This window comes from Castor canadensis, chromosome X, assembly GCF_047511655.1.
Source record: "Castor canadensis chromosome X, mCasCan1.hap1v2, whole genome shotgun sequence".
NCBI lineage: Eukaryota > Metazoa > Chordata > Mammalia > Rodentia > Castoridae > Castor > Castor canadensis.
The window spans coordinates 17,371,014-17,431,961 of record NC_133405.1 but is presented as its reverse complement, the minus strand read 5'-3'; the positions used below and the strand labels follow the sequence as shown (position 1 = coordinate 17,431,961).

The 60,948-nt window shown below is 42.2% G+C and overlaps 1 protein-coding gene and 1 non-coding gene across 4 annotated transcripts; both read left to right on the top strand.

Annotated features, from left to right (window-relative positions):
* The first annotated feature begins 541 nt into the window (after window positions 1-541).
* On the top strand, window positions 542-23,988 carry Vgll1 (vestigial like family member 1). Of its 3 annotated transcripts, none has more exons than XM_074062715.1 (5): window positions 542-671; window positions 4,497-4,735; window positions 14,782-15,060; window positions 16,952-17,011; window positions 22,756-23,988. In XM_074062715.1, exons 2-5 carry the CDS (start codon window positions 4,522-4,524, stop codon window positions 22,797-22,799), a joined length of 597 nt encoding a protein of 198 aa, XP_073918816.1. In that variant the 5' UTR covers window positions 542-671; window positions 4,497-4,521; the 3' UTR covers window positions 22,800-23,988. The 3 variants fall into 3 exon arrangements, with proteins under 3 accessions (XP_073918816.1, XP_020038231.2, XP_073918815.1); XM_020182642.2 differs by having other exon boundaries at window positions 14,782-15,201; XM_074062714.1 differs by having other exon boundaries at window positions 543-690; window positions 14,782-15,201.
* A 16,649-nt stretch (window positions 23,989-40,637) lies between these two features.
* On the top strand, window positions 40,638-40,801 carry LOC141419946 (U1 spliceosomal RNA). The gene has a single exon (XR_012444669.1). It is a non-coding gene; the product is annotated as a U1 spliceosomal RNA (small nuclear RNA).
* Window positions 40,802-60,948: the final 20,147 nt, after the last annotated feature.

Here is a 60,948-nt window from a genome sequence, read left to right as displayed (position 1 = left end):
CAGCAATGGAAAACTGACTAACAAAGGAGCAAAGGTCAAGGCTTAAGGTTTGAATGATGGTGCTGCTTACTGAGGTAATGTTGAGGATTTTTCAAAATGAGTATTGAGGCCCCTGCTCCAAACATCCTACTAGAGTCTCTGAGTTGCCTCTGTCACAGGTTCAGAGAAGTCTTCACTCCCTCTGCAGCCTATGGAAGCCCATGATGAGTCCAGGTGAGAGAGAGAGAAACTAGAGATAATCTAAAGAGACTCTCAGTTCCTGAGATGAAATACGACATCAGTTTGATGTAAATTCCACAGTTACTGTTTTACATGTTATTGACTCTATGTATGATTTGGGGCAAATAATTGGCCTCCAGTTCAGGAGACTATTAATATCACAAAGTGATTTTTAATACAAAAATGAGAAATAAAAAAGAGCTACCCCTTTTCCTCATTCCTGCAGGTGCCCAACCAGGTTGACTTGTTGGAGTGCATTTTCTGCATTCTTAATAGATAGCTAGCAGGAAACGCCTTGTACAGCTTCAGCTAGAGGGGCAGAAGGTAGCAAAGGGAGGGCACAAATCCTCAGCTCCTACTTCTGTGATCCCTGCACTGCTTGAAAGTGGACCAGGCAGTTCTGCCCATCAAAACACATCTATTCCCCACCATAGAATCTTGCTCTGTCTCAGGTAATGATCCAGAATTAAGGTAAGAAAAGGTGGGGACTTTCAGGGGAGGGGAAAAGAGGAAGAGGGTTGGAAATTCAACTGGAAAGAAATTGGAGGGCATAACCTACTGGGCTCAATGAGATACAGTCTGGTTCCTTTGGGACTTTTGTTCCAGGTGATCACTGTGACATCCACCCCTCTGACTGCTCACCCCACCCCAGGGAGACCATTTGCAGAAGTATAAAAGCATCTAGGCAGCATCCATGTAGTAGACGTGAGGCCAAACTGCTGGTTTTGGATTCCTTATTCAAAAATGTTTTGCAGTACTTGGGGCAATATTTCAAGGTCCACTTGGAAAACTTGATGTCATTCTATTTTGTGACTGGCAGCTCCTGAGATGCAGCTTTGCAGCACCCTTTCTCTTCCTCTCCTCCTCCTTTCTTTTTCTTCTTCTTTTTTTTTTTTGGTGGTACTGGGGTTTGAACTCAGGGCTTCATGCTTGCTTGCCAGGTGTTCTACCACTTGAGTCACTCCACCAGTCCTTTTTGAGGCAAGGTCTTGCGATGTTGCCCAGGCTGTTCTTGAACTCTTGGGATCAAGTGATCCTCCTGCCTCAGCCTCTCCAGTGGCTGGGACTCCAAGCATGTGCCATGACACCCAGCTTAGTTCTTAGAATGCTAATATCCCTCAAATATAGTTTCCTTCAACTGGGGTCCAAGTGCAGCCCAGAGAATTGCTCATGAGCTGGATCCAGAGAAGTCACCCCCCCCCACTGCCCAGCTTCCTTTTTGAGTGTGTGTTTGGAGAGGAAAAGAGAGGCAGGGGTAATACTTGTGGTTTACTCAGGGTCTCCACTTGTCCATAATCTGAGCCTTCCAAGTATGATGGTCTGAAATGTTGCCTTGAGTTTATCTCTGACCTTTCCCCACTGTGGCCATTTGACCTCTGGTCTCTGTGGACTCTCCCCAAGCAGACTACAAAAGTGCATGTGGCCCTGATGTTTCAAGAATCTGGCCAATCTGTGGCCTCAGGGGCAGTTAACAAAAATGGATTGCAGGCTGTGTCAAGCCTGAGCCTAGTGCAGTAGCCGCTGGCAATGCAGAGCAGAAGAATCCTCTGAAGGTGCTACCCAAGTCCCCAGCCCTGGAAGTAGGGGCTTCAAGGGGAAGCCCTGAGGGGGTGGGTGAGTGGAGCTTCTGCCTGCATTCCCTGTTGGCAATCATAGGAGACCCTCAGTTCTTGGATCCAGGCTGCCTAGGGATTAGAGGCCAACCCCGTTACACTTTTGATAGATGGGAGACAGGCCTGCAGAAGGCGAAGGACTATCCCATTCATCAGGTAGGCAGTAGAGTATGGTAGGCAGAGTTTGGAGCCAGGTAGACCTTGGTTCCTTGCCACAACTGAGCTGTGTGGCCTGAGCAGTTTATTTCACCTTCTTTAAGCTCCAGTTTGCTTATCATAATGGAAGGTCTGGAGAAGATACATATGTAGCTTCTGGCATGGAATAAGTATTCTATAAACTGTACCTTTAAAACTGGTGCTATGTCCACATTTATCATTACTTTATAACTCATAACACCTCTGCTTGGCATCTAGGCTCCCACGTGTCTTGTGCTTTTGCCAGTACTTGGGTTTGAATGCAGGGCCTTGTACTTGCTAGGCAAGTGCTCTACCACTTGAGCCATTCCTTCTGCCCTATTTTGTGTTTTATATTGAGGAATAATTTAGCTATAGTGAAATGCACAGATCTTAAGTACAATTTGATGAGTTTTGGCAAATGTATACATCCATATAGTAACCCTCAGCCTTTGTCAAGATGCAGGAGATGGCAGTGGTCAGGCGGCGGGGGTGGCTGGAGGTACACATTGACAATTCAGTACTCAGGAGGATTGCCAGTTAGAGGCCAGGCTGGGCTACATAGAGAGACCCTGTCACAAAAACTAGAGGACATTTCTAGCATCGATGAGGGCTCCCTCATGCCCATTCCTAGTCAATCTCTACCCCACAGGCATCCATTGTTCTATTTCTATCACCACAGATTACTTGTGCTTGTTCCATGTAAGTGAAATCACACACTGTGGTCTTTTGCAATTGGCTTCTTTCACTCACTGTAATACATTTGCGATTCACCCATGTTGTTGTATGGATTGGTACTTTCTTCCTTTTTATTACTGAGTACCATTCCATTCTAGGAATATGTCCCAGCTAACTTATTTATTCTCCTGATAAAGGAGAATAAATTACATTTATGTAATTTCCTTTTTGGAGCTTTATGCATAAAGCTGGTATGAATACCCACATACAAGTTTGTATAGACACAGCACAGCTTTCACTTTTTGTGGATAGATGTACTTAAAAGTAAAAGTGTTGGGTCTTACATTACAAATATGTTCAGCTCCCAGCTTTCCAAAGTAGCTGTTGGCATGTTTTTTCAAAATAAAGATGCAATTGATTCACTTTGTAAGGTTATACTTAGCATGACTATCAACCAGGAGAAACAAAACAGTGATATTCAATCAAAGGCTTCACTAGACAACATAGTCCAGTTATGACCCAACAGTAATATGAAATTCAGAGAGGCTATGCATTTCCCTTAAAGTCACACAGCTGAGGGAAAACCTACCATCTGGTGTGATTTCCTTGTACTGTGCTTTCTCTGCATGAAATGGCATTCAGTCATTCTGCCATTGTTTACTGAACACCTGCTTAGGGCAAGGTGCTAAGGATAAAGAAACAAGTAAGAAATACTAGAGTGGAGGGCAGTCTATTAAATCCTGATCATTTTCATTGTATTAACAAGAATGAATAGATGAAATAAATCTTTGGCCAGAGCACATAGTAAGTCAGATGGGGGTGACCAAGGTAAAGAAGCACCCATACATGCTCCTTCTCTAGTACAGGAAGGCCACAACATGTCTTGAGTGACCAGTCTGTGCTGGGCCCTGGCCTTCTTGCAAATAGACAACCTCTGCCTTCCAGGAACTAACGAGGCAGGATTTGCTGATACCAATGAGGGAGTCCAAGTTCAAGGCAACTCAGCAAACAGCTACTGAACGTCTTCTCTATTCCAGGCCTTTCTAGATACAGAGGCTATGAAGTGCTGAGCAGAACTGACGAACTGACAAACTTACAGTCTTTCAGGAGTTTTCCTCTAGTGTTGCTGTAATATATTATGGTAAAATTGTTTTGTAGAGATCTGTGGTTGGTTCAGAATATGCCTATCTGGAGGCCTTAGGGCTGGTGTTGTCTGTAATTATTAGTTTCCAAGATGAAGAAGGGATAGAGGCAGGACACCATCTTACAGAGAACAGGGCATCAGGAGCATTTTATTCTCTTGCATGGACATGATCAAGATGGAAGGCAATGCTTTCTTCACAGGTCAAAATTGTCCAACACCAACTGGATTGCTTAGTCTGACTCTTCAGGGGGAGCTGTGCCTGCGGTGGTTCTGGGTTGACCTTGGCTAATTCTTTTGGGAAAAACTCATTTCTCTAGAAACCAACTTACTCTGGAGGTGGCTTCAATGGCCTCCACCCTATCTACTGATGCTTTGCAAGCTATATTGCCTGGAAATCCTTATTTGTAAGAAAGGCCACTTTCAGCACTTTGTTAAGCTTTGCCATGCTGTCTCCTGAGCCACTCTGATTAGACTGGGCTCCTCAGCTGGTCTGCAGACCAGTACAGTGTTGTTGTTGAACTTCAAGAACCATGGTATCTCCCTGGGGCTCCACTGAGAACTGGCACTTGGTAAAAGTAAACTGCTGACCCATAAGAATGCCACTCATCCAAATGCAGCTGAGCTACTTGGTAAAATAGTGCCAATGATGTTTTGTATTTGGTTTGCAGCTGTCACCTGTGTCACTCACCCACAATGGACGAAATGAAGAAGACTGCTGTCCAGCTGCCCAGAGGTCGGCAGAGGCCTATAAAGACTGAATGGAATTCCCGGTGTGTCATTTTCACCTACTTCCAAGGGGACATCAGCAGTGTAGTGGATGAGCACTTCTCCAGAGCTCTGCGCAATATCAAGAGGCCTCCAGCACTGAACCCCTCAAGGCAGCATGAAGATGTGATCCTAAGGAATGGTGAGCTGGGAGGGAGGAGGCTTTCACTGAAAGACCAGTTCTTTGAGATACTTTATTCCCTAGGACATGTGTATATTTGCCAAAGGCAAGTCACACTGCCTAGTGAGAAGCCACACTTCTCTTTAGAAGTTGAATGTATAAATGGACATTTAATCAAATTAGTTCACCTGTTTTGTTAGTTCCTTAATTGTGTTAAATGCTGGATTTGCTGCACAGCACACACTAGGATCTCCACAATCGTTTGCTCTGAACATCATTATAGATATTATGCTTATCACTGTTGACCTGAGGGCAAGAACACCAAAGGGTCCCTGATAAGATAAAGCATGTCCCATGCTGATGTTCACTGCGTCCTCTCTACCAATAGTGGATGAGCTGGTGAACAAGGACTGGGCCAGAGGGAGGCTGTGAGGAGTCTTGCCACATCCCTCTCCCACCCTTCACAAGGTCAGGGGTATCTATTGCTCAAGAGAACTATGTTGCATTGTGTGCATTAAAATATCTAGGTCTGGAGGAATTCATACAGTTAAGGTGGAATGGGCTATTGCATTCATGTGCCCCTTCCTCCATAAAAAATATTTAAAATTACATTTTATAATTGCATCGGTGTAAAAGATGAGTGCAATCCTGACTGGATTCATTTTTTAATATGTGCAGTATCATTAGCATATCATTTTTCTTCTGATTTTAAAATAAGTTACAGTTTTGTGGGCCCCTACAAATGTTCATTGGGCCCTAGTCACTGTGCCTCCTGTGTCCAACAGTCATCCCTCTTTTAGAAATGTGTGAAGAGATAGGGTCTGACTCATTTTAAGAGCTTTTTATTGCTGTTGACAAGTACACATGTTGAATGCCTTGCTTCCATTGGAAGCCTGTGGGTCCCCAAGTGGGGTGCTTTGTGCAAAGTGGACACTTTGGGGCCTCTGCTTGTAGGCAAAGAGTGCACCTGTTTCCAAAAGTCATCATCGTGGCTGTGTTCTTTGGGCATTGACAAGGTGTTTCTGCGTATCTGGAATATTGATTTTGGCAGAATTGACCTCTTTCCTAGAAATTACTTTTCTAGCCAAGTAATGTGCTTTTCTTGGAGAATCCTGTGGGTTAGGTAGGTAGGCTATCACATGGGAGGGCATGTGATAGCCTCAGATGCAAAAGGAAATGATATGGAGCTTGTTCAAACGGGCATGGGGCTGGCTGAGGAGGAGGGAGGTGATGTCCAAGACTGGGTTGAATAATGTCACGAGGAGCAGCAATAGCTGTGACATTGAGTTGTTTGGGGGAGGTGGTAAAAAATAGAAGCCCTTCATCCTATCATTCTCAATCTTCTTATCTTGTTTTACTTTTCTTCTTAGCATATGTCACCACCAAGCACATTGTATATGTATGTGTTTCCTTCTTGACTACATCCCACCCTCTTAGACTCTGAATCCCGTGACAGCAGGCGCTCGGTCTGATAACTACTGCTTTCCAAGTACCTAGCATAATGCCTGACTCATGGAAGGCACTGAATAAGTAGCACTTAAATGTATAAAATTATGATTTGGATCCTAGGGTACTGACCCTACAGATGGGGTGCCTTGGTCTGTTTTCTGTTGCTTAATAACATGATACCACAGATTGGGTACGTTATAAAGAAAATAAATTAATTTGGGCTCAGGATTCCAGTCCAAGGTCAAAGGTCTATATCCGTTGATGGCTCTCTTATCAGACATTTCAGGGCATCACATGGCAAGAGACCAGGAGGAAATGTATGTATCTTCTGGTCTCTCTCCATCTTCTCATAAAGCCACCAGTAATTCATTCATAGGGGCCCTTATGCAATCACTAACCATCTTCCGAAGGCCCCATCTCTGAACACCATAGTTAGATTAAGCTTCCACCCTCTCAATACCTCACAGTGGGGGTTAGACTCTAACATGAGGAGTTTCAGAGAGGGCAAACCATGTTCATATCATAGTATGGGTCACTGGAGACATGGGGTACAGTGTGGCACATAACTTTAGAACCAGGTGGCAAGGTGCCAGGACAGCTCTGCTACTTCCCAATAGTGTGATCTCAGTGTATATCACTTCATCTGCCTGTGCCTCAGTTTCCTCACTGCTAAAATTGAATATTATTGAACTATAGGAGGGAGCTTTTGAGGAATCAGTGAGATAATGCATGTCAAGTGGCAAGTAATAAGTGCTCTGCTTGTGAGAATGATGATAAAAGCTTGAGTGACTAGAATGGATGTGATGACCTACATTCAAAATATTGGGATCTCAGGGCAACAGGTCTCTCCCATGAGCCCCCACGTTGTCAGGGGTGTCTGCTGCATGGCTGCCGCAGTGTTTCCTATGCCCTCTGATTTCACCCTGTGTCATTCTGTGAAGCCCTGCCTACAAGAGGAGCTTAGGCCCTGAACCTGGTCTTGACCAGTGAGATTTCCCAAGCCAAAGAGAGGCTTCTTCTCCACTTTCCCCTTACTTGTTGCATTTTCCTTGTGACAGTCTCACAAATCCCTTGCCTACGCAGATGTTGCCTTCCTGCGTGGTGTGGGCCAGGCAAATGTTTGCCTGCTGAACAACTGAAGGAAAGCCTGTTCCTCTCAAGGTCTTTCTTATCATAGCTAGGAGTCAAGTTTCTCAGAAACTCCACAGCCTCAGGGGTTGGTCCCCTGAAAGAAGTCCAGCCCTGTGGAGGTTCTCACTGAAGGTGTTATATGACATACAGACTGCTTGGAAAACAGTGGGGATCTATAAAGTGGCCTTTCATGACAGACTGTTGGTTAGCATCCTCTTAACCCCTGTAGGCCAGCCCCAGGCCACCTGGGCCCTCCTTAGCCAGGCCAAGGAGAACAGGACTCCATTCACCAGCTTCCATAAAAGACTTACCCACACTCTGAGGGCACTTTGTCAAGTCAACTATGTGCAGCACAAACACAGATACCTGCATGGCTAGGAAATGCCACTGAGTTTCCTGGCTTCTTTTCCCAAATCAGAGTTATCTTTACTGACTTATGTATAATGTACACTGGTTGTACTTCAGAAAATGCAAGCTAAAGGTATCTTTGAGTTATCTCCCCCTCTCAAAGGACATGGGAGTTCAGAGTCTGTAACTGGAGAAGCTCCAATAAGTATGATTTCTTGGGGGGCATGATCCTGGTGCAATCTCAGCCTGTATTCTTCCTGTTCCACTTCCCCCCACCTCAGTCCCAATGGCATGCTGGTCACGCGCCAAGGGCTGCTGGGAGAAGGTGACAGGGCATATACCTGTGCATTGAGATGCCCTAGATAGCCACTCCCAAAGGGCCCCCCTCCTCCTCTCTGCCCTCCCATGTGCCATGGTTAGTGGAGGTGGGGAGAGTGCTGGGTTTCTCTTTCAGTACAAATAGCTGTGTGAGCTACAATCATGGCCTTTGGGAGTTCTGACAACCTTGTGCCTTGCTTTCCAGTAAGGGAAAGGAACACACACACACTTGTACTGAGTCCCGACTAGGTGCTAGACATGGTGGTGAAATTATTGCATGTATTTTAGTCCTTGAAACCAACTATGATTTATATGGTTCAAAGACAAGTGAACCAAACCTACGGTGCTAGAAGACAGAACGGTGCTTCCCCTTTTTGGGAGGGTTGTTTGTGACTAGCCCTGAGGGCACCTTCTAAGATAGTAGTCATGTTATGTTCTTCAATATGGGTACTCATTACCCACTTTGTAAAAATTCCACCAGCTGCACGCTTACATATGTGCATTTTTATACATGTTGGTTATAATTCACAAAACCACTTTGCCATGGGTATTACTATCTTCATTTAACAGAAGAGAAAAATGGCAGCCCAGCAAGGGTAAGTGCTTAGAGGCAGGTCACACAGCCAGCGAGTGACAGCGATTGCAACCCAGGCCCATCAGACTCCAAAGCCAGTCTCTTGATCAACTATCCTGCCTTTGTAGACAACACCCCAGTCAGCAAGAGGGTTAAAACCCATAGAGGACTAGAGCTAGTTATGTTCACAATGGCTAACACTGAGAACTTCCTGTGTGCCAGGCCCTTTGCTAGGGACTGTCACATGGAATATTATATTAAATCTTCACACCAACTCTACTGGTTACTCTCGCTATGCCCATACTTCTGGTGAGGAAACTAAGGTGCATAGACAAATGATTTGTCCAAAATCCCACAGCCAGTAAGGCTTGGCTGCAATGTTTGCCACCACATGGGTTTGATTCGTGATCTACAGCTCTTATCAGTCTTCAAGATACTAGCACATCTTTTGCATGTGGTCTCCACCTTCAGTTGGAAAAAGGAACCTGGCTGTCTAGCAAAAGAAAGACTTGGTGCCCCAGGGAGGTGAGTAGCCATGAAGAAGGGGTGGGGCTGAGGAGGCCACCCTGGTATCCCAGGACTGTCTCTTCTAAGCTGCCCCTCTGTCTGAGGTGTGAGTTTGACCTTAACTAGTGCAAAGACTGTCTGGGGTGAATGCATGAGGGAGAAGTGTCACCAACAACGTGGATAGAGAAGAGAGAGTCAATGTATGCAGGCTAGGCAAGCCAAAGGTTGTAATTTCATGGTGCAAGGTGTGTGTGTGTGTGTGTGTGTGTTCAGACAAATTTTAGTTTCAACTTTATCATAAAGCAGGAATGTTATTAAACAGAGAGGAGGAAAGGAAGGGAGAAGAGAGGAGAGGGGAGGGGAGGAGGGAGGAGAGGAAAGGAGAGGAGAGGAGAAGACAGAGGTGAAGGGATAAAAGAAGAGAGGCTAGATTGGTCTTCATGACTGTGACCTTCTGGGGAATTCGCTAGTCAAGTGGTGTTTTGAGTTTGCACTTTAAAATAGTTTAGCCAGGTGCAGTATCATGCACCTATAGCCACAACTACTTGGGGGGCTGAGGAAGGAGGATCACTTGAGACCAGGAGTTCAGGACCAGTCTGGGCAATATAGTGAGATTGTCTCAAAAATAGCTTTCTCTCTGGGTGCAGTAATTCATATCTATAATTCTAGCTACTTGGGAGGTGGAGATCAGGAGGATCCTGGTTTGAGCCCAGTCCAGGCAAAAAGTTTGCAAGAACCCATCTCAACCAATAAAAGCTGGATATGGTGGCACATGCCTGTCATTCCAGCTACGCAGGAAGTGTAAATAGGAGGTTGGTGATCCGGGCTACCATCTTATTACTATTATGGGGCATAAACATGAGACCCTATTAGAAAAATACCTAAAGCAAAAAGGACTGGAGGCATGGCTCTAGGTAGAGTTCTTGTCTAGCAAATGTCCTGAGTTCAAATCCCAGTATCACCCTCAAAATAATAACCTTTCCTAAGAAAGATTTTATTATTATAAAAGCAAAATGTGTTCGTTTTTGAAAACTTACAAAACGCAAATAAGCACACAGGAAAAAACCACACGTGAATCTGTGCACACATACCAATTTTTTACATGCACAACTATGCATATAATGGACCATAGCCTGTTTTTTTAAATTTTACAGTAAGTCTTTTACCTCTCCATGCCATTGTCACTAAATGTTCTGCTGTGATATTGTAATGGTTCAAGAGTATCATTTTATAGATGCATCACATTTATTAAAACTTCTGGACATTGCTAATCTTTTATTATAAACATCACCTTGAACATTTTTGTAGCTAAATTTTAGCATGCATCATTGCTTATGTATATTTTATGTTGCTGTGAGTTGAACGGCTGGCTGCTAGGGTTTGGATATGCTTTGAATATGTTCCCACCATGGTTTCATATGTTGCAAGCTTAGTCCCCAGTGTGATGATGTGACAGGCAGTGGAATCTTTGAGATGCAGACCCTAGTGGAAGGACATTGGGGCTGCTGCCCTCAGAAAGATTTAAAGTAGTTCTCATGAGAGCAAGTTGTTATCAAAGAACGGACCTGATATGTGCATCACTCTCCAGCTTCCTGTCTCACCACGTGATGTCTCTCTCTTGCACACAATCCTGCCATGAAGCCATCTACCATGAGTGATGCAGCCAGGGGGACCCTCACAAGTGCTGGTGTCGTAGTGTTTGGACTTTTTGCTTCCCAAACTGCCGGCTAAATAAATGTATTTCTTTATAAATTAATCAGCCTTTGCATTTTGCAATAGTAACAGAAAGCAGAGTAATACACTGAGTTAGAGGGTATGCACAAATTTTAGGGGTTTGATATGTACCAAAAATTTGCTCCCAGAAAGGTTATGGCAGTCTGCCAACTCCTCCAGCCTCGGTAGTATGTGAACATGCCCATAATGCAGTCATTCTTTGCAGTATCGGGAAGGCACAGCCAGTAAGAGCATGAGCTTTGCAATCAGACAGCTCTACCACTTGCTAACTGACCTTAGGCAGGTTACTTTAACTGCTCTGAGTCTGTTTTCTCATCGGGGTGCTGTGGAATCATATGAGCTCATGTATGCAGAGCCTGTAGTAAGTGCTCAGTAAATAAAAGCTATTCTATACTTACAAATTATTCCTGCCCACTTTCAATGTCAACCCCAGACTGAACAAAGGCTCCTAGAACCTCTCTTCTGTAAGTGGTGTCAACTGTATTTTCCACACCAGCCCCAACTTCATTGCTGCTGCTTTTGCTGCTGTTGTGGTTTTCTTGGCTCAGTCTTTTCTGGCATGTTGTGATTAATAGCAGGGAGGATTCTTAGGATTCATACATTTATTACCATCTTGCTTTTTCCTGGGTTGGCAATGCTGAGTGTTACAAACCAGTAAAGAAACCAAAGTAGGTTTAAAGGCTATCGTGACTACTAATACCAACAGCAGCAGTTATTATTCATTGAGTGGCTACTCTGTACCAGGCACTGTGCTAAGCCTTTTGTATGGACTGTCTCATCCGATCTCATAACAGTCCCAAGAAGCTCAAAAGTGGGCGGGGACTTGCCCTGTGTCATATGTATAAGAAGTAGAAGATCTGATACTAGACTCCATGCCTGTCTGACTTCAAATTCTGTCACTTAACTATCTTGCATGCTTCTCATCTCAATATAGAAAAGTTCAGTGAGGGTGTGTGTATGTATGTGTGTGTGTATGCATGTTGGCAACTATGTATATACATGTGTTTGTATGTAAACATGTGTGCTCATGTGCACATTCATTGGAACATTTAGCAAAGCCTACCATGTGACAGGCATGGTGAGAATTCCTGGGGACATAATGGAAAAAAGAAAAATTATCTCAGCCCTCTTAACACTTGCTAGATAGTGGAGAAGACCAGAAAGGAAGGAACAAAGGAAGAAAGGAAGGAAGGAAGAAAATAGGACTGCTGCAATGAATGAAATGAACAGGGTGTAGACACAGAAGGTAACAGAATCACAGACTTTAGACTGGAGATTCAGAGTATTTCTGAGAGAGTGACATTTGAGTTTGTGTGTACAGAAACTAGTCTGGAATAGGAAGTCAGGGTCACCACTCCTCTGGGGTGGACGAAAATTTTCAGTGCCAAGAGTGCTTTCTAGAAGGTTCTGGGGCTTTCAGAGTTGTATATTGGTGGGAATGGTGGTGTCTCTGTGAGGCAGGGGTGGTGGCAAGCCTACTAGTTTCACGTGAAGAGGCAGAATGGGAAATAGAGGCTAACAATCTCCAGATATGTCTGGTTGTAGGACCAAGGACCTTAGAAATTCTAGAAGCAGGTGGTGCTCAGAGTTGGAGCATATGGAATAGAAGCCATACGTATTCTTGCTAAAATAAAAATCCAAACTTACCCCAGGGGCCCCTGAATCCAAGTTCCTCACTTGCTCTCCATTCATTAATGTACATTGGTATTTGAGAAGGCAATGAAGTTGCCCCTAGTGCTCTCTTTACCTCCAGAGGGAACTAAGAGGGGGCACCTGGGTAAGAATGTCACCAGGGCCACCTCTAGTAGCAGCAGCAGCCTTGAGTCACTCCAAGGTATGGTTTTAGATGTCTTCTCCCATCCACAGTTGCTGGTCATGGTTGCCAGAGTAATTGGCCCAGGAAGCCTGGGAAAGAGTGGCCACCCAAATTCAGAGTCTTCACTACATGGGCCACCAACTCTGGAAAAGTGGGTCTTGCCAGACCCTCTACAGCCATTGGGGTACTGTGAACTCAGGGTTGAGACACACTGTGTGTCCCCACAAGCTCCCACCCAAATTGTACTCTGGTGCACCCAATAATCATATGGGACCTTAAACAGCAGCACACCACTTAACATATCAGTCAGAGAATTCTGGGATGGAAACAGTTAAGAGAAATATTCAAAACACCCTGGGGCCCTTCTTTCCACATTTCAAGCATTCAGTGGGCACCTCAGTCACATGTATGAGGTCTGTAAGGCCAGTCCAGATGGAAAGTGCCCAGCTGTCAGGGACCAGGCTTTGTTTCTAATTTGTGCTTAGGACATGCCGTACTCTCATTCAATATGAAACATGGACAGTGATTATATGAAACCAGCTTAATCACTCTGTTTGTACCACACAGTGCCCTGAGTTGCTCCTGGCCTGCAGATATCAATTTTCAAAAATCACATCCACCCTTAGGAACACATTCTAATATATTATCCTTGCCCTTGGTTTCATTAGAAGAGGCTCACCATTGTTCATTGTGAGGTGCTGAGCAGAACGTCTGTGCCACATGGGTTCAGGCTTCTTCTGTTTTTATTATCTGTTTTACATGGTGGTGGGCCGGAGCACTCCAGTACCACTGTGCTGGTCTCCTGGATATTTTAATCTCATACAAAATGCAGTCAAACTGAACATTCAGGAGACATGGGAAAGGTGCCCATGAAGGGAAGGGGGAGCAGTGTCTCAGGCTTTCCTGCAAGCTTATCTTTGTCTCTACACCCAGCCCCCTCCACCATTGTCTTGCAGAGATGAGAGGCTCTAGGCTTTAAGCACCATCTGTCAGCACTCTTTCCCTCCTCCCCTCTTGCCCTAGTGGGTGCTGAGAATAGAGAAAACATCCATCCATGTCATGATCTATACTAGCCATTTGAGATCTCAGATTCAGCTGGTATCCCGGGCACAATTAGGATAGTGTCTATGAAAGCAATGAAGACTCCATCCCTATTAGCCAGTCCACATGAACTTGGCAAACAGAAACTAAGTCATCTGTTGACCCTAACCACTCTGCATTTTCACCAGGAGGTTCAAGCAACTATTTCCCTTCCCACCACTTGTTGTTGCAGCTCAGTTCCATATTGGCCTAATCTACTTTGCCACCTTTGCATCCTCATGCCTCAGATTCTTCTGGAAAATGGAGTTTCAACGCTTAGAGTGTTGTGAATGACCAGCACAAAGTAGCACTAAACTCTTTGTAAAAGTTCCATGGAGTCATATTATTTACAGCACTGGCTAAGCAGCAGCAGTAACCAAACAGAAATCAAGCACTTCTAGAAAAGTTTCCTGAAATAGGTAATTGAACAAGAGTGCAAAGATGTATACAAAAAGACACTCATGCCAATGTTGTTAATATAATTGAAAAACAGAAACAACAGAGCTGTGCACAAATAGGACATTTGTTATCCACTGTTGCCATATGATAAGATAGTGTGCAGCCATTTTTAAAAGCTGTTTGGTTCTATTGCTTTCTATTGGAGGATGTTTGTGATATATAAATGAAGCAGAATCAGCTCAAATAATGATGTGTGTTGTGGTATGCTACATATATACATATGAAGACAGCATAATGAAGCCCACCAAGCACTGTTTGAAAGAGGGGGAGGAGAAGGAGGGGCAATGGGAATATAATGGAGGTGATGAACTTGTTCAAGGTATGCTGTACACATGTATGGAATTATCACAGTGAACGCTCTTGTATTATTAATGTATGAAAATCAAAAATGAAATGAAAAAGACGATGTCTGTTGTGAAAAAAATGCATACGTGAGTAGAAACAAATCCTAGAAAGAAATATAATTAAAAGAAGGCAACAGTTGTTTCTGGATGCTATGATCAGTGGGTGTGTATTTGTTTGTGTTTTAACTTTTTGTATATTTCCTTAAGTTAAAAAATAAAGCACGTATTAATCAGAAAAGATAAACTGCTTCCACTTTGAAAATGATAAGTAATCACCTAACAAGTCTTCTAAATCTTTCCTTCCCAGATAGTGGCATGCCTCCAAACCATTGGCGTTTCTCTTCTCTATGGACAAAGCCACAGTCAGAAGCATCTCTTGCAAATGGTGCCACCAGCAGCAGCTTGAATGTGTCTGATCCTGGGACCATGGACCAGTACCCGCTATCCCTGTCTGAGACCCCCTCTGCACGGCCTGAGGAGCTGTGGCATTACTCCTCCCTAGCCAGCCAGGGCTCCCCAGAGCCTCACTACTCTCATGCCTTTCCTGATGGGCACCTGGCTCCAGAGCCCCAGGCTGACAGGAAACGTGAGCCCCTCCTAAGTCTCCTCCAGCAGGATACATGTGTAAACCATCCTCAGGAGCCTGCCATGAGGGAGGATTGCAACCCTGACCAGATAGTGGGGAGTCCAGGATTGTTCCTCAGCCTGCCTCCCAGCTCAGCCCACTGTAAGGAAATGGGTGCTTGCCGATATTTGGACCATGGCCTCTGATTGGTTGTGGTTGAGAGTGAGTTGGCAGGAGATGAGGGGCTAAGTCTAATTGCTGTCTCTCTGGACATGGGGCTGCTGCAGAGGAGTGGAGTACATTACCTCAATAGTCCATATATCTTCACTAGGCTTCACTGACATTCGCACTTTAATAGCTAAAGGACTGCCTAGATAGCCAGCCAGAAGGAACTGGCCTGAATTATTCACCACAGTCTATTGACTTGGCCTTACCCTAGAAAAACAATGGGGTGCTGCCTAAATCATAGGGTCGCATGTTTACCTTGATGGAAGTCACTAAATAATCTATTTGCAAAACAGAACTCTGTGACGTACCTACAGGCTCAGACTGTATTCTCCAAACAGGTTGACAGCTTGCAATATTGCCAGGCTCCTGGGCAAAAACAAGGGCAATCTATACCAACCATCTGCTCCACACATTAAAATTCAAAGCCACCGGAGAGGCAGTCCCATCACTGCCTGGAGATGCAGCTGCCTGGCTGTCTGCGGCTCACTCCTGAGCACTGGGCTTCCCTTGGGTTACTGCCCCCTGACCACCACCTCTCACCCTGATATAGAAACACCCTTAAGGGTCACTCACTTTTCCATTGGCTAACTCACCCAACAGATATTTAATTAGTAGCTACTAGAAGCAAAATACCCATCAGAAAACAGGAATTACTTTTTGTAAAAGAACAGGAAGAATTATCTGAATTTCACCAAAACCAGCAATCCACACTGCCATAAGACTTGCCTTTCATGTGAAATACTCGCAATAATACATATATTTTATAGTTTCATGGGGCCAAGTTTGCATTCTCTGACATTTTGTACTCTGAAAGATTTTTTCTTTTGCAACTCTTTAATCCACACATATTTGTGGTTCTATGCCTGAAAGAAATTACTGGAAGCTAATTACTATGAACTAAGCAGATCGTTTGCAAAAGGCATGTTTAACATAGCCTAAGTGCAGTGCTGTGTTCCATCCTCACTGAGAGCAAGTTTCCCATTAAAATATCTCTCCATTATTTCCAGAGTTTGATTAGCAAGACATGATACAAATGTCATGCTTGGGAAACCTGTGAAAATTCTCACCCCTGTTTTCTTTTTCAAAAATCGTCTCTGGATTCAGAGGGAAAATGAGAGCAAATGTGTTTGTATGTATGCCTGTGCATACACACAGCAGAGTGCTTTTTCAACAGTTGGTTAGAACACAGATGGCTCAAATCATCATCTTGCAAACATAACAACTCTATATAGTTCAAATCCAATTCCTCAAATATTTAGCAAGCATCCACAATAAGTCAGGCACATCATGGCCGAAGGATATTGTAGACATTATTCTATTCCACAAACCTCTAGGCATGTATTCACAAACAAATGTTGATCGTTAAAGTTGCAACTGTAACAAGGTCTTCCCACTATCCTACTGACGTTGGCATTGGTTGTATTCATTGGTGACTGACAAGCCACAATTTGTTGAGGAAGTCAATAATCCTTCATCAGGAACACTGACTGGAAGAAGGGGACAAGTTCCAAGCTCCAAGAGATTAATACAAAAGCATGTGTTTTTCAGCATCTGATAAAAGAAAATAGGTCAGGTGTCTATAAACTGACCTAGGTGATTTGGGACCCCTAGGGTGCTACTGGGCACTTTCTAACCCTCCCACAGATAATTCATTTCCAGTCAAGGTTTCTTCGTTTTTTTCTAGGTAAGAAAATATATGCCTCCCCTCATGGTGGACCTGCCAATCCTAGCCTTGGAAATGAAAGTAAGTACATGGTTCAGACTTTGATAGTGTGGTTCTGTGTCCTGAGAACAAACCTAAAGAGTAAAACCAGGGTCTTCAGCAGGTGGCAGGAGTTTTATGTCTATCACTCAGTATTTTCATGGATAGAATTGGTTTCAGCATGTACTTCATAGCTTATTAAATTTCCTTAACATCTTTTCCTTGTGGCAGAGAAGCAGCTCTACTGAGTTTTTTTTAATTTGAGCTCAACTCAAGCAAGGTAACTCAGATCAATGAGCTAATCCACAGGGATTAGCTGTCCCAGATGTTCAGGGTTCAGCCTAGTACATAGGGCCACCCCAGGTTCTCTGTAGTCAGAGAAAACGCAACTGAGGCCCGAGGTCAGGACTCAGCTCAGCTTACTTTGAAAGTGGTGTCAGTAGGAAGTTCAAAATGAGGACAATGTAGGGGGAGTGGAAGAGGGTCTTCATAGCCTAGGTTCTAGCTTTGAATCCCAGCTTTATTACTTACTAGTCTCAGAAGCTCTGCCTCATTTCTTAAACCCTCATGCCTTATGTGCCCAGTTTATAGGGTTTCTGTGAGCATTTATGAAATAATGTATGCAGATGCTTCGAATAACACCTGGCTGTAGTAAGCCATCAAAACATGTAAACTAGGCTGGGGACACAGTCAGTGGGAAGGCTTGCCTAAAGCTCTCGCTAAGTATGCAAAGTCTCTGGGTTTGAACCCTAGCATAAAAACAAAAATACAAACAATTGAAAAGTACATGACATTTTAGAAGGCATCCTGTGCGCTCCAAACTTTACTACATGCTCTGTGTTTAAGAGAAGACCAAAAGGAAGGACTGCCACCACAGCCCCAATCTCAGGTACTTTTCAGTCTAGTGGGAAAGCAACAGGGTGAAGGTTATATATAGACTCCCATTAGAGGCTCAGTTCCACAGGGGCTGGCTGAGGCTTGAGGCATTCATGGCTGTATTTCAATACCTGCAGCCACCTGGCCCAGAGGGCCATACATATTTATTGAATGAATGAGTGAATAAGTACTGGAAACAATAAAAGAGAATTTAGAAAGGAAATAGTAGGCTGAAAGCCGTGGCTCAAGTGGCGGAGTGCTTGCCTAGCAAGCAGGAGGCCATGAGTTCAAACTCCAGTATCACCAAAAAACAAAACAAAACAAAAAAACCCAAAAAACAAACAAACAAAAAAACAAACAGAGAAAGGAAATAGTAAGAAAATTTCTAGGAGGACATGGTAGCTGACATCTGTAATTCCAGCACTTGACAAATTGAGGCAGGAAGATGTAAAGTTCCAAGTCAGCTTGAACTGTATAATAAGACCCTGCCTTAAACAAAGAATCAAAAAATGGAAAAAAGTAAGAAAATATCTGGCGATATAGTAAAAATTATTCTGTTTGAGGCCCTTGTGTAAGACAAACAAAGGAACAAGCTCTGTGATTAACTGTGACCTGGCCCAAGCTTTTAGGGCTGGTTGAGCTCCTGCCTGAGTTGTGCTTCACGTGAGTACCTGTTGAAGGGAATGAGCTCGGCTGACCTTTAATATATGAAACTCAGTATTGTGATGTCCCCTAGGTGTTAATAGACTCTACATTATTTTATTATAAATCTAGACATTGCTGATAACTTAATGCTTTTAAATTGCTTAAAGGCCAAAAATAACAGCAACAACATTTATTGGTGACAATACACCATCTCTTTAGTCTCCACAATGACCTCGTGATATGTATATGTATGTGTGTGAGAGAGAAATACACACATTCTAGGTGTATTTTCACAATAGATTTTCAGCAAATAATGGTTGAATGAAAATGAACACTCCCATTTTATAAATGAGGAAATTGAGTTTCAAAGAAGTGAAAGGACTTACCTTAAGATCATACAGCAGTGTAATATTATCTCTTTGTTCTCACAGTGTCATAAGATCCTCAAAAACAATTCCAACTTAAATAAAGAATACAATAGTGAATACTGGCAACTGGTGAGATTTCACTCTATCTTGGCTTGCTGTCCATCTGTGGCCAAGACACCATTCTCAGAAAGCAAGCAAAAGAGCAGAGGGGTAAAGGGATGATCTTTTCCTACAGAGAGTAATTGAGGGGAGGTGGGGGATGGGCATGTGGCTGCCAACAGTCTCAAGGCAGCCATCCTACCCACATGGCTCTTGGTTGAGGGAGGCTGCATGAAGTAGGAAGGGGAGGAGAACTTCCCAGAGCTCCAAATAAAAGAAACACAAGACCCAGCAAAGCCCAAGCTCTTAAGTAGGACACACTACTCTCTCAACCTTGCCTGATGCTAAGAACCACCAGGAAGCTTCTTAGATGCCTGAGTTATGTGCTACTCTTCTTGGTTGGGTAGATCTGGTAGAGACTTATTCACTTCCTCTTGTATTTTATTCTTGGTATATTTTATATTAACCTCATTTGGAAGTGAACATGAATCTTTTGGTAGGAATTCAGTAGTTCTGAAGGATCTGCTATGTGAGACCCCAGATAAATATTTGTCAAAGGAAGGAAGGCAGAGTCTCTTACTGCTTTTCCAATATGGACTTAGTCCCCTCATGTACCTATGAGGCAGGGGCTATGTGGAGCAGAAGAAAAATCAGAGGCAGAGGGGTGGTCAAAGAGTCCTTGGAGAAGGCATTCCAGAGGTGAGTCCCAAAGACATGGTATCAGCAGTTCTAGTGAATTTGATTTGATTTTTTTTGTCTGTAGAAATAGACACTGGTTGTGCATTCCTTCAATATATGCAGATAATAGCAATTGTTAATATTGCTAGTTGGCAGATAGTGCTATAATACATACTAGAGATATAACAGTGAATAAAACTTAGTCCCTGTCCTCATACAGTTAATAGTCTAGTGGGGAAGATATAACCTCATACCAAAAGTGGGGAAAACAAAATATTTGGAAGTTATGGTAAGTGCTGTGAAGGAAACACTTAAGGTGTGGAAATAGGGAAAGCTGGAGGCCAAGTTTTGATAAGGTAAGTGGTCAAGGGAGGCCAGTGGTGAAGTGTATAAGCAGGGACTCAAGTATAGCAAGAGAGCCAGCTTTGGGAAGAGTTAGGAAGAAGATGAGTGAGATGGAGAAAACTTCCCCTGCCAAGGCCAGTGGCATGTTAGAGGAATGGGAAAAAAAGACCAGTGTGGCTGGAGCACAGTGACAAAGGGTGAGTATGGTACAAGACAACGCTGGATTTGTAGGCAGGGGCCAAATGACATAAAGCCTTTTGGGTAATATTTGGAGTTTGGATTTCATATCCTAAATGATTTGGTGAGTGATGAAAGGATTTTTAAGTGTGATTCAGTTTGCATGTGATAAGGATACAGAAGGTGTTGTAGGGAGTTTAGATTGGAGAAGGCATGAGAAAACAGGGACCCGGAAGGAGGTAAGAAGTATGAGATTATACCCAGCAGTAGATGGTATCAGTGGGGATGGAGAGAAGCAGATATATTTTAGACATATTGGGGAGATTGTGTGGTAGTGTTGAAGAAAATGGAAAAATCCAGATGAGCTCCTAGGCTTCCAACTTGAGCAAGTGTCAAAACGAGGAAGACTGTAGGAGACCCAACTCTGTTGCTCAAGTTGGAAGCCTAGGAGCCAACTTAAGCTGACAGCACCTACAAGACATCCAAGTGGACATGTCTTTTAAGCAGTTGTCTATATAAATGAAGAGTTCAGAGAAGTCTGGGTAAACATTTGGGATTTGTTAGTACAGTACATAAATGTTACTGGATATGATCATCTTGACAGAGGATGCAGGTAGAGAAGAGAAGAAAGTAGACAACAGAGTCCTACAGAAGGCCAATATTTAGAGGTTGGGGAAGGGAGGAACTAAAGCAAGAGAAAAGACTGAGAAGGAGCAGTTTGTGTGATAGAAGAAGAGCTAGGACAGACACTAAAAGAAGAAAAATGGTTCAAAACAGAGGGTGTCATCAACTGTATCAAAAGTCAAGTAAAAGATGGACAGAGAACTTTCTATTGGATGTGGCACCAGAGATGTGGGTCATCTTTTTAAGAGCAGTTTTCATGATGTGATGTGGACAGAAGCCAGGTCAGACTGGGTTGAAGAGTGAAGGGGGGAATGGTGAGAAAGTGGAGACAGGAAGTGCCCACAGCTTCTTAGAGGAGGTTAGCGTTTAAACGGTGAAGAGAGATGAGGTGGCTGCTGAGAAAACCACTGGAGCTTAGGAAGGCCTCTTCCAAGAGTCTATTTATGATCCAGTAAAAAAAAAAGACAGATTGACAGTGTGAGAGGATAGAGATAACTTCATGGGGGAAGTCACTGAGAAGATTAGAAATGATATGGGAAAATACTGACAGTTAATTGGAAGAGGGTTGTCCTGCTTTGGAAGTGGGTGAAGAACGAGGATAACGACACAGATGCAAGTAGATTTGCAGGCTTGCATGTGGGAAGACTGAAAAGTACTATTTCAGTGATTTCAACAGTGGGTCGGGTTCATCAACTGAGAGCGAGCGTGAGTGTAGGATGTTTGGAGGGAGTGGGGAAGTAGGAAAATGTCTTTGAGGGCATTGGAAAAGTAAGACTGCCAGTAGAGAATTGTAAGCAGGGGTTCTGAGTGCTGATTGGCAATCTGAGGTCATGAATTTCAAGTGGGGGCAGTCAGCGGGGTTGTGTGATTTTTTTCAGTGAGTCTAGGATAGTGTAATGTGCCGGGGTGGGGGCAACTCATCCAAGACTGAGGTTGTATCAAATGAGTGTGCTGGATAGAGAATAAGGAAAAGGACCTGAGGGTGTTTGCAAGTGATTATTATAACAAGAGACTATGGTATCTAAGCTGTCCAGAGAAGGAAATGATGGGGACAGATGGAAGGTGACAGGTTAGTGGAGGTTGATGGGTTGGAGGTTATATAAAAAAAATCAAGAAAAAGACTCCTTAAGACAATGAAACATGAAAAAGTGGTTGGAGAATGGGTGTTTGAAATCGAGATTGCAAGGGTTCCATCTGTGTGGGTGGTGACAAAGTTTAGGGTGTGACCACAGGAACAAGATCATTACATATGAGAAAAATCATGGAAGTGAAGCAAAATAAGAATCAATAACAGAACCAGGCATGGTAGCACTGCCTGTAATTCTAGCTACTTGGGAGGCGGAGTTAGGAGGATCGTGAGTTCAAGGCTAGCCTGGTAAAGTTAGCAAGACCCCATCTGAAAAAACAAAATACAAACAAAAGGGCTGGGAGCATAGCTTGAGTGGTAGAGTGCTTACCTAGTACGCATGAGGCTCTGAGTTCCATCCCCAGCACCATAAAGCACAAAAACACAGAACAATGACAAAAAAATACTACCTACCTACAACAAGGATTCTATTTTTATTCTCATTAGCAAATGGGAAAACTGAGGGTAAGGGAGGTTGAATAATTCTCCTAGAGTAAAAGTGGGTAAAGTGGCAGAGTCAGTTTTCTCTGACTTCAGTGTCCTTGGCTTTGCCCACTAAGCTAAGGTGCAGCCTTCTTCAAACAAAATAATAGTGAACGTTTATGGAAGATATATGTGTCAGCCACTATTCTAGGGGCTTTATATGTGCTTAACTCAATCCTCCTCAGAATCTTAAGAAGCTGTTGTTATTCGTACCCCCATTTAACATGAGGAAAGTAGGGCTCAGATAGGTTTGGTAACTGGCCCAAGGTCACACAGTTACACAGTGCTGAGTCCAGGAATCAAACCTGGGCTCATTTGAAACCCAGAGCTGGCTTGTTCATCATGGTGCTTGTCTTGTTTTTCAGGAAGCCAGTCTCCAGAGAGAAGAAAAGATCTATTCTTTTATTAGCATCAGTTTGAAGAAGAATATTCTTTTTTCTAAACCTGCTCATGATTTTCCAATGTGAATCCAGAATGTCTAAGACAGCACTGTCCTTTTCTGTTTCTGCTACTAAACAACATTGAATTAGGTTCACCTTTAGGCTCTACCTAAAATTATACGCTGCTCTTCCTTGGCAACTGTGCTCTGCGAAATCCCAGCATATAAAATGTGTAAACAAGCTGTTGTAAGGTGGTGAGCACAGAAGCACCTGCTTGTTCAGCCCACTCCCTCATGTACCCACTGCCTTTTACTTAGAAACCACAGGCTCCCTCAGACTCTCTGGCAATGTCCTTGGAACCACTCTGGGCACATGGTATTTTATGGCTTGTTTCACTTTTTGGACTGAATCAAGGTACCGAAAATAGCTTGCTTTCCAGCCTTAACTAGACTGAGGCCCACCCCATTCCTGCTTCTACCGAAAGCAAGATGGTAATGGTGTAGACAAGCCCCATTAAGAATGGTTTGAGGCTGCGGGTTCCCGGCACATCCAAAGTCTGGAACAAAGCTGGAAAGTCTCCGTGTGGACCTGATGAATGAAGTGCGTTCACTTGGAAAATTTGGGTCCTCAACTCTAAATGAGCGATTCCAAATGGAATTGCTGAGCAATCTAATAACTTGCTGGAAACTGAGCAAAGTGCCCCATCCCAAGATAGATCTGTTGCTGGAGCAGAACTTATGCTGTGTCCAGAGCATTTCCTGGATGCAGTTCCACAAGTTCCTTTCTTCACTTGTTCTAATGGTGACGATTCTGGCAACTGACACCCTGACGATGCCATCTGGCCTTTGGTGGAGCCCTACAGTCTCCCAAAAGGGCCCATGAACAATGCCACTTCTTTAGCTCGCTCAGAGATAGCAACATCCAGGAAATAGTCACTTTCTGTCCAGCACTAAGCTTTTGGGGCCACCCAAGTGGACGTCTGCAGTATCATTCATCGAGTTAGAGCAAGACAAGCTTTAGTCCAAGACCTGGCATGAGACCTCCCTGCAGATTGTTCCACACGCATAAAACGTGACAGTTTCTCAGGAGCATTCGTCTCTGCAGCCTGGTAGACAGCCTTGTGTCTAGTGTGACCATAGGGCTCTTGCCCCTGCCATCAGTGTTCCCCGTGCACATTCCACCTGCTCTTGGATGAGAGCTCAGAGGATAAATACTAATAAAACTATACTTTTTCCTGAATTGTAAGATTTTTCTCTTCCAACATCTCAATTAAATTTTCTAGCAACCTTGAGATTAGTGATATTATCTTCACTTTAATTTTTGTGGAAATACTGAGGCTTAGAGTAAATAAATAACCTGCCCTAAATCATGTAGTAACATGAAACTGAAACCCAGTGCTTTTTTCTCTCCACCATAATACTTATCCAGGGTTAAAATCAGGCAGCTTTTAGGTATTTCCCCTCCCACCTGCTGTGTAAAAAAGACCACAACTCACAGGACCACAGCAATTCCCTGTCTCAAGAACAGGGAATTTCTAGTATGTTACATGTGTTTGCCAGATTCAGCAAGGGGCAAAAAGACCTATCCCGTACATTTCCCCTGAAAGTCATCTACATTCGAAGGTCATGTTTTGTTTTGTTGGTGATGGCTGAGAAAATTCAGGGTGGAAACTGATTCTAGCACTCGTAACATAAAATTGCACAAGGACATGTTTATCATGGTCAATTCTATAAAGATTCATCTGTGTTAGAAGATAGCAAGTATCATCAGAATTGAACTCTTGGTGTGCTGTTCAGGGAAAAGAGGAAATGAATCCAGTAGAGCTGGTGTCTTAGATAGCCTGTGTGATCTGATAACATTGACCTTCAAATCCGCCCATGCTCTGCCTTGAATAAGGTTAAAGCAGCAATCAATTTTCCTTCTTCAATAAAGGGGGGAGGAAAGACCCCTGATACTAAGGGACCCCACACTCCTCTGACATACACATGTAAATCCCTGCCCAGGTCAACTGCCTACTTAGTCTCAGACATACACTTCAGGCTTTCTCTATGCCTCCTAGTTTTTCCTTTCCTATTCTACTTCGAAAGAGTTAACTTGAAAAGCTTTCTTTGACTCACTTTGGCAATTTTAATCTTGCAATTTATAAAAGCACTCTTACCCTATCCCCTCAGAAAATATGTAGCAGCCTTTGCACACAAAGGTGAAGTAGCTGTCCCTGTGTGATGTCGGTATGGCTTCAACTATGTTCTAACTGATATGTAAGTTGAGTGGAGGGCAGGGTGGCATTTTCCCACCAGGTTGGTCGAGGTCTTGAAACTGTGGAACGTCAAGTTCCGACAGGGCAAGACCCAGGAAGCCTCATTCACATCTCCCTTCGATTTGGAGAAATTGACAGTGGCCTGATCAGCTCTGACTCACCAACTGCCTTGGCCCTCACCCTGACACACACACACACACACACACACACACACACGCATTTCTGACCTTAACAATCTGGAAGAACTGAAATTGTTTCAAATGGGCTGAAGACTCTCACATACTTGAATGATGCCTGACTCTGAAAAAGCAAAAAAAAAAAAAAAAGTGACAATTCCCTTTTTCTGGAAGCAAAGGCTATCTTAAAAATTCCAAATAAGCCAGCCTCTGGGTGGCTCACACCTGTAATCCTGGCTACTCAGGAAGCAAAGATCAGGAGGATCACAGTTCAAAGCCCACCCCAGGCAAATAGTTCATGAGACCCTATCTTGAAAATATTCAACACAAAGAAGAGCTGGTGGAGTGGCTCAAGTGGTAGAGTACCTGCCTAGTAAGCATAAGGCCCTGAGTTCAAACCCCAATACTGTCCCCCCAAATTCCAAATAAGAATGTTGTTTGCAGATACAATATTGAGGCTTGTGTTAAACACTTTGCCATTCTAAAAATCAGTTTCATGAGTAACAATGAAAATGAAATCAGCCTTCCATAAATAAATGCTAACTAAAGTATCAATTATTTTTCTCCCATGTAAAAATTAAATGCTAACTGTGCTGGTGGCTCACACCTGGAATCCTAGCTACTTAGAAGACTGAGATCAGGAGGATCACAGCTCAAGGCCAACCCAAGCAAAAATTCATGAGACCCAATAGCTGGGTATGGTGGAGCATGCTGGCCGGCCCAGCAACAACAAGAAGCATAAAGTAGGAAGATTGCGATCCAGGCAAGATCCTATCTCCAAAATCACTAGAGCAAAAAGGGCTGGCGGCATGACTGAAGTGGTAGAGCGCTGGCTTAGTAAGCATGAAGCCCTGAGTTCAAACTCCAGTACCACCAAAAAAAAATGCTGACCTTTCCCTAATTATTTCCCCAAATTAACATAGTTAATTGAAAATAACTTTATAAACTGTGTTTTCAAAATGTGAAGTTAGAATGCAGTGGTCCATTTCGGTTCCCTTAATGGGAAGATTCTAACAGCATGTTACTGTGAAATTTTATACATTAGTGGTGACTGTAGAAATAGGATATTTTTGTAAGAGCTACTATTTCATCAGTATTTCTTCACAAATTTATAAATTTTCAAAGATCTTCTTGAAGATAAATTTGGTTATTTTATTCTTCATTTTAATCATTTTGCCTATTTGTTTATAGCAGTTACAGTTACTTCCTTAGTTGAAAATTGTGACCTTCCACTAATCTTTGAAAATAGGAAGCCTTTCTTAATGCTCCTGCAAGCCTGGACTGTGTTAGGTCACCTGGGTTCTGGTCCTGGCCACTAGCTAGCTGTATCATCTAGAATCAGTGACTTCTGCCCCCCACACCACCTCCTCATGTCTTAGTTTCTCCATGTGTAAAATAAGATGACCTCTAAGAACATTTTCAGCCCCCAGAGCCTGTAGTGTGAAATAAATACGACAGTTTCAAGACCTACCAATTTTACTGGGTCTTGTAATAGGCAGGGTCTGGATGACTGAAGTACAGAATAGAGAACAGTGGCAGCCATGGGATGGTGCTGCCAGGAGCACCCTTCATGGACAGTTTTCCATTCAGCTGTAAGGAGTGTAGCTATTGGAGGGCCTCCATCTATTAGCACCTTAGGACTCGCTTCCGCCATGCCCTTAGTGGGCATGCCCAGCCAATGACTGAGTGCTAAAGGAATACCTGGGCCTGGCCCCTTCTGCCCAACGTGGGACTCCTCTAATGGATAATATTCGTTCCAGAATGCCCATTGAGTTGGCCGAGACTTTATTGGAATCTGCATCGTGGTTTGAGTCTCTCCCTGCTCAATCCTACTTCCTCCCCTTTTCTCTTTCATGGGTGTTACCCACTGAATCCCCACAAACTTCTTACACCTCTAATTCCTCTGCATCTGTTTCCTGGATCAGCCAGCCAACACAAACATATAGCAGAATTTTAAGAGCAAATACACAGAGCTAAATGCCAAGACCTGTTGTGTAGATGGTGATTGGACCAATCTGACCAGTGTGGAGCATTTGAGTTGAAAATAAAACTGGAAAAAATAGATTAGGTTCAGATTGATGACATTAAACAACAGTGACACTCAGTGGGTAGAGTTAAGGTTGGTGCCAGATGGGAGCCCCAAGTGCCAGGTCAGCTCCTAACCACATCTTCAATCACCTTTCTAAACCATCCTCTAGGCCTGCAAGTGACTGTGGACCTCAGAGGAGGTGGCTACTTGCGTGTTATTCCTATGCTATTCATATCAGGGTCCCCCCAAGTTCCCACTGGCTGCAGCAGTATCACCCAGGGACCACTTCTCTAGACTGCTGAATCAGTGTCTCTGGGAATAAACTCTGTCTCTTCCTGCCCCACAGACATTAGATTCCTGGAATCCAGGTGTAGTGGCTTCCTATGGCTGCTGTAACAGATTACTACTAACTTGTCTTAAACTAATACAAATTGATTCTCTTATAATTCTTCAGATGAGAAGCCCTTCTACCTCGAGGCTTCATTCCTTCTGGAGACTCTATGGGAGAACTGTTTCCTTGCCCTTTCTAGTTCCTAGAGGCTGCATGATCCAAGAGGCTCCTGGCCTCTTGCTCCATCTTCAGAGCCAGCAACATTGCATCTCTTTGGTCATTCTTCGTGATCATCCTCCTCTGACTCTCCACTTGTGGTATCCTCTTCCATTTATAGGGACCCTTATGGTTATACAGGACCCCAGTTCACTTCCCCCTTTTAAGATGAGCTCATTAGCAACCTTAATTCCATCTGCTTAGCTCTGCTTTGCCATGTGACCTAACACAGTCACAGGCTGTTTTTCTGCTTACCACACAAGCACATAGATTGGAAGCCACCAACTTTTGTGATATAAACGTTTCTCCCAAGGTTGTCATATGTGAGGACCTTTCTTCGGTGAATCTACATGACAGAATTGATCGTTCTTCCCTTTAAATGAAGTGACTACTCTTAAAAATATGCATACAGTTTGTCCCGATAACAAAGAAAATACATTTGTGAAGTGCACAAAGATTTAAATGGACAGAGGTTCAATGTTCCATGGCTTTCCCCTTTTTCCAGTGCATATTAGTTGTACAAAGGGGTTTCATTATGATATTTCTATAAATGCATATAATGTACTTTGATCAAATTCATCCCCTATTACTTTCTCATTCTCCACTCCCCCTTTAAAACAATTTTAATGGGTTTTATTATTCTATTTTTGTACACACATATGAAGTCAATACTCTATTGTTAATGAGAGTGAAATCAAGCATAGCATAAATGCCCCTAAATGGAGCAAGTTAATTTCACTTATGCAATATGTTATAACACACAGCCTTTATAGTGATGTTATAGGCCTATATTTATTCGTGAAAATGGTATTAAGTGCAAGAAGTTATATACACATGTACTGCACTTATGTACACATTAAACACATTGTAAAAATCTAAAAACATAATTAAAATATATAATTGTTCATTACAGCATTATTAGTAGTAGAGAAAAATCCAGAAGTGACCTGCATCTCTATCAAATCCAAATTATGATACACCTATACAATTGAAAATTATGGAGTGGGTAAAAATAGTCAGGTAGATTTGGGTACACCGATACGGAAAGAGGCATAAATGTATCATTCATTGAAAAAGGCAAGTTATCAAATAGTCCATTTAGTATTACCTCATTTATGGCTTTTAGAAAGGAGCTATTAGTGTGAGGGTGCGTGTATGTGTATATGTGCGTGTGTATGTGTGTGTGTGTGTGTGTCTGTGTGTGTGTGTGGTGATCAGGGAGATGTTGATGTTCACATTATATCTTTTTGTGTTATTTCAGTTTTTACAAGCGTGTGTTACTTTGATGCAAAAAAATCATTTTAATATTTTTTAGGCAGAACATCTTAAAAAAATGAACAATGGGTCTATGAGTGGTCATGATAATTGTGACACAGCACAATATTGTCTGTTCTGTTGAAAGTTCTCTAATAACTCAGATCAATTCATTTTTCCTGCCCCGTTCCTTTTGTAAGACTGGGAGAAAATCACACACTCTCTGGGACACACAGAACCCCGAGAGATTACATAGGGTAGGCCCCTGACTTCAGACATACACGTTGCTTAAATGATCCTGGAAAAATCATTGCTTATCATTGCTTATCAGGTTAGTAACCTTCTTTGGGAAATACTAAAAACCTGTATTCAGTGATTATTTTCTTTCTTGATTAGTTACAACATCTGTAGAAATAAAAATGAATTTTAAAATGACGTATTATGCATTTATATTTACATATATTGTCACAATTTAAACCTCATTGACCCCGTGCAACTGGCAGGTGAGGAAACTGAGCTCAAGAGAATGTGTACATCTTGTCAAATGGAGGAGGGGAAGAAACTAACATTAAATGAATATCTACTATGAGCTAGTGATAGTATACAACTTCCTTCACCCTTCTTTTATTGGCCAAATATATAGCTGTTATTTTTCCCCATCTTGCAGATGAGGAAGCTGAGTCTTGTGAGAGACTCACAGAGCTCCAAACTTTGCAGAGCCAGAATTCCAGTGTTCCCGTCATCATTCTTCTGGAATCTCTGCAACTTTTCCCTGGTGTGTCCTGAATTCTCTTGATATAACTACAATTTTAAAATGTTTACCTATTAAATTTTACAGGAGGTACTGCATTTGGGCTCTCAAAATTTCTGCTCTCAGCCCTTCTGAGTAAAAGTGATTACAAATATGAACAGAGTAGCTAGAGACTTCACTAACAAAAGATAAAAGCATCGCTATTGAGGAATTATTCTTTCATTCCTGAGATAGTGGGCAGGGGAAAAGTTAGAACAGTTTATTTTTTGGGAGGTGGGAGTGGGATAATTAGTGCTTTTTGTAAAAACACTACCCAAATAAGAATGTCTGTGATGATAAAACCTATTGGAGGAGAGAGGGGAAAATGAATTGTTCTATAGATTTAGAGTTTCACTTCTGCAAGATGAAAACGTTCTAGAGACCTGTCACATAACAAATGTAAACATATTTAACAATACCAAACTCTGCACATAAACACAGTTATGATGGTAAATTTTATGTAGTATTTTTTACTGCATTTTAAAATGAAAAAGGAAACCTGTTAGAGAGCTCTGGGAACTTTTTTTTTTTTTTGGCAGTACTGGGGTTTGAACTTAGAGCCTCATGCTTGTTAAGCTCTGCCACTTAAACCACTCTGTCAGCCAGAGTTCTGAGAACTTTTAAACAATGCCCAAGGAAGGAAAAAACAGAGGCAGAGGTGACGAAGAAGCTGTTTTCTTCATGCTGATAGTGTGAGTTTATTGCTTGCCTTTATCCTTGTAGCCAATGAAGGCCTAGAATCTTCAGGGTGAGTCTATCATCCTCATGACAAGGTGAGGAATCTAGACCCATGCTTCCAGGAAGAGCAAAGAGCTTGAGAGGGTCCTGACCATGTCCTTGCACTGTAATCTACGTGGAGCAATCCGTATGACCTGAGCCCTCAAGGACAACTGTAAAGATTGTTAACTTCAAACACAGTTCCATGGCAGCTATATTTGGACACACCACTAGATGGTACAAAAACCTAGTTTTCTGTTAATCATTGTATCATGTTGTGAAGACATGAAGTATTTAATTTGCAATACTCCAAATACATTCTCTGAGAAATTGGAAAACGAAACACGCCGGAAAAAAATACCATTACATTTTTTTCTAGTTGTTTATTTCCAGCTTGCTAATGACAGAAAAGACACAGTTTCAAAATTTCCCAACGCTTTGGCTAGGTTTTTGCATCCCCCAAATCTAGTTGCAATGGTGATATGTTCAATTGGCTTAACCTCTGTAGCTTCCAGAATTAATGAATTTATAGTAGAATAATCTCCAATTTTAGGTCAGATTAGCTTGCTACACTGAGAATATATTGTCTTTTCTGAAAAGAGAAATGTTTTGGAATTCTAAAGGAGAATGTAGCAGGACTCCACTTATGTAGCGTTCATAAACAAACAGAACAAATAGGGTATTAAATGCCAAGGTTGTAAATGGAATAAAAGTAGAATTCTAAAATAAAAACAAAGAGGCCATTCCATGGGGACATTAAAAAACTTTTTATTAAACTATTCTTGAGTGAGAAGGAGAAAAACCAGAAATTACAGATTTTCTGAAAAATAACTGTGATGAAAATACTATACATCAGAATTTGTAGGATACACTTAAAGCAGTGGCCGGAGGAAAATTCATAGCCTGAAACATCTACAACAATAATAAAGGAATAAAAATAAATGAATTCAATTTCAACTCAAAAAACTAGAAAAAGATCAACAAGGTAAACCAAAAGAGGACACAATAAAGATGTTTAAAAAACTGGGCACAGCTGTAATCCCAGCACTTGGGAGGCTGAGGTAGGGGGATCACAAATTTGAGGTCAGCCTGGCCTATATAGTGAGACTGTCTCAAAAGATAAAAACCAAACCAAATGAGCAAAACCAAAAACAGTCAAGGTTTCCCTTGAGGATGGGTGGGTAGTGGCTAGAAGCAGGCCTAAGGGAGGGAAGGGTACTGGTAATGTATGGGTATGTTCCATACCCTGGTTTAAATGCTGGTTACACATGTGTTTTCACTTTCTGACAATTTATTGAGGTAGACACTTGAGATTCGTACCCCCAAAAGTAGTAATCTTATTATTTCATTTCTCCAGTATATTATCAGTTCCCTGATGCTTGATATAGTTTTTTTTTTCAGTACTGGAATTTGAACTCAGGGCCTCACACTCGCCAGGCAGGTGCTCTACCACTTGAGCCACTCTGTCAGCACAACATAGTATCTTTTACAGAGTAGTCACTCAATAAATATCGAGTCTCCTTTAATGTTTCTGTATATCCTACCATTAAGCTGTTATTTTGGAATGTGAGGATATTTACGATAAGAGTAAGAATAACGGTTTAAATACCTGGCACTTTACAATTGCAGGCCCTGAATCCCTGACTTTCATGTAAGTGAAACAGGCTACCTGGATCAGGCCAGGGATGTAGATCAGATGAACGTTTGGAGGATCTCCTGACCTGGGAATGTTGGCTATTATAATGATAACAACAAGGAAGGGAAATAGTTTACACTTATCAATGTGACTGACCATCCTTGTTTGCCCTGGACTGCCCTGGTCTTAAGCACTCACTCAAAGTCTGGCGCCCCAGGAAATCCCTCATAAATTCCCAGGCAAAGCAGGTCATCACCCTATATCACTTATTACACATTATTATCTCATTCGCCTTCACCATAAACTTATCAGGGAGCTATCATTTGGCTAGTGATGGAGATGGAGAGCCAGAAGAGGTAAGTCACTTGTGTAAGGTCACACAGCTAGGAAGTAGTGGAGTCTCAATTCTAGCCCTTGTTGGACTGATTCCAAAATTAGCATTCTTCCCCACTCTACTGCAGTTGCAAAGAGTGAAACAGAGAGGTATTCTCAGTCAGTGGAGACTGAATTACCGAAGTCTTCCTGTTTGAAAGGATATTTTTCAACTTGTCCACAGAATGACTGAAAGAATTTCAGACCAGCTGGGAGAAGTCAACTTGGGATTGCTCCCTAGCCCGAGAGCTGAAAGCTGTGATTCGGTGCAGTCATTCTGGGGAAGGTGTTTGTGAAGCCTTTTGCTATAGTTTGGATCTTGAATGTCCCCTCCCCAAAAGCCCATATGCTAAAGGCTTGGTTGCCAGCCTGTGGCATTATTGGGAGGTGGCAGAAACTTTAGGAACTGTGACTTAGAGGAAGTAAGTTAGGCCATTGGGGCTTGCCCTCAAAGGGATATTGGGACACTGGCCCCTTCCTGTCTCTCTTTTGCTCCTTGCCCACCACAAGGCGAGCAACTTTGCTCTACCACATCATGATGTCCTGCCTTGTCACAGGCCCCCAAAGCAATGGAGCCAACCAATGATGAGCTGAAGCCTTTGAAACTTGTGAGCCAAACAAACCTTTTGTCTTTTTTAACTTGCTATGTTAAGGTGTTTGTCTCAATGATGGAACGCTAATGTACTTTCCAATGTGAATAAGCTCTGCAGAGTTCTCCCTCGATAGAGGAGAGAATCTTATGGCCTATAAAATTCATTAGTGAAGGGCTAAATTCCCAGAGCAGCTCCTCCAAGCAGTTTTTAGATAACTTACCAAGCAGGATGGCCAATCTCCACCCAAAGTGGAAATTCAGAATCATAGTTTGAGCTAATTGTTGTTGTTTTTTCCAAATGACCCACAAAGTCTTAGCAGGGAGCACTGTTGTATTTCACTGGAAAATCAGAATCATGACAGTTTTCTGGTCTTTTGTAAGAAAAATCTGTATGCCTGGGTTTCTATTATTGACCCAAAGACTCAGGAGGAAATGCAGGGGTGTAAGCTCTAGGATGGGACTTTCAGGACATTTCTGGACAGACATAGTGAAAGATGAACATGAGAACAAGTAAACAGACAATACAGAAAGAAGCAGAAATGCCTGCCCCAATCAATGAAAGAGTGTAGGAAACTATACTCAAATGGTTCCATGATGGAACATTCTGGAATAAATAATAAGCACACTATTTAAACAGTTCTTCATTATTTTTTCAGAAACATGAGTAGGCCTGTCTTAAACCTCCAGAAAAGTGATTTAGCATGCCCTATCTAAGTGCTCCACACCATGGCAGGTAGAGAAAGCCTAGGTATTAACATGTCTGTTCATACTTTTGTCACTAAATTTGATTTTTATCTTCAAAAGCTGAAGGATGCTCATTCTTCAATATTCCATTAGCTAACTCCATAACATACAACCACACAGGAGGCTCCGGAAATTCAGGAACATTATCCTGTTTATAAACCAATACATTTTATGACACGGAAATAACAAATAATCAATGTTTTAACTAGACATCTATACAACCAATGGATTATTTAGCCTTATTGTGACCTGGTGCCTGAAGCGGATGGAATTGATAATTCTGAATAAACTCCAGTTCTAAAAGTACAAGCTTGAGGCTAAGGAATAATAGGTGTGGCACACTTTCTCCAGGCTTTTTCACTCAACCGTGTGACAGTAGACAAATAGCTCAGTTCCTAAGAGCTAGGTTCAATTAGAGCAGAGGCTAGGGGACAGACAGTCAAGGGAGTGACCTGACAGGGCTGAGCCTGAAGGGAAGAGTCACTTTCTTCTCTAAAACAAAATTGAGAGGTGGAGGCTTAGTTTTCTTGTGGCTATTGCAGGGCCTTGGACTCCAACAGATGCAGGCATAAGGCAAATCTTCAGTCTTTCCGACTGACTGATTACCATATCTATCTAAACTTCATTTCATTGTGAGGACTTCTCTCGAGCATCTTACCATTACCATTAAGTACCCTCAAGGTGAGTTCCTAATTGTGTGTGTCTAGAATGCTTGCGATGTCTGAGTGATAAAGCCTACGATTTGCTGAGCACTCTTCGTGGACCAGGCTCCAGGCTGAGTGCTTGAGATGCCTCATCTCATTCAATCTTCACAATAACGCTTTGAGGCAAGACTCAGTGTGTTGTGCTACAGACGTGGATTACAGCTTGGAGTGGTTTGGTAAGTGCTCTAGCCCATGCAGCCAGTAAGTCGCAAAGCCAGGATGATGCCTGGCTTTGTCTGACCCCAAAGCCCATTCTTTAACTCCTCGACTCGACTTCTGTGGCATTGATTAAGGGATATCAATGGAAACCTGTAAGAGACAAAGAATAAAGGAAATAAACAGAAAAGCTTCTGCCTTCCCTTGATACCTCACATTTGGTATCAAATGCAAGAAATAATATGGTTGGTTCATCCGTTAGTAGAAACAAACAGACCACTTTACCAGTATGCTGGGTCTGTCTTTCCATTGCTAGCTCAAAAATCACCATCCATTCGACCACTTTAATGACTCCCCACTCAGACATGGATGGAGCTTTCATTTGGCTTTTTCTCTATCTGTAGAACATCAAAATAATAGCTGTACAGCTCTCTATAGGGAACCTTTGAAAATACTGTCCTAAAAAGAAAAAGCAGAAGGCTTTCCTAAAACAAGGAATTATTCCAAAATTCAGTCTGCCCTTTTGTCAAATGCATTTCGCTGTGTATACAGAAAGTGGTACCCACCATTTACAACGTTCTCCCACACCCCATGAATGTTGGTTAACATTGGAAATGGTCTTGGTGATTCAAACAGCGGCTGTGGCCTTAGTTTGACTTCAAAACTTGCAAACTGCTCTGGTGTCGAGGAAGCACATTTTAGTCAAACCAAGTGTGATTCCCACCCCCTTAGAGACAGACCAATTGCTGGGCATTGTTTAGAGAAAAAAAGGATATGTGGCCCAGCACAGGGACCTGTTATACTTTGGGATCTCTGCTGCTCTCTGCTGGCCACAGGACATTACTGCAGTTGCCAAGAAAGCGACTCATTCCAAGTGCAGTTTCTCCACTGTCACAACCACTATGCAGCACTATTTATTGAGTGCCCTCTCGGGGCCAGGTTCTGAGCTAAGTGCTATGGAGACAGAAATGACAAGTCCTGATCCTTGTCTCTGATGAGCTCAGCCTAGTGGGGAAGAGATATTCTCAAAACGAAAATTGCAATAATGTGCAGTCAGTGTCCAAACAAAGCACGGAAAGAGAGCCCTGGCTTCTTCTCAGTCTGCAGTGCAGTCATCCCTTGAGTCCGCAGAAGATTGGCTCTAGGACCCCCTCGGATACCAAAGTCTGAGGATGGTCCAAGTCTCTTACCTATGTACATCTGTCCGTATACTTCATATCATCTCTAGATTACTTAAGCTCGTAATATGATGGAAATGTACATGATTGTAGCATTGCTTAGGGAATAATGGCGAGGAAAAAAGTTTGTTCGTGTTCAATACAGATGCAATTTTTTCTGCATATTTCCCATGTACACTTGGTTGAATCTGAGGATGCAGAACCTGTTCATAGGGGTGGGCACCTGTACTGGGTTCCTCCCCTCTGCCAACTCCCAAGTGAAGTTCTAGGCAAACAAACATGGAGCTTTATTGTTTGGGCTGTCTGCTTGGTACACATCTCATCTTGTTTGATCATCACAAAAAAACCTGTGAGGTTTTCAGGGCAGATATTCATAGCCTCACTTTATAGGTTAGGAAACCAAGGCTCAGAGAGGTTGCATGAGTTGCTGAATGTAACACAGCTGGCTGCCAGAGGCTTAGAATTGACTGTGTGTGTTGGATTTCTCTCCCTTTATGCTGTACCACACTGCTTTGTGCTGCTTGCTGAGAGTAGCACAAAGGGTAACGGTGAAGGCCAGATGATCTTAGAACCAGGCTGCCTAGGTCCAAACCCTTGCTCTACCCATTCATTTTCTGACATCAGGAAAATTACTTCACTTCTCTGTGCCTCATTTTTTTTCTTTTCTTTTTTGCAGTACTGAGTGTTGACTAGAACTCAGTGCCTTGCACTTGCTAGGCAGGCGTGCTACCATTTGAACCTCGCTGCCTGCTGTTTTTGGTTTAGTTATTATCCAGATAGAGTCTCAGGTTTATGCATGGGTCAGCCTAGACCACAACGCTCCTATTTGTGCTTTCCCACATAGCTAGGATGACAGGTACATACCACCATGCCCGGACGCTGGTTGAGATCACTAACTTTTTGTCCTGGCTGGCCCTGAACCACGATCCTCTCTGTCTTTACCTACTGAGTAGCCAGGATTTCAGGCCACTGTGCCCAGCTTCTCATCTTTTAAATGGGAAGAACAGTACTTAGCCTAGCGGGGTTACAAATAACCTTCTAAGGCTATTTTGAGGAGTGATGAGTAAATGCTTGTACCATTCATATAATAAACAATAAGTGTCAAGTCTAATATCACTATGAACATACATGGAGAATGATTGTGGGTAAGTGTGAAGAGGAAGTGTGTTCTAAATTCAAGGCAAGTGCTCAGTGTGGCTGAAGTCACATCTGATTGGTTACTCTCACTCGATTAACCATGAAAACCCTTGGGCTCTGTATGCAGTCCACTTTGACAGCTCAATTTTTCAATCCTCCAGAGACAACATCCCTTCTTGTCTCCACAAATATCTGCAGAGATACTACAGGGTGGCTACGGAGTGGAGGAACTCTTTGTGCCCTGAAGAGGGGAACTTTGCCTTCATAGGGTTGGGGGCAGAAAAAGCTGTCCGAGAGCAGGCCCTGTGAAAGAGTCTGTCATAGAGGATTTGCCATGAAACAAAATTTGTCTCATCCATATTTGTAGGACTGGTCCTGGGAATGTGGTCAGACTGAATTAAATAATAGTATTGAAACTGGATCCTCTCTCTGTCCTGGTGCTTTGGCATCCCATGGCAAGCCCCCTCTCCCATTTTGCTGCTTCTTCTCCAATCTCATGACTCCTCTTTTGGCTCCTTCATGAGCTCTCCTTTCTCTACCACCCCCTAAATGGTAGTGTCCCTCAAGAATCTTTCTTTGGCCTTCAGCCCTCATGTGCTATATCTTCTTCTTAAGCAACTGTGTTCTTTCCTGTCACATCAGTGGCCAACCATCTCCAAACTGATGACTCCAAATTCTGTCTCCTGCCAGAGTCTCCTCGAGCTCCCCACTTATCATCTACCTGTCTCCTGGACACCAGGAGACAGATACCAGTCCCGGTCAAATGTGTTCTTCCACCTGTGTTCTCTGGATCTTTTAATGACAGCATTATTAGCACCAAGGTAACAATTTGGAAATCATTCCTCTTTTTTATTGAGACATAATTCACAAACCGTAATGTTCATCCTTTTAAAGTGTACAATTTAGTGCTTTGCAGTAAATTCACCAGTTTTAGAACCTTTCATCACCCCCAGTGTGTCCCTCATCATCAGTCCCTGTCTGTCCTCTCCACAGTACCTTTAAACAAGCAATGGACATTCTGTCTCCTTAGATTCGCCTAATGGGGATATTTCATGTAAATGAAGTCATATATTATATGGTCTTGTGACTGGTTTCTTTCACTTAGCATTAATATTGCAAGGTTGATACATGTTACAGCCCGTGCCAGTCCTCCATTCTTTTATAACCAGACAATTCCATTGCACAGATACACATTTCGTTTATCCATTTTGTCATTTGATGAACACTTGGGCTGTTTGCAATTTTTGGCTATCATGAATAATGCTGCTATGAACACCTACATACAAGTTTTTTGTGGACATGTATTCAGTCCTCTTGAGTATATGCTTTGCACTGAAACTACTGGGTCATTTCCTCTATGTTTAAACCTTTGAGGAATGGATAAACTATTTTCCAAAGTCCTAATGCACCATTTTACCACTCTACCAGCCATGTGTGAGGGTACAAATTTCTTTGGGAGTCATTCTTGATTCCTCCCTCTCCCTCAGTCCACACAGCTAATCAATTACTGAAGTCTTGCCAATTTATCTTACCAAACACATCTCAAAACCATTCCTTGCTCTCCAGTCCTCGCACTTCTGCACTTGCTCAATGTGATGCAAGTGATTACAGTAGCCTCCAAACCTGCTTTTCCTCTGGCCGTTCCTCCACCTGCTATCAGAATGAGCTTTATAAAACAGGTGCCTGGCGGTGTCATTTGCCTTGTTTGAAACCTCAAAGCAGTGGTTCCAAACGCTGGCTGTACAGTAGAATCACTTGAACAGATTTCAAATATCCTGATACTCAGGCCAGTTAAATCAGAATTTCTGAGGGCTGTATCCAAGCATCAGTATTATGAAAGCTCTTGAAGCAACTCCAGAAGCATGATTTTTGTGGCTCTGTATTGCCCAGAAGATAAAGTTCAAGTTCCCAAACATCATCATCTGACCCTTGCCTACCTCTTCTCATGTACCGTGCACTCCTCCCTGCCTCACACTTAACACCCTGGTCACATGGTCTCTCAAAGAAAACCGTTTTTCCATCCCTGTCTCCCCTGCGTGGGGTGTCCTCCCCAGTTTGCTTCACCTAGGGAGACCCCACTCATTCCCAGAGATTCAGCACCTCTAAGAACTCTTCCTTGACCTTGCTTTCTGTCCTGTGTACTCCTTCAGCCTTATTGTAACTGTCCTCCCCAGAAGAGTGAGACATTCCTCCAACTTCAGTGATTTATTCATTTCTCATCACCTCCTGAAATGGATCATGAACTGTGTGAGCAGATTTTGGGCGAATAGATCGCCCCAAAGAGTTGTAACACCATATTTTGTTGTGTGCTATCCTAACAGTCAGACCCTGAGACAACTGGAAAAGAGTAGACAAGAACTTCAAGTGTGGAGAAATGGCCTTCTGTACCCTGCACCCTGCCAGCACACAGCTCCCCTAGCCATGAGAATCTTAAGGTGGCACCAATTTTTGATTTCAACTGGAGAAGGTGGCTCTTGACTAAAGCATGCTGAACCTGAGAGATACTGGGACCTAATATGAGCAGATGACTTACCAAATCCTTCTCCTGAAATTCCAAAACTCTTGCCAAAGGGAAGGAGTGCCATCTGCTCTTGAATAAAGGCCTCTAGTGTATGGCAGATTGAAGCACCCACTCTCCCTCCCTGAGCCCATTCTAGTGCTCCATTAGACCTCTCGGGGTACAGTGTTGCATGCTTCTCCCCTCAACCTTGATTTCCAGGTGCACACTGCACTATCTGCTCTGACAAGTCTCTACCTCCCTGCACAGCTCTCATACCTTAACACCATCTTGATCACTTCATAATGAGTGGATCAACCACACCAAGTGCCGAGCCCATGGGCTCTGAGGAGCACATCTTTCTCAGAAGGGCATCAGCTTAGCCAGCCCAATGTCAGGCCCAAACTTGGTCCCTTGATTAGATGCTCTTGCTATATATATCTGAATGCTAAAATGACACACCAAAACTGCTTTAGACTCAATTTTGTGCACCCCAAAATTCACATGTTCAAACTTAATCCTTAAGGTGATGTGTTAGGGCATGGGACCTTTGGAAGGTTATTTGGTCATGAGGATGGAGCTCCCATGAATGGAATTAGTACCCTTGTAAAAGGGTCCCCAGAGAGCTCATTTGTCCCTTCTGCGAGGGGAAGGGAGAAAATAACTTTATGAACTAAAAAGTCAGCTTTCACCAGAATCTGCTGACACCTTGATTTTGCACTTGCCAGACTCCAGATTTGTGAGAAATAATTTTTTGGATATTTTGGGGTTTGAACTCAGGGTCTCATACTTGCTAGGCAGGTGGCCTACCACTTGAGCCATGCCTCCAGCTCTTTTCACTTTATTTGTCGGATGGGGGTCTGAAGATTTTGCTCAGGGCTAGCTTCTGATTGTGATCCTATAGCCTCCTGCATAGTTGGGATTATAGGCATGAGTCATAATTTCTGTTCTTTATAAGCCACCCAATCTATAGTATTCTGTTTTAGCAGCCTTAATAAAGTAAGAGAAATGCTAATTACATATACTAACGAAATACTAATTGTCCACATCGCATGCTAGCTATAAGCAAAAGCAGCATTCAATACTTACCTGGCAGGGGAGATACCATGATCACGAAGGTGGTTTTCCCAGGGCGAGGCTTATCCATTGCACTCTGGATGTGCTGACTCCTGCGATTTCCCCAAATGTGGGAAACTCGACTGCATAATTTGTGGTAGTGGGGGACTGCGTTCACGCTCTCCCCTGTAATAAAAAAAAAAAAAAAAAAGCAGCATTCAAAACATAAGACTGAACACACATTGGGGTCCTTAATTATTTTGAGTATGCCTTATTGCTATTTAATTCATGGTTCTTGACTTTGACTGCACATTGGAATCACCTAGATTTTTTTAATACTGATATTTAGAAATAAATCAATCAAGTTACTTAAATAAACAAACAAAACTACTGATTCCTGGGTCTCACCCCCAGAGATTCTGATTTAATTTGGCGACCAGCTCAGACATCAAGAGTTTTTAAAGCTCTCCAGATGATTCTGACATGGTGGCAGGATTGTGACCACTGCCTTAGGTCAGCTTGCTAAGCTTCTCTGACTTGGTTATGGGGAGCTGACATTGGCAATGCTATGACGGGATCTGAGCACGGTGTTGGTGTTCTTCCTGGCTTCCTGTTTTGCTTGGGATCATAGAGGTAACTCCAAGATATTGTTTGGGTACAATAGCTGACCTGTGTTTTCTTCTCCTTGGGCTTTGAGACTTTATTCTCATTATGTCACCTCTACATGCAGAGCCTAGAACTTGTTCTTATTTGCAGGTTGGCCCTTCAAAATCATCCCATCTTGGCTTTAATTTTTGGCCTGTTCTTTCTGTGTCCAAACTAAAAGCCCAAAGTGAGAGAAACCCACGCTACAGAGTGACTCGCTGGGGTTTGGTGCCAAATCTTACAACGCCTACTTTCCATTCAAGGATGACTAAATTATGAAGTAGCACCACCCCCCACCCTTTTTAGTTCTTCACAATGCCTACTATCACCTATTTTATAATTGGTACTTGATTAACATCAAAAAGATCTTCCTTCCTGAATTAGGCCTTATAATTGTATCTTCCCACTTCTGGCCTAAATTACAGACCAATTCAGGGGTTTTGGTTTTTTGCTTGCTTGTTTCCCCCCCACCTCCCACTCATCAAACCCTCGAAATACATTTTGAACAAATCAGCATGAAAACAGATTTTGGCTGGTTCTGAGCACAAATAGAAGAGCACTGAAGCATCTGTTTCTACCAAAGGTCCTTCGTAAGAAAAGATCAGCATTAATAGGTATGGGAGAGCAAGGTTCAAATCTTACTTAAAAGAAGTTGGGTGCGCCTTCTGAAGTGACCTAGTACGTGTAGTGCAGGGTCGTGTCTTACCAGATCAGGGCTCTCTCATTTTCAGACAATATGCGGAGTGTGGATTCCATACATTGAGCTTTTATGGTGCACATTCTGGGGAGTTTTGAAACATTGCCCCGTCAGTTTATTACTGGCCAAGGCAGAGGTACCCTCACAGCCTTCACGCTGAGAATTCTTCCCACTGAGAATTCTTCCCACAAAAGCTTCCCACTTCCTTTTCAAAATTTACTTATTTTGCTCATCAGCAAGAAAATGAAAATGTCTTTTTCACTCTGTATAATCATCTCTCCAACTCAGCAACTTAAGGTACCTCTGTCACTTTGATTTATTCAAATGATTCAAAATGTCAATCTATTGAAGATCTGTAGAGGACCGTGGGTAGAGCACCCACTGCCCTGAAAAGCCAACGGGCTTCAACTCTCTGAACGGATGTTAGAGAAGGGCAAAGATGAGCCTTGGGGATCTTTTTCTGCCCTGCTTCTCCATGGAGTGATGCACGGTGACTTGGGTACACTCATTGAGGAAGCCCCAGCTCTGGCCAAATTGAGTGGCACCATCATGACAAGAAGGAAAATAGTCACTGAGGACTATTATTGAGACTTTCCTCCCAACTGTGATTTCTTAGCGAGCCCTGGAACTTTTTTTAGTGCTATGAAGCAGAACCTTTTTGATCCCAACCACAGTGTGGTCTTACTGGACTGGCAACAGCCCCAGCCAACTGGCAACTTAAACTGTGTTGGGCACAGAGGTAGGAAACACTCCTTGCCTGTTAGCCATTGCTATGATTATTAAAACTTCACTTCCAAAGGGCTCCACGAGTAATTGAAAAGTAGGCTCACTGAGGTTGGGATGTGGCCTCAAACACACTGTGATTCTTCCTAGGTTCTCTCTTACTGGGGACTGGACTGAGGTCCAGGGTAGTCAAAATCATTACAAGAAACCTCAGGGAAATGCTTGAAATCTTCCATTGGGCTGCAGTTCAGTGTATTCTAATGGATCTTGGAATAATTGGACCAGTGCTTGAGGCTGGAAAGATAAGAATTCTCTTTTGCTATGTGGGATTTAGTGGAAATTTGGCATTAAGATCAGATCTATAGAGCCAGGCCCTGGCGACTCATGCCTGTAATCCCAGGCATGAAAAGAAAAGATCGGACCTATAGTATCTTGCTTGCTTCTTGAGGAAGAAAGCTGGTGTTAGCTCCTCAGGGGTAAGTGGCCCATTGGCCTAGCTTGGAGGAAGTGCTGTGTATCACAGAGATCTGACCTTGTTTTTAGCTGAGGGTGGTATGACTTCCTCTAGAGGATTTGCCAAGTGGCCTTTGTGGTTAAATAGCACACTGAGCTCTCTCTTCACACCTTTTTTTAAACTTTTTTTTTGTGGTACTGGGGTTTGAACTCAGGGCCTCACACTTGCTAGACAGGGGCTCTACTGCTTGAGCCATGCCTCCAGCCCTTTCTGCTCTGGTTATTTTGGAGATAGAGTGTCGCTTTTTTGCTCAGGCTAGCCTGGACTGTGATCCTCCAATTTTAAGTTCCCACCATTGCTAGGTTGACAGGCACAAGCCACAGCACCCAGCTACTGGGGTTGACATGGGGCCTCCCAAACTCCCTGCCTGGCTGTCCTTGAACCATGATCCTCCTGATCTCAGCCTCCCAAGTAGCTAGGATTACAGGTATGAGAGACCAGTGCCTAGTTTAACTCTTTTTAAAGTGAGGGCAAAAAGATTGATGCAACTGGCTCATCCAGTGAACATTAGTGAGTGCCTCCTCTGCCTACATCCTGGAAGTATGGTGAGGAGCAAGACAGGTCCAGCCTTACCTCTTAATTCATAGCCTCGTCAGGGAGGTGTGCTGGAGCCAACTCCTACTGGTCCATGAGAGTTGAGAAAGGTTCAGAAATATTGCAAATTGTTTGTGAACTGCACAATTTTTTCAAAACACTAAATGATAGAGTATCTGTATCTGCGGGCTCAACATTTGTGGATTTAACTAACTGTGAATCAAAAATATTTTAAATATTGCTCCTGTATTGAACATGTACAGGCATTTTTCTTGCCATTATTCCCTAAATAATATAATATAACAACTATTCACATAGCATTTTCATTGCACAAGGAATTATGTGTAATCTAGGGACTGGAGGTGTAGCTCAGTGGTAGAAATTTGTGTAGCATCTAGAGATGATTTAGAATGTTTGAGATGACAGGCACAGGTTATATGCAAATGCAGTAGGGGATTCTGAAACCAATCCCTGGTGGATATTGAGGGGAAACTTCATAAACTTACAATTAAAGAAAAAAACAAGCAGATAGATAGATAGATAGATAGATAGATAGATAGATAGATAGACTGGTACTGGGAATTGAACTAAGGGCTTTGCAAATGTGAGGCAATCACCTTACCACTTGAGCCACACCCCTAGGTAAGCAAAATATATTTAAAACAAAGGTCAGAAATACTCAAAACTTATCACTGCCTAATTATTTTACTGCCTTTTACTATTGCTTATGCTTTTGAGATTATCTACATGTATTGGACCAGTATGATAGAAATTCTGTACAGTAGAGTGGTGGGTTGTTTGGGCCTTTGTTCCAACTTGGAGTTGCATGACTGTATGTTGCCAGCTTGAAACCAGCTGTGCTGGAGCCATGGGAACTGTAGATCACTACAAAGTAGGAATTTAATTTTTCCTTTCAGAAAACCAGTAAAAGCATTAAACACTTACCAGCACACCACTGGAGACAGGCTAGCAAACATGATTACAGTAGATCTGGTGGGCCACGTGGCTGTGGGATTTCAGTCCAGGGTAGGGGAGCAAGGGAAATTGTTTAGACAGGCTTTGCATAGGAAGCAGGTGCTCCTGACAGGTAATTAAGAGTGAAGACCCAGAAGCAAGATAGGGCAGAACTGATTGAATAAAAAAGATGTGATCCTTGCTCTCAGGGGCCCTCGGTCTAGTGGAAAACAGGTGGAAGGAGGTGCAGAGTCAAGTGCTCCAAAAGGCCTTCTTAGGCTGCTGTAGGAGCACAGAAAAGGGAATGGTGCTGATGGGGATAGAGGAAGGCTTCCTGGAGGAGGTGATGTGGCATCTTATGCAGTGATCAAAAGTGAACTAGATATAGCCGCCTGTCTGGGAAGTAAGGTAGAAAAGTAACATCTTCTTACCTATTAAATATATTTCCAACATTCATCATAAAGGAGTAATCGATACTTTAAAAGGTATTCTCAAGAAGTGCCTTGAGGGCTGGCAGTGTGGTTCACATGATAGAATACTTGCCTAGCAAGTGTAGGGCCTTGAGTTCAAGCCCCAGTAATGGCAAAAAACAAAAAGGTGCCTCAATCTTTTCATCAGTTTACGTAAGCCTTGAAATCTTGCCTTGCAAGTGGCTTAGTTAGATTCAAGAGAAATAACCTCCCACCCAGTATAGGGCTTTGCCTCAAAGTAACCTTGACCAAGGGCTTCTGAGCTCTGCCTGAACACTGGAGGTGTGGGGGGGGAGGGGAGGGCAGGTGGAAATTGGGTGTATTTGTTAAATTCTGAACTAAATGAGACCAAGACTTCATTTGGGGGACTAATTACTTAATCCTATGTTCAAAAAGTCTGGTGTTGGCTAAACACTTGGGTTTAGTGGATGAGACACTGTTCTCAAAAACTACCACAAACTTTTCCAAGAAAAATTGGCCCTGAAGTAAGGATGGATTCCATCAGGCATACTTGTGAGGAGGAGGGGCCTTGAACTGCTGATCAGCCCCTATGTACAGAGAATCTAAGAAATGATGTGATCTCACTTTGGTGATAGCACTTGGGGAAAACACCTACTTTCTATTTGCATTCAGTGTCTTTTTGAAAAAACTAAAGGTCAGATTAGCAACCTAAAAATGAAACTAGAATGGAGGTGAGGAAAGGAGTAGTGTAGCATTTTACCCAAGGTCAAAATGTGGGCTGTTAGTGCTACATACAGTGTCAGTCCTTTTGCTTGGATTGGGAAGAAACATGGGCTGAGCTTTTCAGAGACTGAGTTTCATTTGTTTCTTTGCATTCTACTCAAGTTTCATGTTTGCAAGGAACAGAAATCGCTCAGATAAAGTTTCAGTGAGGAAAATCAAATTAATTCAAAAATATTAAGAAGCACCTTCTGCATGTCACGTTCTCAGCTAGGAGTCCCTGGGCAGCAGTGACTAAGACTGACACAGTCAGAGATGGCTTTCCTGGAGAAGTGATATTTGAGAACACCTGGGAGAATGCTTTTGGCTGGGATGAAGTAACCATTTTTTCCCTTCCTCATCCCTTTATCAGGCAATACATTGCAAAATCTTCATGAAAACCAAGAAATTAAAACTCAGAAGCAATATAGAAAGAGCCCTCCAAATCTAACTAACATTTGCACATTCCTTCCACCAGTATGCTCTGTTATTTTCTCTGAACAGATGGTCCTAGATTTACATTTACCCGGGGAGGGTTATTTCTTGCCTAATCCTGGCAAAACCACTGTTTAGCATGACCTTTAAAGATGCGCAATATCTGGGTACAACTTATACCCAGAAGACACCTCAGCAAAAATGTTGTTGCTAAATGTATGACCTTGGTGTGAGTATGATGTGACTAACATGTCGTGACAGGGTGTGGGAGCTGATGACTTTTACACACACCACTCTTTAGTTCTCCATTTCCTGAACAGTTATTTTTACACCGTCGTGGAAGTAATGACCTGTGCTTTACCTAGAGGGTTCCATGTGCGTTTGACAGGTTGCTAGTGTCTCCACACTGCTTCCCATCTGAGAGTTGGGGAGGAGGCATTTGCATTGTCCTCCGCCCACCTCCAGCTTCAGCCAATCATGCCTCTGAGCAAGAGAAACTTCCTCTAGGTGACTTGATGCATCCAGCAGACATCCAGCATCGTACGACTATCTTTCCTGCACACCCACGGTAGCCACTGGGTACAGGAAGGCACCTCTTCCCTTCCCACACCCATTTCTTTCCTTTAAGCTTAGGGCTCCACCAGTGCGGGCAAGTGTTCTGGCCCCAGAAAGCAAACTGACCAAAGATTTGTGCAAAGCTCAGCACTTTCCATTTTGCAAACTTTCTTCCGTTGCTGTAGCATAAAAGAGCCCTTCCCCCTTTAAATTTCACTCCGAACTCTATTTTTGACTGAAGTCGAGTTATCAGTCAAAACCACAGTGTAGACCCAAATAAGTAAAATTTATTTGAAACCTGAAGATTTTCTCAAAAGTTTTTGAGTCGCTGCAGATAGAAAGGACCAACCTCACTTGCATTTATAACAAGGAGTGAAATCTAAATCATGGGCTGTAGACGTTGGTTGCCAGTAGAGGTGGTTAATAAAGTAATGCTAATGTTAACTGAATTGCTATTTTACTATATCCCGGGAGACGTCCTGCTAAGCATGTTGATCTCATTGGTTCACTCCAGCAACACCACTTTGCAAATGAGAAAATGACACGTGAGTGCTCGTGTGTGTGTGTAGCTGTGTACAATTTTTGCTAATGTATAATGTACAAAGGGGTTTCGTTGTGACATTTCCTAACATGCGTGCAATGTATTGGGACCACATTCACCCTTGTTACTCCTTCTTCTGTAACTCTTTCAAGCTCCATACAATTTCATTACATGTGAAGATTTGTGTAGCCATCACCACCACAATCCAGATATTTAAATGTACCATCGATTCAAAACTCTCTTGTGCTGTTTTCCTTTTGTAGCCATAGCAACCCCTCCCTTCTATCCCTCCAACCATTATTCTGTGCTCCATTCTTGCATATGAGCAAAAACACGCATTACTGGGCTTTTTCAGCTTGTCGTCTCCAGTTTCACTCATTTTCCTGCAAATGACATAATTTCATTCTTCTTTGTGGCTGAATAATACTCCATTGTGTATATATACCACATTTTCTTTATCCATTCATTGGTTGTTGGGCACCCACGCTGATTCCAAAGCTTGGCTATGGTAAATCATGCTGCTATAAACATGGGTGTGCAGGTGTCTCTATTGTGTGCTGACTTACACTTCTTTGGAGTGGTAGGGCAGGGTCATAAGGTAGTTCTATTTTTAGTTTTGAGGAACTTCCATAATGCTTTCCATAGGGTGAGATTTTTAAACTACTTTGCTCATCTGTCTTCTAAATGGTGAACTTAGATCATTTACATTTAATTTTTGAATTTCTAAGGCTTAATTTAATCTTCCACTTTAAAAGTTATTTTATGTTTATGTTCCTCATTCTTTTGTACCTTTTTTCTTGCCTTCCTATAGGTAACTTATACAATCTTTAGCATTCTACTTTATCTGTTTCTAACACTTTTGAGTACAGTGTTTGGTATAGTTTCTTTGGTTGTCATAGGTATTAACACACAATACATCAATTATCACAACCTGTTAGCATTGATGTTTCACCACTGATTAAAGGATGAACCTCAGTATCATCTAGGTCCCTTCACCATCAGCATGTTTAAAATATAATTATCTCGAGTATGTTCTCTAAAATCATTGAGCCCAACATCAGATGACATTTGCATCAACTGTAATTTATAGTTAAAGAAACTCATGATGTGAAAGATAGTCTATTATGTTTACTTCTACTTTTACACATTCTGCTATTCTTCTTTACTTCCTTAAGCCCCATGTCTTCTCTTAAAATTTCCCTTTTTTGGGCTGGGCACTGTGACTCACACCTATAATCATATCTATTTAGAAGGTAGCAATACAGAGAATAATGGTTTGAGGCTAGCCCAGGCAAAAAGTTAATGATATCCCCATCTCAACAAATAAGCATGGGTCACATGCCTGTAATCCCAGCTACATGGGAGGCATAGATAGGAAGATCATGGTGCAAGATTGACCTGGGGGGCAGAACCCAAGATCCTATTCAAAATAAAACTAAATAAAAAAGGGCTGTGGGTATGGCTCAAGTGGTAGAGTGCCTGCCTAGCAAGTATGAGGCTCTGAGTTCAAAAGTACAGCAAAAAATTCCTTTGTTTTTACAAAATTCCTTTGTCTTAGTTGTTACATCAGGGGATGATTGCTACTGATGAGGTTGCTTAGTTTTCCTTCATCTGAGAATGCCCTTCACTCCATAAGGGCAGTTTGTGGGACCTAGAATTCATGGTGGCAGGTTTTTTCCTTCATTACTTGAAAAATGTTAGACCGCTTCCTTCTGGGCTCCATGATGTCATATGGGAAATCCATTGTGATTCAAACTGGTTGCTCACTATACAGGTGAAATATAGTTCTCTCTGGCTACTTTCAAAGTGGATGTTTTTCCTTGTTTGTTTTTGGTCTCATCTTGTCAGAAGTTTAATCATGCTGAGCCTCGGGGTGAATTTCTTTACATGCATCCTGAGATTTGATCAGCTTCTTGAATTTGTAGGTTTATGTCTTTCATCGACTTCGGGGAATTTTCATCCATTATAATCTCAAATATTTCTTCAGTCCCATTCTCTCTTTCTGGTCTTTCAGTATTCTTATAATATGAATGCTTTTTATTAGTTTTAAGAGTGTTTGTAAATTCAACAAAATTTCTGTAATTATTATAATATCTTCTTTAAAACCCTTGTAACAGAATTATAAATCTGGTTCACCTCAGTATTGGTATCAGTTGATTGTTTCCTCTCATTCAGATTATGATTTTCCTGATTCATTGTATAGCAGGTAAATTTTTATTATATATCATAAATTATGATTATTATTATTTTAGTAGGCCCTTGATTAACTACTATTTTAGCAGGTAGCTGCGTTGGTTTAGTACTTATGTTCTGACTACTTGTTTAGGCTTTAGTTCCAATGAAAACTTAGTTTTCTTAGTCCTTGGAAACAGTCATCCTCATTGGTATCTGTGCTGGGTTTAGGTCATCTCTGAACATCTTAGAAATCCCTGGAGGAAAGTGATGGCAGTGCTCCAAACTGTGGTGAAGTCATTATTGGATTGGAATTTTCTAAGACAATGTAATGTAGCTCAAAACCACTATTCTGCTACTACAGCAGCTAGTATTTTGATAAATTATGTGGTCTAAGGAAGGTAACTTTACAATGATTAATCATGACTTTTTTGGGCAGTACTGGGATTTGAACTCAGGACATTGAACTTAGTAGGCAGCACTCTACTGTTTGAGACAAGCCTCCACACAATCATGCCTTTTGCTATCTTTTCTACTTAAAATTGGCATGTGTTGCAAATTATATCATCCTAATCAGCACACACACCCTTTTTCTTTACTAACAGCTTTTCTTCCAGAGTTTGCTCTGAAAGTTTTTTCTCTGCTGAATTCATTCTATGATGCTAGTTCACCTGGAATATTTATTTTAAATAAACACATTTAATTCCACCCAAGAATTTTAGAGGATAATCTTTCTGATGGACCAAGAAGAGTAATACTATATAAATTTGCATATCATTCTTATTTTAATAAAACTATTTTGCTCACCACCATGAACAAAATGCTTGGTACAATTTTAGATATGGTAGTCAAAGAAGGCCATCTCAAAAGAACACGGTGACATCTGACCTGAGATGACAAAAGAATTTAGCTACACAAACATCTGGGAAAATAGCCTTGGAGGCAAAGGAAATAGAAGTGAAAGATGATGAGATGGGAACATAGTATGTGTGTTTGAAGAAAAACCAATCAGTGTGGCTCTAATGGCATGAGCAAAGGAGTAAGTAGTAGGATGTGAGACCAGAGACAAAGACAGGAGCCAGTCCTCTAGGGCTTTGATTTTACTCTAAGGTATTCCACTTAGATAGGTAGGTAGTAAGGCATGGGAGTGTTTTAAAAGGATTTTGAAAGATACAATCTTATTTACATTCTAGAATGATTGCTCTGGCTGCGGTGCAGAGAATGGAATGGAATGGGGCCAAGAGAAGAATCAAGGACTGACGTGAGGATGCTATTTCAGGGGTAATGGTAGTGGTAGTGAAAGGTGGTTGAATCTTGATTTGCTTTTTAGATATAGCCCACTGGAATGTTTCAGGTTTGAATGTTTCTTCAGGAGGAAGAAAAAGTGTGGAATCAAGAGTGACTCCTGAGTTTTATTTGAACCGCAGACTGTGATATCATTTATTGAGATGAAAAAGACTGCTGGGGAACACTTTGTGGCCATGGTGTAGGAAGTAGGGAGTCAGGTGTTTTGCTTTGGCCATCTAGAATGTCTATTTGATGTCTAAAGGAAGTAGTTATGAAAGAGGTAGGATATCTAAATGTGGAACTCAGAAAGCACATCTGGATTGAAGATAAAAACATTGGAGCCCTTGGTATACATAGATAATATTGAAAGCCATGAGATCAGGTGAAATTAGTTAGAGGGAGCAGGCAGAGAAGAAAGCCCAAGGTCAAACTCTAGAGCATTCCAACATTTAGAGGAGAGATAGAAAGGAAAGAAACCAGCAAAGAAACTGAAATAAGCAAATGGTTGATTTGTAAAATATGGTGTCACTGAAACACAGATAGGAAAGCATTCAATCAAGAAAGAAGGCATGTGCTCAGTCATGTTGGATGCTTAAGAGGTTGAGTAACATGAGAATAGAGACATAGTAATAGGCTTAAGCAATGTGGAGGTCATTGGTGCCTTTGAAAATGTATTTTCACTTGAGTGGTGCAGATGAAAGTCCAATTGCAGAGTGCCTAGGTCAACTTATTAATGAGAAAACAAAATATGGCATACCCATAAAATAGATGAACCTTGAAATATTATGCTAAGTGAAAGAAGCCAATTACAAATGACTCCCCATTGTATGACTCCATGTACATGAAATGTGCAGAGAAGGCAATTCTACAGAGACACAAAGTAAATTGGTGGTTGCATAGAGTTTGGGGACTGGGGATAGAGGATATTGGTAAAGGGGTGCATAGTTTCTTTGGGTGATAAAAATGTTCAAAAATTTATGGTGATTGTTATACAATTCTGAATACACTAAAACCAATGAAGTATAAATTTTAAATTGGCAAGTTGCATGGTATGTGAATTATATCCAACAAAGCCATTATTTTCAAAATAGTGAATGGGAAGTGACAAAGTGAAGGAAGCATAGACCATTCCTTGCAAAAATACTGCTTTGAGTTAGGGCTGCCAAAGGTACGGTATGTGAAGTCAACAAGAATGCGTTTTAAGGTGGGAATTGTTAGAACGTGCTTGTCTGTTAACGGCCTTGATAGGAAGAGAGAGATGAATGATGGGGTAAGAGAGACGTTCCCACAGATATTTCCAGCTACTTGCTGGATTGCTCCTCCTGGAGGTCCTGTGAGTCTCAGCATATTCCAAATGAAATGTATCATCTCCCACCACTGAGACTTACTTCCTCTCTTGAATTTTACAGTGTGATAGATTCTCTCTATGTGCTTAAGAAAGAAATGTAGGAATTTTCATACACTCATTCTTCCATCACTTCCCCTTATGAACTATCACTAAATGCTGTCATCCTTACTTCCACAGGGGCTTTGAATCTGTTCCCCCTTCTTCTTCATGCCCACTGCTCTCTTTCAGATGCCAGTATTTATCTTTGAACTCAGAGCCTCGTGCTTGTTAAGTTGGTGCTCTACCACTTGAGCCACCTCCACAGTCCTTTGTGCTTTAGTTATTTTTATTGCATTTTTGCCTGGGACCAGCTTCAGACCACAATCCTCCTATCTATGCCCCCCTCCCCCATAGTTGGGATGACAGGCAGACACCACTACGCTCAGCTTTTGGTTGGATTTTTTTTGCCCAGGTTGACCTTAAACTGCAATTCTCCCTATCTCTGTCTCCCAAGTAGCTGACATTACAGACATGAACTACCATGCCCAGCCTCAGATGCCAGCATTTTTTATTAAGCTGTCATAATAGCTCCTTAAACTTGGCTCCTGGCCTCTAATTTCCCATTTTTAGTCTATCCTTTATTCTGCTGCTGGAGAAATTGACAATTAATTCACCTCCCCCAGTTTGCTTAATTTCCCAAAGTTCCCTTTTTCCCCAGAAGTTCCTAACCTGGTGTTTATGGCTTCTAATGCCCACATCCAAAAGAAAACTCTCCCAAACCTGCTCTTCCCATCTTTCTCCTATCACCATCCACAGTTGTTCAACCCTCAGACCTAACATTCATCTTTCCCAGCTCTCTCTCAGCCCATACTTCCTTCCATCTATTGGTTCTAACTCAAGCATATATCCCAAACCCATCTAGTTATGTCTACCACCACCACTTCCACCTTGGTTCAAGTCATCATTTCTCACTGGACTCCTACAATAGCCTCCTAACAACTTGGCCTCTGGCATTCATTCTTGCTACTCTCAAATCCATTCTCTATCCTGTGGCCATAGTTATCTTTCTAAAATATGATTATCACCTTGATTCCCCTGCTTTAAACTCTTCAGTGGCTCTCCATTGCTCTTACAATATAATCCAAAGTTCCTTAACTTGGTCTACAAGACTCTCCAAGATCCACCATCAAGACCACATCCTCACCTCTGCCCTTTCTCCCCTTTGCATTTTAGGCTCAGTCTCAGTGGCCTTCTTTCTATTCTTGAGATGTATCATGCTCGCTATCACCTCTGAGGCCTCGCACCTGGATATTTCACCTTTCACAACTCACCTCTTACCCTGTCACCCTTGTGGTGTGCCTTACTTCTATTTGTCCTTTAGGATGCTTTCTGTAGGTGGTCTTTTCTGATCACCTATATTAAAGTAGGTCCCTGCTGTGTATTCCCATAAACCCTTGGGCTCTTGCTCTCCCAGTGCCAGCATGCATTTTTGTATCAGTTCAATTGTCTCTCTCCCTCACTAAAGGATAAACTCCATGAGGATGGAGTCCAGATTGTCCTTGTTCACTGCTTGTGTTAGTTTGTCATGGCTGCCACAGCAAATTCCCACATACTGGTAACTTCCCAGAAATGTATTAGCTCACAGTTCTGGAGCCCAGAAGCCACAGTCAAGAAGTCAGAAAGGTTTGTTCCCTCTGAGGGCTGGAAGGGAGAATTTGTTCCACGTATTTCTTCTAGCTTCTAGGGGTTTCCTGGCAATCTTTAGGTTATCTTAACTTGTCAGACATCACCTTGATCCATGCCCTCGTGTTCACATAGGTTCCTTCTGTGTGTGCTTTTACATCTAAAATTTTTCTCTTTTTTTTGGCAGTACTGGGGTTTGAACTCAGGGCCTTGCACTTCTAGGCAGGAGCTCCTCCACTTGAGCCATAATTTTCCTTTTAATAAAGACATCTGCATATTAGGTTAAGTCTCACCTTGTGACCTAATTTTTGACTTGGTTATCACTTTAAAGACCCTATTCCAAAATAAGGTCACATTCTGAGATACTGGGTATGGTAACTTCAACCTATATTTCTGAGGGAGGAGACACTTCAGTTCATGAGTGGGCTTTAAAACTTCTGTGAAATGATAAGAAAAGTTAGGGGGAAAGTGTGGGGGGTGGGCATGCATGTTCATGCATTTGTCTAGGGAATAGGACTCCTAGCCTTTCATCAAGTCTCAATAATCCATGACCCTAGAAGCACTAAAACCCTCTACCTGACATGGTGAGCATCGTACCTTTGCTATCACATAGGGCTCCACCTTGCTCTGCAGCCTGGCGTCTTAAACTTCACACACCCGTGTCCGGTCAAACTGAACTGTCTGTGCTTCCTTTCTTTCAGGGGTCATTCTCTTGTCCACCTCTGAGCGTCACCTCTGCCTAGTTCAGGAGCCATCTTTGTTTCTCTTTCAAAAATCTGCTCCAGGGCTGGGGATGTAGCTCAGTGGTAGAACACCTGCCCAGTCCTGAGTTTGATCTCCAGCACAACAACAAACACAATCAGCTCCAGTGTTAGACTCTTGGGAGAACATTGTGTTTTATTTACTTAATTATTTAGTTTGAACTTGGGGCTTCAGGCTTGCCAGGCAGGCACTCTACCACTTGAGCCACACCTCCAGCCCTTTTTGCCCTGGTTATTTTGGATATAGGGTCTTACTTTTTGTCCAAGCTGGCCTGGATGCTGCCCACTGTCACTGGAATGACAGGTGTGTACCATCACACCCTGTTATTCGTTGAGATGGAATCTCATGACCTTTTTGCCTAGGCTGGCCTTAAGCTGCAATCCTCTCAATTTCAGCCTCCTAAGTAGCTAGGATTGCAGGCATGAGCCATGCACCCAACTCCTCAGAAGAACTTTGTCTGACCTTTCCAAGAGAGATAAGCATTTCTACTTCTGGTCATCTAGGTTCACACCTCCACCAAAACACCTGCCACAAAAAGATAGGTCTGTTTCTTCCACTGGACATTGAGATCCTGGAGGACAAGGGCCACTTCTTTCTCAACTCTGCTTCCTTAGACTAGAAGGAAGTCAGTCAAAGAACAGGCCTTCCAGAGTGAATGAAAAAACTAAATAAAACAAAAATCAAAAAATCTAAATAGTTATCCTGGAGAGGACTGACTCCAGCTTAAGGACTAACCTTCTAATTCCAACAACAAGTATGAGTTTCACAGTGAGCTGAGTAGTACCCAACCTCTACACAATGCATGGCCACCCACGATGGGCCAGTAAGAGGTTGGACTGCATCTAGCCCCATGTCCTCTTCCAAATATGAGCATCCCTGATTCCATGACCACCCTTACTCTTTCCTTCTGAGTGAATTTGCATGATATGTGAATTGTATCTCCATAAAGCCATAACTTTAAAACAGTGAATGAGAAGTGAGAAAGTGAAGAAGGCATAGACCATTCCTTGCAAAAAGACTGACTTGAGTGGGAGTAGCTAGAGAAGTGCATAACACCAAGGGGCATGTGCAGTTGAGTGGGAATCATCAGAGACTAGAGTATGTTTGTATGTTGATGACCTTGATCCAATAGGAAGAGAGAGATTAGTGGTTTGGGAAAGAAAAGATGTTTGCTTTGGGATGCGGGGATGCTTCACCCTTGAACCCTCTCCAATTAGGCCAGTTTAGAAAAGGTACTTTCCAGAAGTTTACCATCCCAGGCAGACTCACTGTGAGTGACTTTGTCTTCTCAGCACCTCTGACTTCCCATCCGAAAACTGACTAATACCTGCTAATTGTATATTCTGAGATCCTTTGATGAAAATGCCATAGTCTGTAAGTATCAAGTATTGTTATGAATAATAAAAAGGGATGAAGTTTCTGTTGCTTACTCCTTCAGCAACACGATATTGCCAAACCACAGGCATATCTGCCTTGTAGAAAAGAGACTGGTAAAATAGGTTCAATCCTTCGGTCTTCTGGATTCAACATAAAAGCATTCATTTCTCCAGAATTCTCCTGGTCACAAAAATGCCATGGTGTCTTTTGTTGTCACTGTGGGTTGTGCCCAGCAGTCTTTCATCACAGACAAGGAAACCTCACTGTAAGTGGTTGTCTAGTCTAGTGTTCTGTCTACTCAGAGAGGCACTTTCTTCTGGGAAATGAGCCTTTTTCCACCCCAAGCATGCATTTGAAGGATGATTGCTAAGTTCTTATAGAACTCTGGTGCTTGGACACAGTGATTGGTAGAGACTTGGACACCTGATCTAAACTGGGTCAATCAAAATCCTTCTGGGGACTTTTGATAAGTATAAATTCCTCTCTGCCTCTCTGGCAACAGCTTGGGGAAGTATGAGAATAGAACTGGGCAGTTGCTGTGATTTCAGTTGTGCAGAAGTCCAAGAGGGTGAAGCTGACACTCAGAGAGGGAGAGATAGTAGACAGGAAAGAGGAGGAAAGGAAGAGAGAAAGAGAGAGAGAGAGAGAAAACAAAAAAGAGAATTCTGTCAGCTATTTGAGTTTTATTCCAGTTGTCCTTGCCCTTCCCATGGCTTGGTTATGTGAACCAATGAGTCTCCTTGTCCTTCTCTTTTTCTTTCTCCTCCTCCTCCTTCTTCACAGAAGATTGAACTCAGGGCCTTGCTTTTGCTGGGCAGTGCTATACCACTTGAGCCATACCCCTCCCCCAGTCCTTTTGCTTTTAAGTCTGTTTTTCAGATAAGATTTAGTGCTTTTGTCCAGTAAGCCTTAGACTGTGATTCTCCTACCTCCACCTCCTGAGTAGCTGGAATTATAGACATGCACCACTGTGCCTAGACAAAGTCACCTTTTCGGTCTAAGCAAAATTCCAGCTGAGTTTCAGTAACTGCATACCACAGAGATCCTGACTAAAATGTATAGGGAACATACTCTTACCTCTAGAAATAAATGAAAAGCCTCAACGCAGAGTTTTTTCTATCAAAGGGACTTTTCTCAGGAACATTTGTTTCCGCCCATAACAATGACCTGGGGAGAAACGGGAAGATAGTGAATTGATATTCTCAAGCACTCGTATGTGAAAAGACTTACAAAGCTTCATTGAACAAATGTGGAATGGAGCACCAAAAAGGGGTGGAATTGATATGCTCCAAAAGTCACGCAATAAGTTAACCAAAATAGTCACAACTACATTATCGTTCTCCTGACTTCTTCTCACTCACTACTTTTCACAGGCCCCAATCTGATGTTACATAAATTAAAGGACAATGCACTTTTAAAAAACACTGGACTTCATTTTCCTCATGAAATAGAGATCAACCCTCTCATTCTATCTCTTCAAGACAATGAGTATGGCCAGGTACTCAGAGCTCACTTGGGAGGCTATGAACAGGGGGGATTGCAGTTTGAGGCCAGTCTGGGCAAGTAGTTCGTGAGACCCCATCTCCAAAATAACCAGAGCAAAATGGACTGGAGGTGTGGCTCAAGCAGTAGCTCACCTGCTTGCAAGCACAAAGCCCTGAGTTCAAACCTCAGTCCCACCAAAAAATGGAAAAACAAAGATGATGAGAGTGTAAAATATCAAGAATTTCAAGTTATCTCTCTGCTGAAGAGTTATTATGGCTGAGATACTCAAAATTTTAGTTTGACAAACTCTCTTGATTCATATCCAATTCTCAACTTCTGCATGAAAGTCTAAAGAAAAATCAGGTCTCCAAACATAGTTTTCCTCTTGTAAGACGACCTCTATATTTGCCTGCTGAAAAATTATATGATTGGCTTTCATTTTGACAATTTTATCTTCATGACTTCCAGAGACTGATGAAATTGTCATTGTTGAAATTATCTTGCAAATTTTGTGAATGTATATGTGTATTTTGGAAATCAGGATCTGACTTGTCAATGTTGGGTCCTTCAATAGTTCTTTGGAAAGAAAAGTGTGCGAGGGGGATATTATTATCTGTCACCAGTGAGTCAACTAATCCATTCATCAATCATTGAGTCCCAAATAGGTACGTAGCACTATTTTAGATGTTTGTTGAACAATCGAAATGTAATGCCTCAGAAACACTTAAAATATAAGAGTACAGATACACTTTCAATGTTAAACACACAGCAGCTCCCTGCTGTGGTACTGGGGTTTGAACTCAGGGCCTACACCTTGAGCTACTCCACCAGCCCTTTTTTATGATGGGTGTTTTTGAGATAGGGTCTCACGAATTGTTTGCTGGAGCTGGCTTTGAAACATGATCTTCCTGATCTCTGCCTCCTGAGTAGCTAGGATTACTGGTGTGGGCCACAGGCACCTGGCTACTTTTGCTTTTGTTACATGTAATTGGAAGACACATGGTAGAATGGAATCACCCTGGGCTTTGAAGTGTGGCTTTGAATGTCCATTACTAACCATAAACTTAAGAGAAACTCCAGTCTCCAATAGCACCTCACAGTTTTCATCTCTGAAGTTGAAATAATAATAATAATATTGGTGATATAGCTACATTTCACGGAGGTTCTGATGGTTAAATGCTATCATTTACCTGGCATATCAGAAGCCTTCAATAAATGCTAACTCATGTACACCGAATGGCTGATCTATGTTTAGGTCTAGTTCAAGAAAGTGTGGTAATCTGGAAAGGTTAGGCAGGTCCTTCAGGCAGCGGGACAGGGTAGGAATTAGTAGCGAGGGCTCTCAATTTGGCAGAGCTGGAGAAGAATTCTAACTGTGCCACTTCAACTCACTGGGTGACCTTGGATTCATTGACTAACTTCTCAAGTCTCATCTCTCGAATGGAGATAACAATCTCCCATCCAGGGTTGCTGGGATGCTTGTGTGAGATCATGACTGGAAAGAACTCGCAGTGGGTCGGTACGAAGTGGTGTTTGCTCACCTGTGAGGTTATCAGCATCCGTGCCTTAAGAACACACAGCCTCCTTATAAATGCTGTTATCATGATATCCTCCTGTTTCCCAATATTCACACGTGAGAAAAACTGACCCACTGTATTTTTGTCTGTTTTTGTCATTGGATCTGAAAATAACACTAAAAGCAATCCTCTACATGTGGATATCCAGTTATCCCAGTACCACTGTTCAAGAGGCTGTTTTCTTCAACATATGGTTTTGACAATTTTTTCAAGAATCAGGTGGTTGTTTTTGCTACATAGCCCTGTGGTATAATTTGAAATTAAGTATTGTGATGCCTCCGTATTGCTTTTTTTTGCTAAGGATTGCTTCAGCCCATTCAGAATGGCTAGCATGAAGAAAACAAAATAGAAACTACTCCAGGAATGGGGGGAGGGAGAGATAAAGGAGAATGACAGAGGGGGGAATTCAACTATGATGTATTTGATATATTGTAAGAACTTTTGTAAATGTCACAATGTACCTCCCACCCAGCACAATGATAAAAATAAATAAAGATAGAAGGAAAGAAAAGAAAAATGGTGGTGAGGATGTGAGAGAAATGGAACCCTTATACACTGCTGGTGGGAAGTAAATTTATTGTAGCAGTGATGGAAATCAGTATGGAGGTTCCTCAAAAAACTAAAAGTAGAGGTACCATATTACCCTTCTATACCACTACTAGGTATGCACCCAAAGAAGCCAAAGTTATCATACAATAGAGACACCTGCACACCTATGGTTATCATGAAGCACTGTTCACAATAGCCAGCTTCTGGAATTAGCCCAGGTGCCCATCGACGTATGAATAAAGAAAATGTTGTATATATACACGAAGAATGAAAATCCTATCATTTTCAGGAAAATGGATGGCACGGAGATCAGATTCAGACTGGGGACATGACTCAATTGTTAGAGCATTTGCCTACAAATGTGAGGCCCTGAGTTCAATCCCCAGTACTGCAAAAAAAAGATCAGACTCAGAAGGACAAGCGTTGGATGTTTTCTCTCATATGCCAAATCTAGATTTTTTTAAAGGACGTGAAAGCATAAGGGGTATTATTTGGGAAGAGGAAGGGGATAGGGCGAGGAAGGACAAGGGCAATTAATGATCAAAGCATGTTATATGCATATATGAAAGTGTCAAAATGAAACCTATTGTTTTGTACAATTAATATATGCTAATGAAAAGGTTAAAAGCAAAATAATGATAAAAAACATTAGGAAAACATTCAAGACATTGGGTTAGGAAAAGGTATTTTTGGATAAGATCACAAGAGCACAGACAACAAAAGCAAACTAGACAGATGGGATTATATCAAACTAAGAAGCTTCTATACTGCTAAGGAAGCAATCAACAGATGCAAGAGACAATCTACAGAATGAGAGAAATATTTACAAACCATTCATCTGACAAGGGCTAATATCCAGAATATACAAGGGACTCAAACAACTCAACAGCAAAAATCCAAAAAAATAAAAAATAAAAAACAAACAAATAACCTAACTTTAAAATGGGCAAATGATCTGAATAAGATCTTGTATGTCTTCAAAAGAAGACATACAATGGCCCACAAGTATGTAAAAGTATGCTCAACATCACAAAACATCAGGGAAATGCAATCAAAACCACAATGAGATGGTTTTATTTCATTCCAATACAAATGGCTGTTATCAAAAAGGTTTAAAAAAATAATAACAAATGCTGGTAAGGATGCAGAGAAAAGGAACCCCTAAACACCACTGGTGACAATGTAAACTAGCATGGCTATATGGAAAATGTTATGGAAGCTCTTCAAAACAGCAGAAATAGAATTGCCAGGTGATCCAGAAACCCCACGAGGAAAGGAAATAAAAGCATTGTATCAGAGACCTGCACTCCTATGTTTATTGAAGCACTA

What these genes read in the sequence shown, in the direction of transcription:
- Vgll1 (XM_020182642.2), top strand. Translation starts at nt 4,522, where the DNA reads ATGGACGAAATGAAGAAGACTGCTGTCCAGCTGCCCAGAGGTCGGCAG. An exon ending in GCCTCCCAGCTCAGCCCACT is followed by an intron (nt 15,202 to 16,951) that starts GTAAGGAAATGG and finishes GTTTTTTTCTAG; the next exon opens with GTAAGAAAATATATGCCTCC. An exon ending in TCCTAGCCTTGGAAATGAAA is followed by an intron (nt 17,012 to 22,755) that starts GTAAGTACATGG and finishes CTTGTTTTTCAG; the next exon opens with GAAGCCAGTCTCCAGAGAGA.